General features: G+C 41.8%; 2 long non-coding RNA genes across 4 annotated transcripts; both read right to left on the bottom strand.

Annotated features, from left to right (window-relative positions):
* Positions 1–41700: 41700 nt before the first annotated feature.
* Positions 41701–42473, bottom strand: LOC127334894 (uncharacterized). Its single transcript, XR_011752391.1, has 2 exons — positions 42336–42473; positions 41701–42240 (listed from the first exon to the last, which is right to left on the bottom strand). It is a non-coding gene; the product is annotated as an uncharacterized lncRNA (long non-coding RNA).
* A 9589-nt stretch (positions 42474–52062) lies between these two features.
* On the bottom strand, positions 52063–54597 carry LOC127334893 (uncharacterized). 3 transcript variants are annotated; one of them, XR_007872514.2, is made up of 4 exons: positions 53716–54597; positions 53149–53263; positions 52843–53051; positions 52063–52642 (listed from the first exon to the last, which is right to left on the bottom strand). It is a non-coding gene; the product is annotated as an uncharacterized lncRNA (long non-coding RNA). The 3 variants fall into 3 exon arrangements; XR_011752390.1 differs by having other exon boundaries at positions 52063–52466; positions 52591–52642; positions 53149–54595; XR_011752389.1 differs by having other exon boundaries at positions 53149–54592.
* Between the last annotated feature and the right edge of the window lie 17492 nt (positions 54598–72089).

Genomic DNA, 72089 nt, shown 5'->3' with positions numbered 1-72089 from the left:
AGCAACAAGTCTGTCATTTACGTGTGGTTCCCATGCGTGAGGTCCCACACTTCAGTGAGCACAAGTCACGTATGCTAGGTAGGCAAACTCCCAGCCATCTTCTTTGTCAAGAGAGAGGCATCAACTCTCTCTCTCTCTCTCTCCAATTATCCACCTCCGTTGGCTGCCGGTTTTGGCAGGTCGTTTCTAGCTCAGCTCGTTGGCCATGGTGTGCAGGCTCTGTAGCCATGGCGATTTGGTCGCGCCAAGTGGTTCGTCCCGGGCTGCGACGAGGATCAATCCGGACGGTGGCTGTTAAGGACCCGATCGCATTTCTTGCTTTCAGCCTGGGGTCTACCATGTAAATCTTAGGGATTTAGACGTAATTTCCTCCATATTTTGTGTCCTGCTGTAAACTGCGCTCTGATGCATATTGGAAATCTGGGTCCTTCAGGATCGTTCGGTTGTCCCTCTAAAAAAAACATCTCTCTCATTCTCGGCCTTTCTCGCTCGCTCGCACCCCCCGGCCCTGCGCTGCGCACTGACAACCCTGCACAATAGTCAACATCACCAGAAAAAGGATAGACACCATAAATAAGTGGGGCCCCGTGACTGCTCTCCCTTCGTCTCCTCCCGTGTGATCCCTCTTCCTCCGACTCCCGACCTTGCGGAAAAGAAAAATGAAATGAAAGAGTTTCACTGGACGGGCAAACACATGTGCTGCCTAGTAATAATAATAATAACGTAAAAAAATCAACCTACGAATCTATTATTAAATAAGCTAAACTAGGGTTTTGCCCAGTACAACGGATCAATTTCTGAAAATCCAACTACGGGGTTCGATTTTGGCCTGCTAATATAAAATTATATAATCTGAACTAGTATTCCTCTAAAAAATCATTTTGGTATGCATCGTTTGGTACTTTTCATAGCTGGAATGCTTGCTCCCTCTGTTAGCAAATAGTCTTCGTATGTCATATAGTAAGCATTCAAGTTGATAAACAAGGTTTAGACATATTCAACCAGAAAAATCATGTATCTACCCCCTATCCCTAAACTCTGACTTATGAAGTCAAGCATGAAGAGATGTGGTTTTTTGTTTCAAACATGGAAATTTCAAAAACCCTCCCAAGAGCTACATTTTGGAGTGACTAAGAAGGATAGATGCTTAATTTTTCATATTTATATTTTGAACTTGTTTAAATCATGGTCAAACCTAGGATTTGACCAAGATTCAAATGGGCATAAAAATTCAAAATAAATCAAAATAAATGAAAAACCAAGGCACATAGTATTCTTATGTCATATAGTAAGCATTCAATTAAGTTGATAAACAAGGTCTAGACATATTCAAACGAGAAAAATCATGTATCAAGCTACCCATAACCCCAAACTCTGTCTTATGAAGTCAAGCATGAAGAGAAGTACGTGGTTTTTTGGTTTCAAACATGGAAATTTCAAAAACCCTCTCAAGAGCTTCATTTTGGAGTGACTACGAAGGATACATGCTTAATTTTCTTATTCATGTTTTAAACTTGTTTAAATCATGGTCAAACGTAGGATTTGACCAAGATTCAAATGGGCATAATTTAAAAAAAAATGAAAAACCAAGGCACATAGTCTTCTTATGTCATATAGTAAGCATTCAATTAAGTTGATAAACAAGGTCTAGACATATTCAAACCAGAAAAATCATGTATCTAGCTACCCCTAACCCTAAACTCTGTCTTATGAAGTCAAGCATGCATGAAGAGAAGTGGTTTTTAGTTTCAAACATGGAAATTTCAAAAACCCTACCAAGATCTACATTTTGGAGTGACTAAGAAGGATATATGCTTAATTTTTCATATTCATGTTTTAAACTTTTTTAAATCATGGTCAAACCTAGGATTTGACCAAGATTAAAATGGGCATAAAAATTCAGAAAAAACAAAAAATGGAAAATCAAGGCACATAGTCTTCTTATGTCACATAGTAAGCATTCAATTAAGTTGATAAACAAGGTCTAGATATATTCAAACCAGAGAAATCATGTATCTACCCCCTAACCCTAAACTCTGTCTCATGAAGTCAAGCATGAAGATATGTGGTTTTTCGTTTCAAACATGGAAATTTCAAAAACCCTCCCAAGAGCTTCATTTTGGAGTGACTACGAAGGATATATGCTTAATTTTTCATATTCATGTTTTCAACTTGTTTAAATCATGGTCAAACCTAGGATTTGACCAAGATTCAAATGGGCATAAAATTAAAAAAAAACCAATAAAATGAAAAACCAATGCACATAGTCTTCTTATGTCATATATATAGTAAGCATTCAATTAAGTTGATAAACAAGGTCTAGACATATTCAAATGAGAAAAATCATGTATCAAGCTACCCATAACCCCAAACTCTGTCTTATGAAGTCAAGCATGAAGAGAAGTACGTGGTTTTTTGGTTTCAAACATGGAAATTTCAAAAACCCTCTCAAGAGCTTCATTTTGGAGTGACTACGAAGGATACATGCTTAATTTTCATATTCATATTTTAAACTTGTTTAAATCATGGTCAAACGTAGGATTTGACCAAGATTCAAATGGGCATAATTTAAAAAAATGAAAAATCAAGGCACATAGTCTTCTTATGTCATATAGTAAGCATTCAATTAAGTTGATAAACAAGCTCTAGACATATTCAAACCAGAAAGATCATGTATCTACCCCCTATATATCCCTAAACCATGACTTATGAAGTCAAGCATGAAGAGAAGTGGTTTTTGGTTTCAATCATGGAAATTTCAAAAACCCTCCCAAGAGCTTCATTTTGGAGTGACTAATTAAGAAGCATACATGCTTACCTTTTCATATTATTCATGTTTTAAACTTGTTCAAATCTTTGTCAACAAACCTAGGATTTGACGAAGATTCAAATGGGTATAAAAAATTAAAACCAAGGTCTGCTCATGTCATATAGTGAGCATTCAATTAAATTGATAAACAAGGTCTAGACATATTCAAACTAGCAGGAAAATCATGTATCTACCCCCTAACCCTAAACTTTGTCTTATGAAGTCAAGCATGCATGAAGAGAAGTGGTTTTTGGTTTTCAAGCATGGAAATTTCAAAAACCCTCCCAAGAGCTACATATTGGAGTGACTAAGAAGGATAGATGCTTAATTGTTCATATTCATGTTTTAAACTTGATTAAATCATTGTCAAACCTAGGATTTGACCAAGATTCAAATGGGCATAAAAAATAAAAATAAAACAATAAAATGAAAAACCAATGCACATAGTCATCTTATGTCATCTAGTAAGCATTCAATTAAGTTGATAAACAAAGTCTAGACATATTCAAACCAGAAAAATCATGTATCAACAAGCTACCCCTAACCCCAAACTCTGTCTTATGAAGACAAGCATGAAGTGAAGTACGTGGTTTTTTGGTTTCAAACATGAAAATTTGAAAAAACCTCTCAAGAGCTTCATTTTGGAGTGACTACGAAGGATACATGCTTAATCTTTCATATTCATGTTTTAAACTTGTTTAAATCAAGGTCAAACCTAGGATTTGACCAAGATTCAAATGGGCATAATTAAAAAAAATGAAAAACCAAGGCACATAGTCTTCTTATGTCATATAGTAAGCATTCAATTAAGTTGATAAACAAGGTCTAAACATTTTCAAACCAGAGAAATCATGTATCTACCCCTAACCCTAAACTCTGTCTCATGAAGTCAAGCGCATGAAGATATGTGGTTTTTTGTTTCAAACATGGAAATTTCAAACACCCTCCCAAAGAGCTTCATTTTGGAGTGACTAAGAAGGATATATGCTTAATTTTTCATATTCATGTTTTCAACTTGTTTAAATCAGGGTCAAACCTAGGATTTGACCAAGATTCAAATGGGCATAAAATTAAAAAAAACAATAAAATGAAAAACCAATGCATATAGTCTTCTTATGTCATATATATACTAAGCATTCAATTAAGTTGAAAAACAAGGTACGGTCTAGACATATTCAAACGAGAAAAATCATGTATCAAGCTACCCCTAACCCCAAACTCTATCTTATGAAGTTTAGCATGAAGAGAAGTACGCGGTTTTTTGGTTTCAAACATGGAAATTTCAAAAACCCTCTCAAGAGCTTCATTTTGGAGTGACTACGAAGGATACATGCTTTATTTGTTTAAATCATGGTCAAACCTTGGATTTGACCAAGATTCAAATGGGCAAAATTTAAAAAATGAAAAATCAAGGCACATAGTCTTTTTATGTCATATAGTAAGCATTCAATTAAGTTGATAAACAAGGTCTAGACATATTCAAACCAGAGAAATCATGTATCTACCCCCTAACCCTAAACTCAGTCTCATGAACTCAAGCGCATGAAGATATGTGGTTTTTGGTTTCAAACATGGAAATTTCAAAAACCCTCCCAAGAGCTTCATTTCGAAGTGATTAATTAAGAAGCATACATGCATGCTTACTTTTTCATATTCATGTTTTAAACTTATTCAAATCTTGGTGAAACCTAGGATTTGACCAAGATTCAAATGGGTATAAAAATTCAAAAAAAACAAAAAATGTCTTCTTATGTTATATAGTAGGCATTCAATTAAGTTGATAAATAAGGTCTAGACATATTCAAACCAGAAAAATCATGTATCTACCCCCTAACCCTAAACTTTGTCTTATGAAGTCAAGCATGAAGAGAAGTGGTTTTTGGTTTCAAGCATGGAAATTTCAAAAACCTCCCCAAACTTCATTTTAGAGTGACTAAGAAGGATACAAGCTTCCCTTTTCATTTTCATGTTTTAAACTTGTTTAAATTATCTTGGTCAAATCTAGGATTTGACAAGATTCAAATGGGTAAACATATGATAAGTGATGCAAATATCATTTCTAAGTGCGGGCAAACCAGCCTTTAGCTTAACATATTACAAGGTTTCAGAAAATTGAGTGGGGGCGGCTGCCCCCCTTGGCTATAGTCTGGATCCGCCCATGCTATAGTTTGAGGCCATTTGGATGACGTCGAAAAAATTCTTTGATTAGAAATGGGGTTGTTCGAACCCCGTAGTTGAATTTTTTTGAACCTTGATCTGTAGTACTGGGCAAAACCCTAGTTTAACCTATTTAATTATAGATTCGTAGGTCGATTTTTCTACGTAAGTACCTTTTTATTATTACTCTACTATGGGGCACATATGTGTTTGCCCGTCGAGTGAAACTCGGAGGAAGAGGGATCACTCGGAAGGAGAGAAGGAGGAGGGAGAGCATTATGGTGTCTCCCCTTTTTCGGGTGATGATGTTGACTGTTGTGCAGGGTTTGTCAGTGAGCAGGAGGTGCGAGCGAGCGAGTCGAGCGAGGCCGAGAATGAGAGAGATTTGTTTTTTTGTGAGAGGGACAACCGAAGGATCCTGAAGGACCCAGAGACTTCCAATACACATCCTGATGCGTCTTCTCTTGACAAAGAAAATGGCTGGGAGTTTGCGTACCTATTGCACGTGACTTGTGCTCACTGAAGTGTGGGACCTCACGCATGGGCACCACACGTAAGTGACAGACCTGTTGGTGTAAAAACTCGGTTGATTATTATAGTGCATTAGAACAAAGTTTCCTATGGATTCAAGGGTAGGAAATCCAAGTTAACTCATTTACATGACATTATTTTTTCCATGAAGCAAAGTTAACACATCTATCAATTGGTTCATTTTGGAGTGACTAAGAAGGATCCATGCTTACCTTTTCGTTTTCACGTGTTAAACTTGTTTAAATCTTGGTCCAACCTAGGATTTGACAGAGATTCAAATGGGCGGAAAATTCAAAAAAAAATAGAAAAATGAAAAACCAAAGCACATACGTAGTTTTCTTATGTCATATAGTAAGCATTCAAGTTGATAAACAAGGTCTATACATACTCAAACCATACAAATCATGTATCTACCCCTAACCCTAAACTATGTCTTATGAAGTCAAGCATGAAGAGAAGTGGTTTTGGGTTTCAAACATGGAAATTTCAAAAACCTCCCAAAAACTTCATTTAGAGTGACTAAGAAGAATAAATGCTTCCCTTTTCATTTTCATGTTTTAAACTTGTTTAAATCTTGGTCAAACCTAGGATCTGGCCAAGATTCAAATGGGCATCAAAAATAAAAAAAAAATCAGAAAAATGAAAAACCAAAGCACATAGTCTTCTTATGTCATATAGTAAGCATTAAAGTTGGTAAACAAGGTCTAGACGTATTCAAACCAGACAAATCATGGATCTACCCCTAACCCTAAACTCTGTCTTATGAAGTCAAGCATGAAGAGAAGTTGTTTTGGGTTTCAAACATGGAAATTTCAAAAACCCTCCCAAAGAGCTTCATTTTGGAGTGACTAAGAAGGATCCATAGGAAACTATGTACTAATACAGTATAATGATCACCCGAGTTATTAGAGCAACAAGTCTGTCACTTACGTGTGGTTCCCATGCGTGAGGTCCCACACTTCAGTGAGCACAAGTCACGTAGTCTTCTTATGTCATATAGTAAGCATTCAATTAAGTTGATAAACAAGGTCTAGACATATCAAACCAGAAAAATCATGTATCTACCCCCTATATATCCCTAAACCCTGACTTATGAAGTCAAGCATGAAGAGAAGAAGTGGTTTTTGGTTTCAAACATGGAAATTTCAAAAACCCTCCTAAGAGCTTCATTTGGGAGTGACTAATTAAGATGCATACATGCTTACTTTTTCATATTCATGTTTTAAACTTGTTCAAATCTTGGTCAACAAACCTAGGATTTGACGAAGATTCAAATGGGTATAAAAAAAATTAAAACCAAGCTAGGTCTGCTCATGTCATATAGTAAGCACTCAATTAAATTGATAAACAAGGTCTAGACATATTCAAACTAGCAGGAAAATCATGTATCTACCCCCTAACCCTAAACTATGTCTTATGAAGTCAAGCATGCATGAAGAGAAGTGGTTTTTGGTTTTCAAGCATGGAAATTTCAAAAACCCTCCCAAGAGCTACATATTGGAGTGAGTAAGAAGGATAGATGCTTAATTTTTCATATTCATGTTTTAAACTTGATTAAATCATGGTCAAACCTAGGATTTGACCAAGATTCAAATGGGCATAAAAATTCAAAAAAAGGAAAAAACCAATGCACATAGTCATCTTATGTCATCTAGTAAGCATTCAATTAAGTTGATAAACAATGTCTAGACATATTCAAACCAGAAAATTTATGTATCAAGCTACCCCTAACCCCAAACTCTATCTTATGAAGTCTAGCATGAAGAGAAGTACGTGGGTTTTTGGTTTCAAACATGGAAATTTCAAAAACCCTCTCAAGATCGAGCTTCATTTTGGAGTGACTACGAAGGATACATGCTTAATTTTTCATATTCATGTTTTAAACTTGTTAAATCATGGTCAAACCTAGGATTTGACCAAGATTCAAATGGGCAAAATTTAAAAAAAAATGAAAAATCAAGGCACATTGTCTTCTTATGTCATATAGTAAGCATTCAATTAAGTTGATAAACAAGGTCTAGACATATTCAAACCAGAGAAATCATGTATCTACCCCCTAACACTAAACTCTGTCTCATGAAGTCAAGCGCATGAAGATATGTGGTTTTTGGTTTCGAACATGGAAATTTCAAAAACCCTCCCAAGATCTACATTTTGGAGTGACTAAGATTGATAGATGCTTAATTTTTCATATTCATGTTTTAAACTTGTTTAAATCATGGTCAAACCTAGGATTTGACCAAGATTCAAATGTGCATAAAAATTCAAAATAAATCAAAATACAGGAAAAAACCAAGGCACATAGTCTTCTTATGTCATATAGTAAGCATTCAATTAAGTTGATAAACAAGGTCTAGACATATTCAAACCAGAAAATCATGTATCTACCCCCTAACCCTAAACTCTGTCTTATGAAGTCAAGCATGAAGAGAAGTGGTTTTTGGTTTCAAACATGGAAATTTCAAAAACCCTCCCAAGAGCTTCATTTTGGAGTGACTAATTAAGACGCATACATGCTTACTTTTTCATATTCATGTTTTAAACTTGTTCAAATCTTGGTCAACAAACCTAGGATTTGACGAAGATTCAAATGGGTATAAAAAAAACCAAGCTAGGTCTGCTCATGTCATATAGTAAGCATTCAATTAAATTGATAAACAAGGTCTAGATCGACATATTCAAACTAGCAGGAAAATCATGTATCTACCCCTAACCCTAAACTATGTCTTATGAAGTCAAGCATGCATGAAGAGAAGTGGTTTTTGGTTTTCAAGCATGGAAATTTCAAAAACCCTCCCAAGAGCTACATATTGGAGTGAGTAAGAAGGATAGATGCTTAATTTTTCATATTCATGTTTTAAACTTGATTAAATCATGGTCAAACCTAGGATTTGATCAAGATTCAAATGGGCATAAAAATTCAAAAAAAGGAAAAACCAATGCACATAGTCATCTTATGTCATCTAGTAAGCATTCAATTAAGTTGATAAACAATGTCTAGACATATTCAAACCAGAAAATTTATGTATCAAGCTACCCCTAACCCCAAACTCTGTCTTATGAAGTCTAGCATGAAGAGAAGTACGTGGTTTTTTGGTTTCAAACATGGAAATTTCAAAAACCCTCTCAAGATCAAGCTTCATTTTGGAGTGACTACGAAGGATACATGCTTAATTTTTCATATTCATGTTTTAAACTTGTTAAATCATGGTCAAACCTAGGATTTGACCAAGATTCAAATGGGCAAAATTTAAAAAAATGAAAAATCAAGGCACATTGTCTTCATATGTCATATAGTAAGCATTCAATTAAGTTGATAAACAAGGTCTAGACATATTCAAACCAGAGAAATCATGTATCTACCCCCTAACCCTAAACTCTGTCTCATGAAGTCAAGCGCATGAAGATATGTGGTTTTTGGTTTCAAACATGGAAATTTCAAAAACCCTCCCAAGATCTACATTTTGGAGTGACTAAGATTGATAGATGCTTATTTTTTCATATTCATGTTTTAAACTTGTTTAAATCATGGTCAAACCTAGGATTTGACCAAGATTCAAATGTGCATAAAAATTCAAAATAAATCAAAATACAGGAAAAAACCAAGGCACATAGTCTTCTTATGTCATATAGTAAGCATTCAATTAAGTTGATAAACAAGGTCTAGACATATTCAAACCAGAAAATCATGTATCTACCCCCTAACCCTAAACTATGTCTTATGAAGTCAAGCATGAAGAGAAGTGGTTTTTGGTTTCAAACATGGAAATTTCAAAAACCCTCTCAAGAGCTACATTTTGCAATGACTAAGAAGGATAGATGCTTAATTTTTCATATTCATATTTTAAACTTGTTTAAATCATGGTCAAACCTAGGATTTGACCAAGATTCAGATGGGCATAAAATTCAAAAAATAAAATAAAATGAAAAACCAATGCACATAGTCTTCTTATGTCATATAGTAAGCATTCAATTAAGTTGATAAACAAGGTCTAGACATATTCAAACCAGAAAAATCATGTATCTACCCCCTAACCCTAAACTCTGTCTTATGAAGTCAAGCATATGAAGAGAAGTGATTTTTGGTTTCAAACATGGAAATTTTAAAAACCCTCCCAAGAGCTTCATTTTGGTGCGACTAAAATGGTTAGAGGCTTAGTTTTTCATACTCATGTTTTTAACTTGTTTAAATCTTGGTTGAACCATAGGTTTGACCAAGATTCAAATTGGTATAAAAATTCAAAAAAATCAAAAAATGAAAAACCAAAGCACATAGTCTTGCTCTGTCATATAGTAAGCATTCAAGTTGATAAACAAGGTCTAGACATACTCAAACCAGAAAAATCTTGTATCTACCCCATAACCCTAAACTCTATCTTGTGAAGTCAAGCATGAAGAGAAGTGGTTTTTGGTTTCAAACATGGAAATTTCAAAAACCCTCTCAAGAGCTTCATTTAGGAGTGACTAAGAAGGATCCATAGGAAACTATGTACTAATACAGTATAATAATCACCCGAGTTATTAGAGCAACAAGTCTGTCACTTACGTGTGGTTCCCATGCGTGAGGTCCCACACTTCAGTGAGCATAAGTCACGTACGCTAGGTAGGCAAACTCCCAGCCATCTTCTTTGTCAAGAGAGAGGCATCAACTCTCTCTCTCTCTCTCTCTCCAATTATCCACCTCCGTTGGCTGCCGGTTTTGGCAGGTCGTTTCTAGCTCAGCTCGTAGGCCATGGTGTGCAGGCTCTGTAGCCATGGCGATTTGGTCGCGCCAAGTGGTTCGTCCCCGGCTGCGACGAGGATCAATCCGGACGGTGGCTGTTAAGGACCCGATCGCATTTCTTGCTTTCAGCCTGGGGTCTACCATGTAAATCTTAGGGATTTAGACGTAATTTCCTCCATATTTTGTGTCCTGCTGTAAACTGCGCTCTGATGCGTATTGGAATTCTGGGTCCTTCAGGATCGTTCGGTTGTCCCTCTAAAAAAAACATCTCTCTCATTCTCGGCCTTTCTCGCTCGCTCGCACCCCCCGGCCCTGCGCTGCGCACTGACAACCCTGCACAACAGTCAACATCACCAGAAAAAAGGATAGACACCATAAATAAGTGGGGCCCCGTGACTGCTCTCCCTTCGTCTCCTCCCGTGTGATCCCTCTTCCTCCGACTCCCGACCTTGCGGAAAAGAAAAATGAAATGAAAGAGTTTCACTGGACGGGCAAACACATGTGTTGCCTAGTAATAATAATAATAACGTAAAAAAATCAACCTAAGAATCTATTATTAAATAAGCTAAACTAGGGTTTTGCCCAGTACTACGGATCAATTTCTGAAAATCCAACTACGGGGTTCGATTTTGGCCTGCTAATATAAAATTATATAATCCGAACTAGTATTCCTCTAAAAAATCATTTTGGTATGCATCGTTTGGTACTTTTCATAGCTGGAATGCTTGCTCCCTCTGTTAGCAAATAGTCTTCGTATGTCATATAGTAAGCATTCAAGTTGATAAACAAGGTTTAGACATATTCAACCAGAAAAATCATGTATCTACCCCTATCCCTAAACTCCGACTTATGAAGTCAAGCATGAAGAGATGTGGTTTTTGGTTTCAAACATGGAAATTTCAAAAACCCTCCCAAGAGCTACATTTTGGAGTGACTAAGAAGGATAGATGCTTAATTTTTCATATTTATATTTTGAACTTGTTTAAATCATGGTCAAACCTAGGATTTGACCAAGATTCAAATGGGCATAAAAATTCAAAATAAATCAAAATAAATGAAAAACAAGGGCACATAATATTCTTATGTCATATAGTAAGCATTCAATTAAGTTGATAAACAAGGTCTAGATATATTCAAACCAGAGAAATCATGTATCTACCCCCCTAACCCTAAACTCTGTCTCATGAAGTCAAGCATGAAGATATGTGGTTTTTGGTTTCAAACATGGAAATTTCAAAAACCCTCTCAAGAGCTTCATTTAGGAGTGACTAAGAAGGATCCATAGGAAACTATGTACTAATACAGTATAATAATCACCCGAGTTATTAGAGCAACAAGTCTGTCACTTACGTGTGGTTCCCATGCGTGAGGTCCCACACTTCAATGAGCATAAGTCACGTACGCTAGGTAGGCAAACTCCCAGCCATCTTCTTTGTCAAGAGAGAGGCATCAACTCTCTCTCTCTCTCTCTCCAATTATCCACCTCCGTTGGCTGCCGGTTTTGGCAGGTCGTTTCTAGCTCAGCTCGTAGGCCATGGTGTGCAGGCTCTGTAGCCATGGCGATTTGGTCGCGCCAAGTGGTTCGTCCCCGGCTGCGACGAGGATCAATCCGAACGGTGGCTGTTAAGGACCCGATCGCATTTCTTGCTTTCAGCCTGGGGTCTACCATGTAAATCTTAGGGATTTAGACGTAATTTCCTCCATATTTTGTGTCCTCGTCAGTAAATCGCGCTCGATGCGTATTGGAATTCTGGGTCCCTCAGGATCGTTCGGTTGTCCCTCTAAACAAAACATCACTCTCCTTCTCGGCCTTTCTCGCTCGCTCGCACCCCCCGGCCCTGCGCTGCGCACTGACAACCCTGCACAACAGTCAACATCACCAGAAAAAAGGATAGACACCATAAATAAGTGGGGCCCCGTGACTGCTCTCCCTTCATCTCCTCCCGTGTGATCCCTCTTCCTCCGACTCCCGACCTTGCGGAAAAGAAAAATGAAATGAAAGAGTTTCACTGGACGGGCAAACACATGTGCTGCCTAGTAATAATAATAATAACGTAAAAAAATCAACCTAAGAATCTATTATTAAATAAGCTAAACTAGGGTTTTGCCCAGTACTACGGATCAATTTCTGAAAATCCAACTACGGGGTTCGATTTTGGCCTGCTAATATAAAATTATATAATCCGAACTAGTATTCCTCTAAAAAATCATTTTGGTATGCATCGTTTGGTACTTTTCATAGTTGGAATGCTTGCTCCCTCTGTTAGCAAATAGTCTTCGTATGTCATATAGTAAGCATTCAAGTTGATAAACAAGGTTTAGACATATTCAACCAGAAAAATCATGTATCTACCCCTATCCCTAAACTCTGACTTATGAAGTCAAGCATGAAGAGATGTGGTTTTTGGTTTCAAACATGGAAATTTCAAAAACCCTCCCAAGAGCTACATTTTGGAGTGACTAAGAAGGATAGATGCTTAATTTTTCATATTTATATTTTGAACTTGTTTAAATCATGGTCAAACCTAGGATTTGACCAAGATTCAAATGGGCATAAAAATTCAAAATAAATCAAAATAAATGAAAAACAAGGGCACATAATATTCTTATGTCATATAGTAAGCATTCAATTAAGTTGATAAACAAGGTCTAGATATATTCAAACCAGAGAAATCATGTATCTACCCCCCTAACCCTAAACTCTGTCTCATGAAGTCAAGCATGAAGATATGTGGTTTTTGGTTTCAAACATGGAAATTTCAAAAACCCTCCCAAGAGCTTCATTTTGGAGTGACTACGAAGGATAAATGCTTAATTTTTCATATTCATGTTTTCAACTTGTTTAAATCATGGTCAAACCTAGGATTTGACCAAGATTCAAATGGGCATAAAATTAAAAAAAAAATTAAAAACCAATGCACATAGTCTTCTTATGTCATATATATAGTAAGCATTCAATTAAGTTGATAAACAAGGTCTAGACATATTCAAATGAGAAAAATCATGTATCAAGCTACCCATAACCCCAAACTCTGTCTTATGAAGTCAAGCATGAAGAGAAGTACGTGGTTTTTTGGTTTCAAACATGGAAATTTCAAAAACCCTCTCAAGAGCTTCATTTTGGAGTGACTACGAAGGATACATGCTTAATTTTCATATTCATGTTTTAAACTTGTTTAAATCATGGTTAAATGTAGGATTTGACCAAGATTCAAATGGGCATAATTTAAAAAAACTGAAAAATCAAGGCACGTAGTCTTCTTATGTCATATAGTAAGCATTCAATTAAGTCGATAAACAAGCTCTAGACATATTCAAAAAAGAAAGATCATGTATCTACCCTTATATATCCCTAAACCATGACTTATGAAGTCAAGCATGAAGAGAAGTGGTTTTTGGTTTCAATCATGGAAAGTTCAAAAACCCTCCCAAGAGCTTCATTTTGGAGTGACTAATTAAGAAGCATACATGCTTACCTTTTCATATTATTCATGTTTTAAACTTGTTCAAATCTTGGTAAACAAACCTAGGATTTGACGAAGATTCAAATGGGTATAAAAAAATTAAAACCAAGGTCTGCTCATGTCATATAGTGAGCATTCAATTAAATTGATAAACAAGGTCTAGACATATTCAAACTAGCAGGAAAATCATATATCTACCCCCTAACCCTAAACTTTGTCTTATGAAGTCAAGCATGCATGAAGAGAAGTGTTTTTTGGTTTTCAAGCATGGAAATTTCAAAAACCCTCCCAAGGGCTACATATTGGAGTGACTAAGAAGGATAGATGCTTAATTGTTCATATTCATGTTTTAAACTTGATTAAATCATGGTAAAACCTAGGATTTGACCAAGATTCAAATGGGCATAAAAAATAAAAATAAAACAATAAAATGAAAAACCAATGCACATAGTCATCTTATGTCATCTAGTAAGCATTCAATTAAGTTGATAAACAAAGTCTAGACATATTCAAACCAGAAAAATCATGTATCAACAAGCTACCCCTAACCCCAAACTCTGTCTTATGAAGACAAGCATGAAGTGAAGTACGTGGTTTTTTGGTTTCAAACATGAAAATTTGAAAAAACCTCTCAAGAGCTTCATTTTGGAGTGACTACGAAGGATACATGCTTAATTTTTCATATTCATGTTTTAAACTTGTTTAAATCATGGTCAAACCTAGGATTTGACCAAGATTCAAATGGGCATAATTAAAAAAAATGAAAAACCAAGGCACATAGTCTTCTTATGTCATATAGTAAGCATTCAATTAAGTTGATAAACAAGGTCTAAACATATTCAAACCAGAGAAATCATGTATCTACCCCTAACCCTAAACTTTGTCTCATGAAGTCAAGCGCATGAAGATATGTGGTTTTTGGTTTCAAACATGGAAATTTCAAAAACCCTCCCAAAGAGCTTCATTTTGGAGTGACTAAGAAGGATATATGCTTAATTTTTCATATTCATGTTTTCAACTTGTTTAAATCAGGGTCAAACCTAGGATTTGACCAAGATTCAAATGGGCATAAAATTAAAAAAACAATAAAATGAAAAACCAATGCATATAGTCTTCTTATGTCATATATATAGTAAGCATTCAATTAAGTTGATAAACAAGGTACGGTCTAGACATATTCAAACGAGAAAAATCATGTATCAAGCTACCCCTAACCCCAAACTCTGTCTTATGAAGTTTAGCATGAAGAGAAGTACGCGGTTTTTTGGTTTCAAACATGGAAATTTCAAAAACCCTCTCAAGAGCTTCATTTTGGAGTGACTACGAAGGATACATGCTTAATTTGTTTAAATCATGGTCAAACCTAGGATATATATTTTGTTGTATATATTTTGTGTTACATTAGTTAAATTTGTGATCTAGAGATACACGTATGTCATATAGTAAGCATTAAAGTTGATAAACAATGTTTGGACATATTCAAACCAGACAAATCATTCATCTACCCCCTAACCCTAATCTCGGTCGATTTTATGAAAGTCAAGCATGAAGAGAAGTGGTTTTTGGTTTCAAACATGAAAATTTCAAAAACCCTCCCAAGAGTTACATTTTAAAGTGACTTAAGAAGGATAGATGCTTAATTTTTCATATTCGTGTTTTAAACTTGTTTAAATCATGGTCAAACAACCTAGCTAGGATTTGACCAAGATTCAAATGGGAAGATTTTTTTAAAAAAAGATCAGAAAAATGAAACCTAGGATTTATGCTTGTTTAAATCTTGGTCAAACCTAGGATTTGACCAAAAGATTCAAATGGGCATAGAAATTCAGAAAAAAACAAAAGAATGAAAAAACAAAGGACATAGCATTCTTATGTCATATATATAGTAAGCATTCAAGTTGATAAACAAGGTCTAAACATATTCAAACCATAAAATCATGTATATATCTACCCCTAACCCTAAACTCTGTCTTATGAAGCCAAGCATGCATGAATGAGAGAGAAGTGGTTTTTGGTTTCAAAAAGATCCATGCATGCTTGCCTTTTCATTTTCAGGATCCTTCGGTTGTCCCTCTCACAAAAAAAAACAAATCTCTCTCATTCTCGGCCTCGCTCGACTCGCTCGCTCGCTCGCACCTCCTGCTCACTGACAAACCCTGCACAATAGTCAACATGATCACCCGAAAAAGGGGAGACACCATAATGCTCTCCCTTCTTCTCTCCTTCCGAGCGATCCCTCTTCCTCCGAGTTTCACTCGACGGGCAAACACACATGTGCTGCATAGTAATAATAAAAAGGTACTGTACAAAAATCGATATACGAATCTATAATTAAATAGGTTAAACTAGGGTTTTGCCCAGTTCTACAGATCAAGGTTAAAAAAAATCCAACTACGGGGTTCGAACAACACGATTCTAATCCAAGAATTTTTTCGACCTCATCCAAATGGCCTCAAACTATAGGGTTAGCATCTAGTGCAGTATGTGTGAAAATGTATGCACTATGTGTGCTATAACTTGTATGTCTTTCAAATTTGAACCAAATTTGAATAAGTTTGAAATATTTGAAAAGGGGCTTTTGGCCTAAACGTTTGAAACCAAAAACCAATACTCTTCATGCATGCTTGACTTCATAAGACGAAGTTTAGCTAGGGTTAGGGGGTAGATACATGATTTTCCTGGTTTGGATATGTCTAGACCTTGTTTATCAACTTAATTGAATGCTTACTATATGACATAAGAAGACTTCGTGCCTTGGTTTTTCATTTTTTGATTTTTTTAAAATTATGCCCATTTGAATCTTGGTCAAATCCTAGGTTTGACCATGGTTTACACAAGTTTAAATCATGAATATGAAAATTAAGAATCTATCCTTCTTAGTCACTCCAAAATGTACGTAGCTCTTGGGAGGGTTTTTGAAATTTCCATGTTTGAAACCAAAAACCACTTTTCTTCATGCATCCCGTGGTTTTGGGTTTCAAACATGGAAATTTCAAGAACCTCCCAACAACTTCATTTTAGAGTGACTAAGAAGGATTCAAGCTTCCCTTTTCATTTTCATGTTCTAAATTTGTTTAAATCCTGGTCAAACCTAGCTAGGATTTCACAAAGATTCAAATATATGTGTATAAAATTCAAACAAAATAGAAAAATAAAAAACCAAAGCACATAGCATTCTTATGTCATATAGTAAGCATTAAAGTTGATAAACAAGGTCTAGACATATTCAAACCAGAAAAAATCATGTATATATCTACCCCTAACCCTAAACTGTGTCTTATGAAGTCAAGCATGCATTAAGAGAATTGGTTTTTGGTTTCAAACATGGATATTTAAAAAACCCTCCCAAGAGCTAAATTTTGTAGTGACTAAGAAGGATAGATGCTTAATTTTTCATATGCATGATTTAAACTTGTTCAAATCTTGGTCAAACCTAGGATTTGACCAAGATTCAAATGGGCCTAAAAATTCAAAAAAAATCAAAAAAATGATAAACCAAGGTCTTCTTATGTCATATAGTAATCATTCAATTAAGATGATAAACAAGGTCTAGACATATTCAAACAAGAAAAATCACGTATCTACCACCTAACCCTAAACTTTGTTTCATGAAGTCAAGCATGAAGATATGTGGTTTTTGGTTTCGAACATGGAAATTTCAAAAACCCTCCCAAGAGCTTCATTTTAAAGTGACTAAGAAGCATACATGCTTACTTGTTCATATTCATGTTTTAAACTTATTCAAATCTTGGTGAAACCAAGGATTTGACCAAGATTCAGATGGGTATAAAAATTCAAAAAAAACAAGGTCTTCTTATGTTATATAGTAAGCATTCAATTAAGTTGATAAACAAGGTCTAGACATATTCAAACCAGGAAAATCATGTATCTACCCCTAACCCTAAACTCTGTCTTATGAAGTCAAGCATGCATGAAGAGAAGTGGTTTTTGGTTTCAAACATGGAAATTTCAAAAACCCTCCCAAGAGCTACATTTTGGAGTGACTAAGAAGGATATATGCTTAATTTTTCATATAGTAAGCATTCAATTAAGTTGATAAAAAAGGTCTAGATATATTCAAACCAGAGAAATCATGTATCTACCCCGTAACCCTAAACTCTGTCTCATGAAGTCAAGCATGAAGATATGTGGTTTTTGGTTTCAAACATGGAAATTTCAAAAACCCTCCCAAGAGCTTCATTTTGAAGTGATTAATTAAGAAACATACATGCATGCTTACTTTTTCATATTCATGTTTTAAACTTATTCAAATCTTGGTGAAACCTAAGATTTGACCAAGATTCAAATGGTATAAAAATTTTAAAAAAATGTCTTCTTATGTTATATAGTAAGCATTCAATTAAGTTGATAAATAAGGTCTAGACATATTCAAACCAGAAAAATCATGTATCTACCCCCTAACCCTAAACTCTGTCTCATGAAGTCAAGCATATGAAGATATGTGGTTTTTGATTTCAAAGATGGAAATTTCAAAAACCCTCCCAAAAGCTTCATTTTGAAGGGACTAGGAAGGATAGATGCTTAATTTTTAATATTCATGTTTTAAACTTGTTTAAATCATGGTCAAACCTAGGATTTGACCAAGATTCAAATGGGCATAATTTTTTTAAAAAAATATGAAAAACCAAGGAACATAGTCTTCTTAAGTCATATAGTAAGCATTCAATTAAGTTGATATACAAGGTCTAGACATATTCAAACCAGAGAAATCTTGTATCTACCCTCTAACCCTAAACTCTGTCTCATGAAGTCAAGCATGATGATATGTTGTTTGCGCTATGATACAATATCTACCTATGTTACACCAATCTCCTCTCTCCTACTTAATTAGCTGCCACATCAGCAGTTTTGTGGGACCAATGTGTATGATACTAGCTATGATACTAGCACTATCATGTGGGTACCTAAATCTCGAGTCAAAGTTTGACACGAAACCGATGTGGACTTTATTAATGGTCAAAGGGAGTAACAATCAAAAGCACATTATTATTGTTGATTGAACAACATTTTATTTGATGTGCCATAAGAAGTTTAGAAACTCCTAGCCCGTGGAGGTGGCGTTTTGGCACACGCATGCATATGCACCCATTATTGAAAATAATAAAAAAACAATTATATAAATGTTAAAAAAATCTGACATAATTTTTTTGGTATACATTGTGACATCCTATGTTCGTTCATAAGTTTTCGTGGAAAAACAACATTTTGTGTGGTGTGTACAAAAAAGGCAAAAACTGTACTGTACGTAGTCGTGTTACAGCATCAAAATTTATCTTTTTTACAGGAGCCACATATTTTTAAAAAAAAAACTTATGTACCAACATAAAATGTCTAGATATACATGTAAAATTTTAGTTTAGAATTTTTGGACACTTTGAAATGTGGATTCACATAATGGATTCCTCTACCTCGACCCCCTTGGATTCTTGAACAGACTTACAGTACTACTAGTAGGGCCTACTATTTTTTATTATTATTACCTACTGCGGGCAAAATTTAATCTCATCGAGCGGTAAAATTCCCCGCCAACGCCCAAATATCTCGCGCCGCAAAGTTTCAGATCTGCGAATATTTTTTTTCCCTCAAAAGAAGGACTGCGAAATTCCCTATTTCTCCTCTATCGCCCAGCTTCGCCCTAGTTTCACCCGCAAGCCCTCAGAGAAACCGCTCCTCTTACCTACCTCCCACCTTCACGGCCGCCGCACCGGAAAATCACCGCCGCACTTCGCCGTTCAAGCTTCCATGGCTTCAAACCTCGAGGCTGCCCTATCCGCTTGATCCGCACCTACTCCGGCGTCCACCGCACCGCATCTCGTTCGCCGACTCTATCGACCACCGCACCTGACCAGCTTCGCCGACACCGACGTCCCCGTGCACTGCACATCATCTGCTTCACCAACCTTCTACTTCGGCCGGCGCGCTGAACACTTCATCGACCGCCCAGCATGTCCTTCTCCGACCCCCCAAGATCTGCTTCCCCGGCACCCACCGCAACAGCAGTCCCCTCGCCGACCTCCACGTCACCCGTAAGAACGCGGAACACGTCTAAACGCCGCCCAGAAATAGGTAACCAGACATCCCTGCGCGTTTTGTTCTGTATTTCTGAATTCGTGCTAGTATATTTTTAACTTACAAGTGCTTTCGTTGGTAACCACCTCATCCTTTAGATTTAAACACGACGCATAAGTATTTTTTTCCGTGACCTAACCCACCCATTTGCTGAAACTCTACATGGTATCAGAGCCTAGGTTTCCTTACTGCTAGTGCTAGCCGCCCCAAACAGTACCATACAAGTTCTTCCTTTGACCACAAAAACCACCGTTGAGATGTAGAAATCCAGGCGGCGGGAGGCCGCATCAGGTGCTCTGCGTGGGTTGCGGCTATCACACACAGCAATGTGAGTTGTGTGAGATCGGCGGCTGCTCGCGCGGGGACAAAGAAGAGGGTCAAGATCGTTTTGGTTTAGAAAGGAGAGAAGAGGAAGTGAATCCGTGGCAGAGAGATCTGGATCCGTGCGAGGGGGAGATGTTGGAGGCGTGCGGAGTGGGCCGAGCCTTTGAGCGCAGGGCGGAGCCGGAGGTTGGTGCTGGACGTTGACCAGCGCGAGCCGGTCGATGTGGCCAGTGTGCGGTCCCGCAGTTGGCCGGGCGCGCAGACGAGGCGCCATCCGAGTGGAAGTGAGGAGAAAATGGAGATGTGAGGCTGTGAGGATATGTTGTGATGGAGTTGATGAGGCTGCGATTGAGTCGTGATGGAGTTGATGAGGCTGCGGTTTAGTGGTGATGGTGATGGTTGTGGATATGTCCAGGGGAAAGGCATGCGTGCCTGAGGTGAGACTGGTTGAGGCCTGACCGGGGGATAGGCATGGGTGCTTGAGGAGTGGATGGTTGAGGCAGGAGTTGGCTGGGGGTTTGTGGGAGAGACGGAAGAGGTCAGTGGCCGGGCAGAGTGGAGAAGAGAGGCTGATGACATTGAGGCGAGTGTGGATGGTTCTGCGGAACTTGTGTGGTGAGGCAGCCGGGGTTGTTGAGGACGTGTATGGTTAGGAGTTGTGCGTATCCCAGATGGTTGAAGCTGGATGTCTTCGGCTGGCGATGAAGAGATGAATCGAGATGACAAGATGATGGAAAGTGCAATGCTGTCATGTATCCTAGGAGTTATGCTGAAAGTTCATTACTCGTAGTTGTCATATGTGTCATGTTGTTGCAAGATGGCCATGGTTGTTTACCCATGATCATCTTGAGGGGGTGTGTTGGACCATGAGTGAGTTTAGTAGTAGCGCTGTAGTAATATTGTATCCAGTGTGAGGCCCATAGAGGCCCATGTCCAGTGGTATTGTAACCCTAACTCAGATGATATAAATACAGAGTGTGGTGGTCTGAGTGACCTAACCCACCCATTCGCTGAAACTCTACAAAATATGAGCCACCAATCATGAGCCGTTGAATGCTCTACATGTCCCCGATTGACAACAACAACAACAACAACAACAACAACAACAACAACAACAACAACAACAAAGCCTTTATTCCCAAACAAGTTGGGGTAGGCTATACAAGTCCACCATTGACACGATTACAATTTCTCACTATTTGGCCGTAGGCTACTGCTTTAGTTACATCATGTTTGATATCTTTCTGCGATCCTGTATTACATGTTTATGCACATCATAATGCTTCTACTACTGTTTGGTGTCAATTTAATTATAGCAAATCCTTGAGTCGTAACTGTTTGTTGTTATTACACGTGCAGCAGGCACATCTTACACTCAGAAACGTAGAGTAAAGCTCGCCTATAATCATGTAAGTACTTGCTGTTTTTTGTATATTGCTTAATGCAAACTTCTATATCTTGGATCCTGTTTCTGTTTACAATTGGCCTCTCCTTCATGCAGAGGATAAACAGTGCGGCACCAGGTTCTTCTACCCAAGTACCTGATGAGGTCCGTGTGACTCAAAAAAAAGCTCACGTAAGTTCCCTATTTTTTTTTTGGAATGTTAATTTACCTCCTGTGCGTAGTTCAATTGTATCATTTTCTGTATGTTGCACTACCTAAGTTGCCTAATGGAATCTAATAAAATATAAACAATGACCATATGGAACATTGCACACTGCCTTTGACCCATCTGGCATCCGGCATGCCTGGGTATAAGTTACATGATTTGGCTATGTTAAACAAGTCCTAAAATTCTATTATGTTAATTTTTTGCCTGTTGCTTCATTGAGTTTGCCTGTTGTTCCATGGCTAGTGCATGAAGTTTGATAGAAATGATCCTAGCTGAAATGATGCACTTCGTGTTTTTTTATTGCTTTACTCCTAACCTAGCTCCCTATTCTACTTGAAACATGATTGCTTTATTCCTAACCTAGCTTCCTATTCTACTTGAAACATGATTGCTTTATTCCTAACCTAGCTTCCTATTCTACTTGAAACATTGTGAAAAAAATAGTTATATTACTTGTTTAAATGTCTAGCTTTGTTTTTCTGAGTCCCATTGACATGATGTGGTATATCCATATTCAAATGATCTGGCTGTTTATATAATACGCTCCATGTTCAATTGCTTCATTCATTTTCTAGTAATCTACTAGTAAGTAGCACGTGCTTTGCACGTCACGACATATATAATTTTAAAATATATTTCAATATTTTATTTGATGTTGATAATTATTATTTTTTGCTAAAATTAGTCACAAAGCCTAAAGTTTGGCTTTTGAAAAACTAATACACCCTAGAAGAAGTAATGGAAGGAGTAATATGTGAGTTCATTACAATTAAGTTTTTTAGTCAGTATGAAATAGAAGTATACCCTAATACGAAAGTGACAAAACTTTTTCATGGACACCCCATTAGGATTATGTATATTTTTGTGATTAGAGTCGAGAATTTTTAAGGATCTATCTTACCTTTTGTGGCATGCATATTGCACGGCAAGACTATCTAATTTATATATTTCTACCATATTTTTTGAAATTTAAAATACATTATCCAATATCTATGTATAAATTTACTACCTCAATACTTTTTATGTGACCCACACATGGCCACCGTTAGATTTTATATCAAAACTGGTTTGTCATGGGGAAAAAAGTTAGACCTTAATATGAGTAAATACGAAATATTAGTACTAAATTAATATATAATATTTTATCAGCCTTGGTTGGTGAACCAATGAACTTCGTATCTTCGAGCTTGAAGATGGTTCTTGTAACATAGTAATTGCTATTTGTTTTCCTAGCACAGAATTATATATCAATATCTTCACATAACCATGTACGATGAAGATGATATTTTTCATAACACAGTGCCAATGTAGACGATGGCTTGTGCTTCTATAAACTCCCAAAACAAAAATGTTTTCTTGAGTAAAACAAAAGAACGGCTGAGATTAAATGATACATGTTTGGTATTAGGGGTGAGATGTCTGAGATTAAATGATACCATGATACCCTTTCGGGGGATTACACTATTTTAAATTTTGAGGGTATATGAAAGCTAAAGCCTTAAATTTTGTTGGCAAGTGAATGTTGTCATTGGCCCTGTTATGGATTTTGCATTTCTATTGCCACTACTTGTACTGACATCTCGCTTCATTCGTGTTTAATTCGTTCCCGTTGGTACTCGAACCCGTGTGGGCTGGCTGTGCACTCGCAAGCCTTGCCACTGAGCTAGCACTTAGTTCTCAGATTAAGCAATGCCTAAATGTTATGGCACTTCATACAAGCCATACAATTAATTGTTGCATTGACCTTCTACGTTGTCGAAGGCACTATCTGAGTCATGCTTAAATCAATCATACATTATTTTCCTAATTGTATCCAATCCAACATGCACATGTTTTGACTGTATTTGGCTATTTGCTAGATTTCTTCTGTGCAGTGACCTGGCTTCGTTATTGAGCACATGATGTCTAGTTGCTTGGTTCATTGTATACATCATCGCCATGATCTAGTTTGGTTTATTCTAAGAGGCATGTGGCTTAACTGGTTTCTTTGTTATATCTGCCCATGGTTCTTTCAAAATTATGTCAACAATGCTGTTTGTTTGCCGTGTATTGTATTGCATTTTAACTTGTTTTGTCTTAGTTTCAGCCTGCAAACAAAGCTGTAATGTCAGTAGGGACAACCCATTTATCAAGTGTTGCGATCATTTCACAGAGCAACAGTGACAGTGGCACGTGCTCTCATTGGTCCACTGAGTCCAGTACACCAACCGTTCCAGAAGAAATAGATGTACGAGGCTCTATTTTGGATTGCTTGCTATGTTATATCAGCTCAATGATGCTCTTGAAATTGGAGGTCTTTTATTGCATCATATGATGTTGTAACTTGTTTTATCTAAATTTCAGGCTTCAAATAAAGCTACAAAGCCAGAAGCAAGGGCCAATGCCTCAAGTATTGATGTTTTACAAAGCAGCAGTGAGAGTGCATATTGCTCGCATAGGCCCATGATATCTATTGCTCAACTTAATCCGGCACAAAGAGATTTGGGGGATGCACTCCAAGAGGCAGTTGATATATTTGGGCGGGAAAACAAAGATGCTGATGAAATAATTGCCAACACACGCCAAGAGATACATGAATTGAAAAATAGGCAAACTTTGTGAGAAAATGTTCTAAAGAATCTCCTATGCACTTGTCATGGTAAGCCGATTGTGATGTGTCCGGGAATTGAAGGTGTCTAAATAAACTTTGATTCTGTTGTTCAGTCAAGTGGATCATTGATGCCAATGCTGTAATTAATTACTGCTCAAAATTTCGTGGTCTGTAATAATTGCAAATTTTGTTGTTGTACTAAAATTAGATATGTTCCGTGTGGCTGCTGTATTTTGTGTGAAATAATATCCTGATGTGTACTTCAATTAAACCATAAATCGGCTGCATGCTGAAAATTTGAATCTGAGCGCACGTGTGAACTGTTTTCTGCTTGTAATGCAATAAAGGTTGTTTCTTCGAAGACTACGAACATGGTAGCCCATTAATAATACCTTAATAATTATGCCTGCTAGCAAGATAGATGGTCCTTATTATAGTCAGGCATGCCAACTTGTATGATTAAAAGTAGTTCGTACACATTAAATCTACCATCTGCATTTTTCTCTGTAATAACTTTTTTTACACAACTCAAAACTTGTCATGCTAATATGAAATTCGAGATGGCAAAACATGGGAAAGATAAAGATATCTCTTTCCTGCGAAATGCTGGGTTTTGAAGCCCAAGTCCAAGTCTTTCTCTGCTCAAGTTTTGGAGGAACAACTCCAAGTAGAACGAGTTGCAACAGCTATGCTAAGAACAAAAGTTGACATGTTGAGATCGAGATTAGAAGCATGTGATGCCCTACTGCATGAGGCCAATCAAGTTCGTTATAATCTCCCAAAGACTTAGAAAATGCCATAGATAATTGGAGATGAACACTACATAGTGAGTACATTGGTCTTGTGAAATGTTTCCTTAGAATAAGGCACCGTTCCTACTTTTGTTGGTGGATGCATTTATCTGCGGTTGGGATCAACTTGGTAGTTGTTCCTGTGGATGTTATATAAATTAATTGCATAGCCTTTTTCAATCAGTTCGAACTTAAATGGTATCATAGCCTTGGTCTCAAGTTTGAATTGTCGAACGCGTGGTTTAATTTAATCTCAGTCGGGCGGCAAAATCTCCCACCAATCCTGAAATATTTCAAACGCATTTTTGAATGGGATTAAGAAGATAGGGACATAGATCCAGTGCCCCCACGTTCACAGGGCACAACAAACTTGAGATTAAATTATGCGTTCTAGTTCTATACAAAACCCAGTAGGAGGTTGAGCGACAGCGGCTAGGGTTTAGTGTGGGAGGAGATGATATGCGTACGCTCCTGTTTATATAGATCGGAGGCACGCGACGGCCGCTGCACGCGTGGCATCGCCATTCGCAGAGTTAGATGACGACGCATGCCACCCGAGGCATCGCCATTTTATGCGACCGCAGACTGCCGAAGCGGCGCCGCTGAGAAGACGCATCGACGCTGGGTCACTGCCAAGCGGGCCCGACGAAACGTTTGCCAGACGCGAGCGGACACTTTACGCGTCCACGCAGCGTCCGCGCGACGGATCTGAGACGCATATTTGGGCATGTTTGCGTCGCTGCGAACGGCCCAGTCACTATGCGTCGTCCCGCTGGAGTTTGTACCAGACACATTTTTGGCCCGGACAGATGCGCTCGGAACCGAAATCATCTTCTGTTCCCTTCTCTATTTCTTCAGGTTCGAGAGAACACAGCAGCTCTTCAGCTCAGCAGAAATTAATCGGGTCACGCTGTTGCTTTCCTTGCCGTTGGATTGAAACGAATGGTGGATGGGAAGCCTCAGGTCACGTTGTGCCCTGTGAACGTGGGGGCACTGGATCTCTGTCCAGAAGATAGATCATGATCATGGTAGTGACCTATATTCAACGTGATGATGATTTGATATTGCACTCGGCCTTGAACAGAGGTACTAGTACGGTGTCACAATTTGTTATCATTATACTTGGACGGTGGCCAAATTCAAAATCTCATAGCGGCAAAAATTCCCGCCCACAAAATACAAAAATTTCACACGCTTCCAAATTCCCATTCTACCCCTGTGGAGATGACAGCAAAGTCGGTTGGTGGGGGGGTCTGCCCGTCATTTTTTGGATCACCACCTCCCTAGCCCGGAAACCCTCCCAAAAAAAATTCATTTCCCTAAGACCACCCACCGGAACTTCCCAAGTCCCTCTCTCCCACCTCCACGACCACCGCACCGGAACATCCCCGCCGGACTTCCCTGGCCTACCCGAGGCCTCGCGATCCTCGTCATCCGGTTGCCCGCCGGAGCCGCTTCATCGACGCCGTCATCAACCGGACCGGATCATCCCCGCCGAACCTCGAAACCATATGCTCATCCAGCAGTCTACCGCAGTCGCTTCAGCTGCGGTATCGTCCACCCCATCGGAGCCGCTTCGCCGGATCCGTCTTCCACCGCATCGGATCTTGCTCACCGACACCGCTGTGCATGAACCGGATCTGCTTCACCGGCGCCGTGCATGATCTAAACTCTTCTACTGTCGCTTTTCTATTGCTTGCCTGCAAGTTCTTGTTTAATCTTGGGGGAACCTGTTTGTGCTAACGACGCGCCGTTACATTTTTGCAGATGAGATGAGTAACCATGAAGTGTAATGGCCGTCTCTCCAACCCCAAGTAGCACATGTAGCGTACTTCATCACTGGATCTTTCAACCCCAGGAAGATCTGCTGTGACTCCCACAGAGTGCTTCTCCTAATGTAAGTCCCTTGTTTTAGCGCCATGTTCTAGGTTCAGATGCTTGTTTGTCTGAAGATCTTTTAGTTCATTCCTAGCTATGACCGTAACACCTTGCTATTTTCTAGTTCATTGCTAACTTTAAGCGATTGGACATTTTGGTTTGCATTCCCTGCTCTGTAGATGTAGCCATCATAACTTCTATCTTGCTCAGTCGTTGTTACAAAAATTATAGGTATTATAGTAACATCCTGCTATTATTTAGTTCATGGCCAATTTTAAGTAATTGCACATGTTGGTTCGCATTCCCTGCTCTATAGCTTTTGGCATCGTAACTTCTATATTTGGTTTACATTCCCTGCTCTGTAGATCTAGCCATCATAACTTTATCTTGCTCAGTCGTTGTTACAAAAATTATGGCCTGCTACTATGTTGTTTGTGCCAATTTTTTACTCCATGAACATGTTGGCTTGCATTCCCTGTACTACAGGTGATGCCATTGTTTTGTATCTAGTTCATTGTAAGCTAACAAAGTAAGGACTTAGTTTGGCATGCTATCACTCTGCTATCTAGCCTGTAGTACAAATAAACTTGTCATACTACTAGACAATAATTTTGCGTGCCATCTTGTTCTTCAAAAGCTGCTTTATTGACTTGTTTCTCTGACTTGGCATGACGCTCACATATGGAATGCTGAACATATTGGTTTGCATTCCCTCTTATACAAGTTCACAGGTGATCCCACTATATTCTGTATCTGGTCCATCCTAAGCTCCAGCATTAACTATCCTCTATGTGTTGCTCATTACAAGTTTATATCCCGAAATATCTTGATTTGCATCCCCTTCACTATAAGTTCAGGAGTATTATTTAGTTCACGGCCAAAATGAAGTAATTGCACTTGGCACATGTTGGTTCACATTCCCTCCTCTTTAGCTTTTGCCATCGTAACTTCTATTTTTGGTTTACATTCCCCGCTCTGTAGATGTAGCCATCATAACTTCATCTTGCTCAGCCGTTGTTACAAAATTTATAGCCTGCTACTATGTTGTTCATGCCAATTTTGTACTCCTGAACATGTTGGTTTGCATGGGACTCGGCGTAGTAAGCTTTGTTGTTTCATTCTAACATGCTCTGTTATATTGGTCATTGGTATGCGGCATGCACTCTTTGTTTGCTTATTGTGCGCATTACAATGATCTTGTTATAATGACGAAATGATGAGTTCCAAATTCTTTGGCAAACAATATTGTAGTGTCTTTGCCTTTCCATTGTTGCTGTCTTAACTTGTAATGTCTTTGTTTGAGATATAGGTCTTGCATGGACAACTTAAAAGATTGCCGGATCGCTTCATTGTATTGCTAGGTTTAATTACCATTCAATTTATCCGGGTTCCGTAATATTTTTCAAAGCCTTGCAGGTGATGTAATATTTAGTTAGTTTTTATAGTTCTTTCGCGCATTTTTTCTTTGGTGCTTGTGGTAAGTGAGGCTATCCCACGTAAATCAATCTTTGCGTAAATAGTCTCAGTATCTAAATCACGAATTCCCATCCCTTAAACGGCCCAATTAAGCGAAATCACATATGTGCCGGCCCGCAAATTCCTAAAGCGCCTATTATGCCGGCATATAAACAGCAACTAAATGGGCTGGCCCACTTACTTATTGGGCCAGCCCACTTGATTTACGGTGGACCCCACACTCTAATTGGGGCCCCACTTGCTTTAAGGTGGACCCCACCCACCATCGGCCGGCCCACTAACTAGTTGGGCCAGCCCAATTGCTTTATGGTGGACCCCACATACTAAATGGGCCGGCCCTTTAACAGGAAAGTGGGACCCACCTGTGTTTTTTGGCCCGCCGCTATCTTGTTGGGCGGCCCACTTGCTATATGGTGGACCCCACATACTAAATGGGCCGGCCCTTTAACAGAAAGTGGGACCCACCGTGTTTTTGGCCCGACCCACTAGCATGTTGGGCCGCCCACTTGCTATATGGTGGACCCCACATACTAAATGGGCCGACCCTTTAACAGAAAGTGGGACCCACTGTGCTTTTGGCCCGCCCACTATCTTGTTGGGCCGGCCCATTTGCTACATGGTGGACCCCACATACTAAATGGGCCGGCCCTTTAAGCGGAAAGTGGGACCCACCTGTGGTTTTGGCCGGCCCACTATCTTGTTGGGCCGGCCCACTTGCTATATGGTGGACCCCTCGTACTAAATGGGCCGGCCCTTTAACAGGAAAGTGGGACCCACCTGTGCTTTTGGTCCGGCCCACTTGCTTGTTGGGCCACCCCATTAGATCTAATGTGAACCCCACGTACTAAATGGGCCGGCCCGATAGCAGGAAAGTTGGACCCACATGCTAATTGGGCCGGCCTAATATCTTCTTGGGCCGGCCCACTTGCTTTAAGGTGGACCCCACTTGGTAAATGGGCCGGCCCGATAACAGGAAAGTGGGTCCCGCATGTCTTGTGGGCCGGCCCTTTTGCCTGTTGACCGGTCAAACGAGTGCATTCGGCCCGGCCCACATGCTTATTGGGCCGGCCCATTAATGTTTTGACCAGTCAACCTTAGAGGTTAGGCCCGGCCCACGTAACTAATGGACCAGCCCAGCTATATAGTTGACCGGTCAAACTAAGTCAGCTAGCCCGGCCCGCAAACTTAATGGGACGGCCCGCTTAAGACCTGGCAGGCCTCGTGTGGGCCTACCATCTACCACGGGGTTTCAGCCGGTTAACGCCGTTAACTGCCAGTTAACGGCGTCTGCCACGTGTCAGTTTGCATGACGTCAGTAGTCAACGGGCTCCCGGAAACACTTGGGCAACGGTTCGATTTTCCGTGGCGGAAGGGCGCCCAAGCGCGACGAACCGAAAAAATCGTCGTAGGACTTTGCCTGACGCAGTTTCCACAACAGAACCCATATCGTCGGGTTAGGCCCATAGGCGACGAAAAATACCCCTTAGCGGACGATTTTGAGACGTTGTCTATCAGAACTTTTCTTGTAGTGTATCGATCACAAATTTAGAATGTTTATTAGGGTGGGGGCGCTTGCCATTATATGGTCCTGTGTAGAAATGACAAAGTTTTTGATGATAAAAATTATTCTCTCTTGCAGGTTATCTACAGATGTACCGCTACTCTCTGTTCGTGGTCCGCACTACAAAAGTTGGAGAATCGCGACCTCTTTATGGAGGTCTGTACACGATTGGAGGACACGGCGAGGGATACTTTTTCCCTACATGGGTGGCAACATAATCTACGTACTGGGCCTCCGCCTTCAACTTAGGTGCCTTACAGTTGCTCATGTTTGATATTTAATTCGTCTTTTTTATCACTACAGACTTTTGAGATTTTTTGAACGGCTGTGCGCATCTTAGCTATGCAGAGGTCGGATGTAATTGCTTTTCATAAGTAATAAAGGGCCCATTATCAGAAAAAAACTACAACTTTTGAACCATAGGCCTTCACCCGTGAGTTAGGAAGAGGAACAATTAGGTACTCTAAGAGTAGTGGTAGTGGGAACATGGAGGAAATCCTGATCTATCCATCCACACTACCAGAACCGGAGGTGGACTCTCAGAGTTTCATGTTACCTCCCATTTCCATCATTCTTAGGTGCTCCTTCCTCCTCCTTTCCTCACACAGACACAATTGTCTTGGTGTTAATAACAAAAAATATACCCATTCGTAAGTTAGGACTACCTGATAGAGCCTTATGAGTGAGACTGTAAAAGGAAGATGTGAGGATATAAGAGTAGTAGGCGTTTAGACATTGGAGGAATACCAAACTCTTCTTTCCCTCTAAATTAGAGGTAAAGACTCCTTTCGGAATTTTCCTGATGTCTCCATGCCTATTGATCATATGTGCTCATTCCTTTTCATTTTTGCTTGCATAACTGTTTTAGCAAATAATGCACACATATTTTAGATTATGAGGAAGTAAAAGGCGAAACGGGAAGAGGAAGCAAAATATCGCCTAAGTGCATTGGGAATGGGAACATGGAGGAAAGCTTAAACTAGTCTTACCCTCTAAAACTGGGGATCAATATCAGTTTCACAGTTTTCCCGGTGCCTCCCATGCCTATTGTTCTTAGGTGTTCCTTCTTCTTCTTTTTGACTTGCAAAACAGTTATCACAGTGTAAACAGACAAGACTCCTTCATGGTTCCGTTGGTCTCAGCGTGCCAAAACACAACAAACAGCTTAGCACACATGCCAATTTGACATTGAACTGAGTAAGATGATGATTACTGTGACCAAAAACCTTACTACTATGGCCAATCGGTATCATCTACGATGATTTAACTGAATTTAATCTAAGACGTTTACATGAACAATGGCCAATGGGTATCATGTTAATCTGTCAACGAATTATGATGTACGGAAATCAACACTGCACACTGTAATAGTAGATAGAAGACAAGTAGATGCTCCAGCAGATGCACTCACAGTTGAAACTTGAAAGGGATATCTTAGTATTTATTAGGCTTTGTGGCTGATGTTTGCTAATGGTTCTGCATTTCTAAATCAGACTCGTTGGTTTTGCCCTCCTAGACTCCTAGTTCCACTTTCCTATTTTCCAAACACAATTTGCTGACTCTTCACGTCTTGGACCAAACATGCTTAAGTTTTTTTTTTTTGAAATGGGCGAAATATCGCCCCAGCTGCATCCAAAGGATGCACACGGCTTTTTTTATTAGATAATTCAAAAAACCTTACAAGAACAATACAAAAGATCAATCTCGAAGCAACCTTACTATACCTACAGTGGGATGAAGAGGGTGACAATACACCAACTCACATCATCCAAAAAACTAAATGCCTTCCCAAACCGCCTAATAGCAGGTGAGAAGCACATCTAGTCGAGCAGACTCTCAACGCACGCCACAGAAGTTGCTACCGCTGTCTTCCTCGACTCCATCTTCAAGAGAGATCATCGCATTAACCTTGCAAGACATGCCGTCGATGCCACCATGATGCCAGACGGCTCCACCATCCTGCACGCATACATCATCCCGCATCTGTCGTTGATACCCTGCAGAACCATACCACTGAGACTCAACACCAAGAATGTGGTAGATGAATACCACTCCACCGACATCCGCCAACATCCAGCGGCTGCTCCAAAAACGATGCCCCAGGAGGTAGAACGATGCAGGGCGCACCGCCATCGTCCGATCCGGGAGACCCGGACCTAGGGTTTCCCCCGGACCAGCACAAGTGAGAGACCGCAGACTGCGACGGCGATGCCTTCAAAAAGGTAGCGGCGGTTTTCACCCGCAGCCGCGCATCCCCAACTCGCCGAGTGTAGTGCGAAGACGGGCAAAGATGACGCCTTCGACAAGGTAACGACTTCGACCGACGCTGCCATCATCCGCCAAGACCGAGGTCGAGGCTCAGTTTTCACCGGCCGCCATGACACCTCGGACTAGATCACCATTGCCGGAGACCTGCGTGAGATCCCATGATCCTCAACACCGGACTACCAGCCTGGCCGACCACCTCCGACGAAGAAGATGACCACCACCACCATGCCCGGGGCTGCTGCCCCAGGTTTCTTCATGACGCGAGAGATGCCCACTAACGCCTCACTGCCGAGGAGGCAGAGCCACGACATGCAGATCGACGCCCGCCCCGGCCCAAACGGACCTATATTGGACCCGATCTTGACAGCCACCGCCCGGCCGCCGCATGCAGATCAACACCATGGCCGTCGCCTCCCTGCGCCGCCGCATCAAGGAGAAGCCTGGCCGGCCGCCACCGCCGTGCCCTCCGATCGTGGAGGCGAGAGGAACGGCGACGGTGGCGGGGGAGGGGGTGCCCTAGGGAGGACGAGGTGAGGGCTCCGGTGGCTGGGCCCCGGCGCGACGTGGTGCCGCTGGCGCGGGGGGAGAGGAGGTTAGGTCACGGGGGGGAGAGGAGGTTCCTCACGGGGTGAGAGCCAGCGCACAGATTAGTAGAGCAATACCTTGAAAGTTTTATCATCTTTGTGCGCAACATTAATTAATAAAGCCCATTGGCTTTACTCTCTTCCTACATCATGCTTTTTTCTTTTTGTAACTACCAAACCCAGGGTCAATAATATCTCTCAATTCATCTCGAGACGTGATGCCAACACATTGACTGCTATAATTGATCTATGCTACATCTTGCATGCAGTAGATGCATTCAGTATTTCCAATCGTGTACCCCACTACATCATATATTTATAGGCGTACATATACTCTAGAGCTCCCAAGAAACTGCATATTCAAACTCCTCAGTCTAGACTTTACGAGTTGCATGCCAAGATGGGGAGCCAGGAAGAGGAAGCAAGAGAGGTTCTAAGGGCAGTAGGAGTGGGAACATGAAGGAAAGCACACCTATAATATCTCTTCTAGCATTAAGTGGAGATTTGGTTTGATGTTTTCCTGATGCCTCCCATTCCTATCGTTCTTAGATGCTCCTTCCTCTTCCTTTTGGCTTCAACAATTTATTTGCACTGAAGAAAACAAAATCTCACTATGCATGAGTTAGTTGAGGTGGCCCTGGGACCAAGTCAGAAAGAAATATAAATAGGGTCTAAAATCGGTGGGAATGCACTCTAGGCCTCTTGAAATTGAGCTCATATTTTGATCGCTGACCCATGCGAACTCTTGCTTCTTGGTTCGAACTCGGTTTTTGGTTTCTTTTTCGTTTATGCTTTGTTAGTTGTGTGGTTCTTTGGCTGGTTTGGACTTTGATTTTGCACTTCTTGGCATTCTTCTTCTAATACATGATAACCCACATTTCGATGTGACCCACATTTCGATGTGTGCTCAAGAAAAGTCCATAAGCCTCCCGTTCATATTGGAAAAACCTATCCCAACCTCTAGGGAGATGTCCAAAGTGGCTTTCGGTTTAACATTACAAATGGGTGCTATTGAAGTACAGCACATGTCCTATTAGAACTGGTAAAAAAATTATGTTTGCCTGAATGGATCCATGTCAACGTAGTTTACTCAACTCTGAGTGAATTATACTAGTAAAAAAAGGTAGAAAACATTCAAACTTAGTAGCAGAGACAACAAACAATTCCAAACTCTGTTAATTATAAATTGGCACATATTACGTCGATTCATCTTCATCTTACCTACTACTAACTTGTAACACACTTAGTTTTTCCATTTTGCAACATGGTATGCGATGACTCTCTTTCCTCAAAAACAGTGTAGAAAAGTGTATGTCCATTGCTGACGTCACTCATGTAAATCATTGCAAGAAAAGCTTAAAAAATAAAGCGTTGCAGCAAGTACAGGCTGGAATATGTGTATGAAGTTCTGTGTATACACAGTCTTGGAGGCGTCGGAAGTAGAGAGAGTGAACCTGTTAGGTATGACATGAACTTGGAGATCATGGGGCATCGGAAGTAAATGAAGAAATATATCAATTAGCAAGAAACCGAGTACAATGTTACTACTCTTTGGTGAAATCAGAGACCTGACAATATACAGCGCAAGCTACTTTTTAGTACCTGTTAATCTTCAACAAGGACCTAGTAGGCTTACTGCTCCTATTTCTTTTCTGTATCTAAACCATTTCCTCCCTAGTGGAGGTTGTATTTGTATTCTAAACTCTCTTTCTTTGCAGTCAAAATAAACACAAACATTTTTTGCGTTTTCTCGAAGAAAAAAACTTCAACCCTTAGTTATCCTGCTTATTTTGAATTAAGCGTGTCCTATAAATAATAGGTGCTTCATTCGATGCATACGCAGTGGAAATAAATATGTTCATGCTGAACCAGCGTGTACACAGTACAATAATTTTACGATGAATACATGAACATAACAATCCATCAGGTTTTTTGTCCTTCCAAGGAATGGTGGTTAAATTTGTGTTCCATCATAAATCAAATAGACGTAATGGTTTGCTTGTCTAGCTTTGCTTTCCAGTGGTAACATAACAAAGTGTTTATTGGGCATCTGATTCCCTGGAATAATCATACATTCATACATGGCACATGCTTTTCCTGTCAGAACTTAACAGTTAACAGTATTAATTAGTTGTGCTACTTTGTGGTCAACGAAGTTGAAAATACTGAGAAACTGACACTTGATTATTCACAAGTAAACCAAGTAATGAATAGTGCAAAGCTTGTCAAACAATTGTGCACAAAGTCCACGATTAGGTCATACAATATGTGATGTGCCATTTTATCCATCATATATGCTCTCACTATTAATAATATACCAAGGGAATGTGCACTTTTATTTTCTTTGTCCTGTAAATGCACATCAGAGTTATATTGCTTACATTACCTGTCACATGGACCACTGTCGTGTGTCATTGCGACTGCTATTACCTATGGTGCAATGCAAGGTGGGTTCATTTCCTTGCTTTTATCACCGGGCTTCATTGAAGTCTAGAGCAATGCACTATAAGCCTATATATACCTTGGAACATTACATGCATTATTCATCAGTATGAGACTCCTATTGTTTAACTTGTGGACTGTAAGGGCTGGAGAGTGAGTCAGGAAGAGGAAGAAAGAGAGTCTCTAAGATCAGTGGGAATAGGAACATGGAGGAAAACTACGGCTCAATTTGTCCTCCAGTATTGGAGGTAACAATTTGCTTTCTGTTTTCCCGATGCCTCCTATTCCTATCGTTCTTAGTACTCCTTCCTCTTCCTTTTGGCTTGCACATTTACTTTTGGGGGAGAAACCTGGAAGTTCCAATGCATAGTTTTACATGATGAAGTGACGAAAGTGAGTCAGGAAGAGGATGAAAAGAGGGTCTGAGAGCATTGGGCATGGGAACATGGAGGAAAGCCAAAAACTCTGTGCCTGAATACTAGAGGCTGAGATTCATATGCTTTCCTGATGCCTCCCATGCCTATTGTTCTCAGATCCTCATTCCTCTTCCTTTTGGCTTGCATATGAGTATGTATTTTTTTTAACAGTAAGTTAGTTAATGTTGTATGATTACGATGGTTTTTGTTTGTAATCTTTCTAACTAGCCATCATCTTGAGACTAATGAACTACAAAAAAAAGGTGAAAAAGAGAAAAAGAAAAAACATGTTTTAGTAAAGGAACATCGACAGGTGAATTATAAATCCCTTAGCAAACTTGATATAACCCTATGTGTTCAAAGACTACCATTTTACTACTACTTTATTAATGAAAACAATACTCTGATTTGCTTATCTAATGAGGTTTTGAGGGTGAATTGGAAGAGGGAGAAAGCCGGGTCTATAAGTGTGCATGGGAACAGGGGGAAAGCACAATTAATTCCTTCTAATTTTAGAGATTCGTTTTGTTTTGGCTCTTTCCCGGTGCCTCACATGCCTATGGTTTTTGAGTGATCCTTCCCTCTCCTTTTGAACCTGCATAATTTCTTTGTCAAGTCATATAGTTTCCTGGTCAACTCCAACTCAGATTAAAGTGATCAAAATCCATATATCACACAATAACTTAGGAGAAAGTCCGTCGGTAATTCTATAATTAGCCACTGGACAATCAGCAAACAATCCTATATCACCAATAATTTTCTAATATTTCTGCAGCACCAGTAGCATTGGGTGTGTCGCTGGAACATTTACGGTTTTACAAATTAAACATCCAATCATACAATTATAACGATTAACCAGCTTGTTGTCCATGTATTCCTCATACATGGCCAATTTTAAAATGTGAATGTGCCTCAAAACATGTTCGTGAACTGCATAAAACCATCTCCGTGTGTGTGCCAATTTTTAAATACTAGCCAGTCGACCAGTAGGATAGTTCTTTTGCCTGTTTCCTATTCCCCACATTTTTCCCGGTTTTTTTTTTGGTTCTGAGTAGGCTGTACTTGGTTTGCGCCATTTCAGTGCCCCTTCGAATACAAATGACATGCAGTATGTGTGTCCATGAAAAAAACTGCATAAACCCATTCACCCGGTTTCCTATCCAAATATGCATTAATAGTATCTTGCAAAGTAATATTAGCTATCAAGTAGTCAGGCCTGGACCTGAGTTGGATTGTACATCTGTGGTGTATGTTCTCTAAAGACAGTTCAGGGTTAAGATACCAAACATCTATCCAGTTCTAAGCTCATTTCAACCATTAGAATGACCCGTTACGGGAGAAAAATGCATCAACCTTGTGCAATCAAAATTAAGATTAGAAGGCAAGCACTCAGGCAGCTAACTTATCAATCTTGTGATAAAATGATAAATTATGATTGGTCTTGAGAGCACTCTAGAATTGTTGTTTGATCTGTATCAATGTTTGTCAAATAGAGAACTGACTAAGGAAACAAAAATCTAGAGAAGATTGAGCTAGTGTGTAACGAACAAATATCTAACACATGTAGCCATGTGTTATTATTGGGATTGAAAACATCACTGTATCGTGTATGCAACTGAAGTCAATGAACACAGTGTTCCCAACTTTAAAGGCCCACGTAAAATTAGTTTCGTTATAGATTGGCACAAAAATATCACGTGATACAACCATCCAAATTTATGAGAAATCATAATAAACATATTACATCTCCAACAAATTAGAATTAGAATTGCAGTAGGGCATAGTTTTTAACTAGATAAAATATCTTAAGTATGCTAGCCACTAAAGGTTGATTAAGGAATTTTATCATAGGAAAAATATATGTGCCTAACACTTATCTCACTGCCAAGTGCATACATTGCATAAAAAATGCATTAGTATCATCATACTGTTCCTAGCTTGAGTATCCAATAGTTTAAGAAGGCTGCCTAAGCCGAAGCCAATATGAGATCATGTTCAATTGGTCACCACATTAGGCAAAGCTACGAGACAACTGACATTACATGTATTTTTCTAAAATTACTTTACACCTTGATCGCTTGTTGATTTGATGCATTCTGTAACGTAAGAACATTCTGTGTTATCTGTCATAACTATAGACACGCTATTAGATGCATACGGTGCATGATTAGGAAAGTCAAAATATGAGGATGTCTCAAAATTTTACAAGTTCACAGGATATAACAATGTACTTCATCGCATCGTTCATAGAGGGTAGGCTAGTTATGAACTTGTCTCCCTAAAAAATTGTGTATCTCAATTATAAACCGCAAGTTATAGAGAAGTAGAAGCTCTTAGTATGGATTCCACACAAGAAACTTCCATTAGCTCCACAAAAAAAAAGTAGTAGCACAGTTCAAGCATACATGTTGCATACATGAAACCTCTAATATTCATGTGTTAAATGGCTCATATTGTTAATTGGAATTTTCATGTGTCCCAGGCAGGCCGCCTTTATCTTGAGATATTGTTCGTTTGATTCTGATGATCTTCCATCACATGCATTATTCTCTGTTCATCCACCTAGTTCATTATAGAGACAACAAAGAATGCATGCTTTATTGTCCTTTCAATTTTCAATAAATGCACATTCATGACCTGGGATTGATCTTTTGCTTTTCTATATGAGCATGAAAAAAACCATGCACTTCATATGAAGAGTATATAAACCTGAGAACACTGCAGGCATCATTCAAGAATTCAAACTTCTTACTCTAGAACTTTTGGAAGCATATATACATTCGAGCCAGGAAGAGGAAGAAAGAGATTGTCTAAGAGCAATGGGAATGGGAACATGGAGGAAGCATTGAGCTATCCATCCACACCGAATCGGAGGTGGTTTCATAGTGTTTCGTGATGCCTCCCATTCCTATAGTTCTTACGAGCTCCTTTCTCTTCCTTTTAGCTTGTATAATTGTGCTTGCAAATAATATGCACCTTTAGATGACAAGGAATTAAGGGGGGTCCGGAAGAGGAAGAAAAGAGAACCTAAGAGCAATAGGCATGGGAACATGGAGGAAAGCGAAAACTACTACTGTTTCCCTCTACAGTTGGGGAATAATATCTGTTTCAGAGTTTTCCCAGTGCCTCTCATGCCTACTGTTCTTAGGTGTTCCTTCCCCTTCCATTTGACTCACAAAGCACAGTTCTCAAAGTGTAAAGAGACAGCTTAGTGCTTCATGGTTCGGGCTCTCAGTATCAGCTATGATAAATAAAAAAAGCTATGCAAAAGACAGATAAAAAAGACAGCTCGATGCAGATGTCAAATATACATTGAACTGGGTAGTAATAAGATGATGATAATTGTCAACAAAAATCAGACCTATGACAATTTCACTGAAATTTATCCCAATGCGTATACGTGGACAATGAATATCATGTGAATTTGACAACAAATAATATCATGTACGGATGTCAACACCTTACATTCTAGATAGTAGAAGAGGAGAACGAAGAAAGGGTACTCACAGTTCAAAGCCCGGTTCGCCGCCTTTCTGGACCGCACCCAATCGAGATGGTCCATACACTGAGCATCCATCATCATCCACACCCGCACCGGCCGTCGCGCCGAGCCTCCGCCGTAATCCGTACCTCCCCCTAGGAATCGCCGGTCCTGCCTGCTCCGCGCACTTGGAGTAGACGAGTGGAGGGAAGGTCAGAGGACGGAGGAGTACTCGAGTTCACTGCTGGAGCAGAGGCGAAGGTGGCCCAGGTGGGTGGCAGAAGAATACGGCGGCATGCAACCATTTCTTTCCCCTTTTTTTGTTGTTGAGCAGAACCATTTCTTTCCCCTTTCCATATTAACTAGTAAATTGCCCGTGCGTTGCCACGGGTAAATAATTTACAAAGATGGTTTGAAAACAAATTTCAATACAACTTATGGGAGCAGTGACATCGGCATATGTATAGATCCTAATAACCCCGAAACAATGTGAGACGGTCTAAAGCGAACGTGTCTTGCCATGAAGCAATAAGCATATGTATAGGTCCATCTATTAAACGATGGATATATAGTTTAGGAAGGCATCTTTGTGGTTATCAATATGTGTAGTGTTTGGTGACAAAATTCTAACACATTTGGATTGCAGCTCAAGTAAGTTAAAATAAAAGATCAGTAAGACCACATTCAAAAAAAAAATACTAATGTTTCTTTTTCTTAATGTCGTATAAAATTCAAGATTATAGTTGTTAAGATTGCAATTTGTCGGTATGTAATATGGTTGCATGGTTATATAATTCACAAAAAAAAATGCTTAGGCAACTTGAGAGAAATAAAATCTTAGGGAAGTTCCTAATCAGGGCAAACCTACTGTTCGTGTTAATAAATAAACTTAGGCAAAGAAAGGGAAAAATCTGAAGAATGGCAGGCATAGTCTAGATAAAATTTGACAGCTGAAATAAAATCGCCGTGTAGCAGTAGTAGCAACTGAAATAAAACTACAATCTGGTCATGAAAAACATAGCAGTAGCACCACATATCAGTAGCGCAGCGTCGTTGCACCACTCTCTCATCATCTCTCTGTTATTCTCTTCCCTATCTCTCAAGTCCTGTTTAGCCAGAATCCCACGGCACCAGCCCTCTCCACCCACGGCCCACAGCTCATTGTTGTAACGATGTGCTTGCTGCCCATATGCTACTGCTTCCATTTTATCCCCTGTTAAAAAATCCAAATTTACTTTGTATTAGAAACTAAGAACTGCATCATACATCTATGTCCAAAAGCGGGAGAAAATATCTAACATAGCCTACTATATAGCCATGCAGTTTCTTTCCAGCTATATGATTTTAACTGAAAGACAATATGTATTTTCCAAATTAGGATGTAAATATCTAGTACCTTTCTTCAAGCCAAAATAGTCAAACAGAACGAAGGGAAAAGGAGGTAACCGGACTGAAGAAAAAGGATCTACCGGCTGTGTACCGATAAACCCGATTTGTACGTACGGAAAAAAAGGAAGGTAAATTAATTATTCTTCCGCACCGACAGGGCCGCTTGCGCGTCTACAGTCGAATATAAGGGCGTGGCGAAGCGTGATTGGAGGAAACAATTAATGTAAAGTACTCAAAACGCTCTCCTTCAGCAAATAGGATCAGCTTTGATATATGTATTAATATGGATGCAAACAAGCAACCTTCGAAGAATTCATGAATGGGTTTATATAATACTCATGTTAATAGCACCATCCTCATGAAACTCCATTGCAAAAGCAAAGTTTTAGATGTTCAGGAATTTGCTACAGAACTTCTTGATGAGAGACACTATGTTTAATCGACTACTAAAATAGTTCTATCAGTATGCAAGATGTTGCTCAATGCAGAACCAAGAATAAGGAAATCAGATCAAACATGAATATTGGAAAGCTATTTCTAGAGTTGGAATGCAAAATCACAATAATAATTTGTGCATACCAGTGACATAATCTTAGCACATGTGAGGAGCTCCTTCTAAATCCTAGTAAATCAAGAAGATAAACCTATTATAAACTGTAAATAACATCATCAAAATTTTGTATGAAGTAAACTATATCAGATTTAAAATAGGGAAAGAGTTCTGAAGTCATTAAAATTGGCTGCTGAAGCTCTGAACAAGTCCAATCTTTGACCTTCCCAATTTCAGGGCTTAGTCTGAGTGAGGTTTTCTCTGTTTTTCTCTATTCTCTGGACTTCAATCCTCTTGCTACCCACAGGTGAGATGGCAAATAGCAGTGCACGTCCAACTGAGACGGGATAGAAAAGCATAGCAAAACTGAATATCACAACAGTCACCCATGATAGGACCACACCAAGCATTTCCTTAACATCAACAAATGTCGTCATAAAGTGTGTAGGGCGGTAAGCATCATCCCAAAGGTGTATGAGAAACACATGTTGCAAAAAAAAACTACTAATCGATTGGCCAAATAATAAATGAACAAAAAAATAGAGAACTGCTCAGTCCACATGAAAAAAAATAGAGGACATGATTTGATATAGAGTTACATCATAAACGAGTTTCTCCAACTGACTTGTACTGAAACTGACAAGATAAATTCAGTGTCTCCTATGATCTCACCAATCTTAGATATGTCTAAGATGAAAACAAGATTGGCATCATCTATGTACCGAGAAAATCATATATTATGCAAATACTGAACCGTCAAATATCATATGACATGAAACTTATATGGAGACTGAAATTTTGAGGCCAATCCCCACTCAAGTTTACTATGGATTAGTTTAATTTTTTCCATGCTGCCGGATTGCACCATGTGCATGATAGAAGGTGAGAAGACATACAGGATGTGCACGCGCCCGAACGCCAGTGAGACCATCCTGGTCACTTACCGCAGACTGCCCTAGTCGACGCAGCCATCGACAATGCACTTCGTGTGGCCAAACATGGCCACGCTGCAGGCCGCGATCCGCATATCAGTGCCTCAATCTCCAAGCTAGCCCAGCTGGAAGTTTCATCAAGCACCTCATAGGCATGGATTAAAAAAGCATCTGTACAAACAAAAAACAGCAATTATGGGGATAATAAAATCAAAAGAGAGAAGGAGAGAAGGCAAATCAGGAAGAAGATATGGGTGTTCTCATACTCTGCTTGTTCATAACCAATGAGTACAGAGGGAGCAATGGCTACAGCCGTGCTCCTCCTTTTGAGCAATGAACAATGATGGGTGGAGGAGTGGAGCTGGGACGGCTGCTATGCATGACGAAGAGGAGCCAAAGATTGAGGCGCTTGATGACCCACAAGTATAGGGGATCGCAACAGTTTTCGAGGGAAGTAAAACCCAATTTATTGATTCGACACAAGGGGAGACAAAGAACACTTGGAAGCCTTAACAGCGGAGTTGTCAATTCAGCTGCACCTGGAAACAGACTTGCTCGCAAGAGTTTATCAGTAGTAACAGTTTTATAGCAGTAGCAGTAGTGAAATAATAGCAGCAGAGTAACAAAGACAGCAGTAGTGATTTTAGTAAACAGCAGGATTAAAATACTGTAGGCACGGGGACGGATGAACGGGCGTTGCATGGATGAGAGAAACTCATGTAACAATCATAGCAGGGCATTTGCAGATAATAATAAAACGGTGTCCAAGTACAAAGCAATCAATAGGCATGTGTTCCAATTATAGTCGTACGTGCTCGCAATGAGAAACTTGCACAACATCTTTTGTCCTACCAGCCGGTGGCAGCCGGGCCTCAAGGGAAACTACTGGATATTAAGGTACTCCTTTTAATAGAGTACCGGAGCAAAGCATTAACACTCCGTGAACACATGTGGTCCTCACATCACTACCAACCCCTCCGGTTGTCCCGATTTCTGTCACTTCGGGGCCATTGGTTCCGGACAGTGACATGTGTATACAACTTGCAGGTAAGATCATAAAACAATGAATATCATGATGAAATAATAACATGTTCAGATCTGAGATCATGGCACTCGGGCCCTAGTGACAAGCATTAAGCATAACAAGTTGCAACAATATCATCAAAGTACCAATTACGGACACTAGGCACTATGCCCTAACAATCTTATGCTATTACATGACCAATCTCATCCAATCCCTACCATCCCCTTCGGCCTACAGCGGGGGAATTACTCACACATGGATGGGGGAAACATGGCTGGTTGATGTAGAGGCGTTGGCGGTGATGATGCGATGATCTCCTCCAATTCCCCGTCCCGGCGGAGTGCCAGAACGGAGACTTCTGGCTCCCGAGACGGAGTTTCGCGATGTGGCGGCGTTCTGGAGGGTTTCTCCCGACTTCGACTTCTCCCCGTGCATTTTTAGGTCGAGGCCGATAAGTAGTCCGAAGGAGGGCGTCGGAGGCCGGCCGAGGGGGCCACACCATAGGGCCGCGCGGGCCCCCCTAGGCCGCGCCGCCTTATGGTGTGGGGCCCTCGGGCCTCCACCTTAATTGTCCTTCTGGCTCCGTCAGTATTCTGGGAAAATAGGGCCTTCTGCATAAATTCTGAGGATTTTCCCGAAAGTTGGATTTCTGCACAAAAACGAGACACCAGAACAGTTCTGCTGAAAACAGCGTTAGTCCGTGTTAGTTGCATCCAAAATACACAAATTAGAGGCAAAACAATAGCAAAAGTGTTCGGGAAAGTAGATACGTTTTGGACGTATCAACTCCCCCCAAGCTTAGCTTATTGCTTGTCCTCAAGCAATTCAGTTAACAACTGAGCGATAAAAGAACTTTCACGAACACATTTGCTCATATGATGTATATATTCTCATGCTATGGCTAATACTTAAGTAGTTCATAGTGAGATACATGCAAATAAGATCATCTAACAGCTATGTCAATCATGAAGAGGTACCAACAATTAATAATAAGCATCATGAATCATGTATGTAAGCAGGATTGCAATGTTCATAAGAGAGTATGATAAAGTGGTATCTCGCTTGCCCGTATTTGATCGGCAAAACATAAATGCCCAGGCACCTCTGGAGTTCATAGAAAGACTAGAAGTAGTGATTGTCAAAGATAAAAGCATCAAAGTTATACCACAATCAATCATATTTTGAGACAAGCATATTATACTAAGAATGACAGTTGTGCTCTCAAGATAGTGCTCAAAGAAATAATGGAGACACAACATAGAAGTAAAAGATTGACCCTTCGCAGAGGGAAGCAGGGATTAACATGCGCTAGAGCTTTTCATTTTTGAAATCAGGAGTAAAATCATTTTGAGAGGTGTTTGTTGTTGTCAACGAATGGTAATGGGTACACCAACTACCTCGCCAACCGGATTCTCAAGAGCGGCTCCCATGAATTATTTGCATATTTATGTGGCACTCCTTCCAACCTTTCTTACACAAACCATGGCTAACCGAATCCTCGGGTGCCTGCCAACAATCTCATACCATGAAGGAGTGCCTTTTTATTTTAGTTTTATTATGATGATGACACTCCCCCAACCTTTGCTTACACAAGCCATGGCTAACCGAATCCTTCGGGTGCCGTCCATCAATCACAAACCATGGAGGAGTGTCTATTTAAGTTAATTAATTTGGGACTGGGAATCCCATTGCCAGCTCTTTTTGCAAAATTATTGGATAAGCGGATGTGCCACTAGTCCATATGAGAGTCCGTCAAAAGTAAATGACAAGGTTGAAAGCTAAACACCACATACTTCCTCATGAACTATGAAACATAAACACAAATTGAGAAGCATTTTGAAGGTTTTAAAGGTAGCGCATGAGAATTTACTTGGAATGGTTGGAAATGCCATGCATAGGTATTTATGGTGGACACTTTGGAACAACTTGGTTTTCATGTGTTTGGAAGCACGAGCAGCGTTCCCGCTCAGTACAAGTGAAGGCTAGCAATAGACTAGGGAGCGACAAATCAAGAGAGCGAATCGTCATAATCATGCTTGCGGCAAAATAAATTAATGGAGGCATAAAAGTGATACAAGAACTCTGAAGCAATATAGATCATCGAGGCTTAATTGACTTTTTGTTCAGTCATATGCATGCGTGAGCATGTGCCAAGTCGATAAAAATGAATTATTCAGAGGAGGATACCACAATGCCATACCTACTTATGAATAAAACAATGCAAGCAAACATCCATGACATGCTACTCATATTAATAAATTGGAGTTAAACATGAGAGATCATGAACTACTAGACTTTCTCAAATAACATATACCTCACATGAACCAACTAAGCATGCTCACATGGATGAGTATATGTACAAAAATGAAAACAAATAGAGTTCATACCAGCCTCTCACCACAATCCAATTGTCGTAGATCGTCATTATTGCTTTTCACTTGTGTACCTTGGATAATATGAAATGAAAACCACGCTCCAGCCACCGAAGACCATTAAACTCAAGATGAACTTTACAAACCAAAGAAGAACAGCAAATATTTTTGGTGTTTTCGAATTAGAAACAAGAACAAAAGGAAACAAGCAAACAAAGCAAAATCTTTTTGGGTTTTCTTGTAGCAAACTAGCAATAGCAAATAAAGCGAAACAAATGCAAGAAACCAAAGCAAACAAATTATGAAGAGAAACAACAGAAATATTTTTGGTCTTTTTGTGTTTTGGAAAGGAAACAAAGCAAAAACAAGAAATAGCAAACTAGAAGAAACACAGAAAAGCGAGATGGCAGAAATCTGCCAAAACCTGACAGCAGTACAGAAATCGTTTTTTACAAAAATCTTACGTTGCTCAGCTCGAAAAGTGTTCAACTAATGAAAGTTAGATAACAACCTGGGGAACCTGCACAAAAATTGGCAGCTCAAAATAACGTTCTGGCTGTGCGCACGAATTTTTCTAGTAACAGTCCAGAATCTGTTTTCAGGCAGCACTTCCCCAAATATCATCTCCCTCTCATTAGAAAACCACTCAAACGAACAAAACAAATATGTACAAGTATCCAGCAACCATAATATGCAAAGAATGAGTGATGCCGGTATACCTCCCCCCAAGCTTAGGCTTTTGGCCTAAGTGGAGTTCAATCCCATCGAGACCATGAGGTAGTATCTCCGTAGTACGACGAAGATGGATCATATTCCGGGCATGTGCTAGAAGAAGCACCCGGATACGTGACGGTGTAGTCGTGGGAGGCCTCGGCGTCCTCGGAGTCATGCTGCTGGTGGAAGTCTTGTATCTTCATATGTTCGTCCACCTCCTCCTTAGTGCACGACCATGATTGCATGTCAATACTGAACAAACCTGGTTGGGGAAGAGGGATTTCCTTCTCATCCCCGTCAGCAAACAACATTCTATAGACCATATTATCTAAAGTAGAATCAGTGGTAACAAAATGATGACTCTTCATAGCAACAATATCGAGTCTCCTAGGGGTCAATGGCACATCATTAGGATCAAGAGGAAGTCTTAAATATGTTAAAACGCGCAGTGCAATAGTTCCTCCAAAAATAGGCCCCCTATTAGACAGGCGGCGAGCAATAAGAGAACCAAGGTGATAAGATGTCCGACCAGTAAGTGCAATATTCAAGAAAGCAAGATGGTAACTAGAAATATTGCTAGTGTTCTCCCTACCAAGAATGCTAGTAGCAATGTAATATGCAAAATACTTAATGGCGGGGAGTTGAATGTTCCTTATCTTGCCACGCTGAATGGTGCGACAATCATCATCGGTGATCCCTCGATAGAGCTCCAACAAGTCCCGGGGGTTGTCATCAATCCTACTTGCTGTACCTACAGGGGCAATATCCAATGCACGACAAAAATCTTCCAATTCCATAGTAACAGGATTACCATAGATATTGAATGCAACTGTCGGCTCGTATTGCGTGTTGTTGAACCTGAAGCTCTCGACGAAAATTTTGGTGAGCATATAGTATTGCTCCCTTTCGTCTTCCACGTAGGTGGTTAAGCCCGCCCTATTGACAAGGGTGAAGAAATCATCCAATATCCCTGCATTTCTCAGAAAATCATAGCATGGAAAAGATGAAGCATTAGGAGCCCCGTTGTCCTCTTCGGGCGCGAAGCTAGGCGCGATGATATCCTCATTGTACGATCGCCTAAGCCGGGTGGCGGCCCTAGAAGGCCTCCCGGTGCTGGTTGTTCCTTTCTTGAACAACTCTCCAAAGTTGAACTTCTTCATCTCTTCTCTGAAATTTTCAACAAGTGATATAAAATTTGATTTGGTGACATATAATCAAGGGGAACTACTATAGGAACTTGCTAGAGTACTAATCATGCATCAAAACTAGTTTATACAACTTAGAACAAGCATGCAAGCTCACTAAACATGTTACCTACAGCAGCAAAATATTCAAGATATACTCAACCAAACAATATTCTATTTGGATAATCGGAGGAGTCACATACCGAAAAGCAAATGTGCCAAATCTCAGACAGAAATCTGGGCTGAGCAAAGAGATCGAAAAATCCTGAGCTCTTGAGCAAAAACGCGAGTGAGAGAAAGCTGGTTCGAGTTTTTTTCGGGAGAGAGAAGATGCTGGGAGAAAGAGATGAGATAGTGGGGTAAGGAGGGGCCCACACCACAGGGTGGCGCGCCCCCCTCCTTGGCCGCGCCGGCCTGTGGTGTGGCACCCTGTGGTGCCCCACAGGTCATCCTCTGGTGCTCCCAGGTGCCTCGTCGAAAAATAGGACCAACGGTATAATTTTTGTGAATTTTTGAAAACTTTGAAAAATGCACATTTATGGGTATTAAGTTTATTATTAATGGCAGGAAAAATTTTGAAATCTCCAATTAACTAAGGAACTTTGCAAATTAAAAGTGCTACAGCAACTAGAGCAAGTGGAGGAAGAAAGAGATGTTGTTTACCTCCTCTATGCATATAAAAAGTATTTGTTAACAAGGTTGATCAAGTCTTGCCACCAAATAAATTTTACATAGCATAAGAAGAAATAAACCTCAAATCAATCATGTTACCTTGAATTGTATTGATATGGATCCAATCACGAGAGTTTGATATTCTTCTTTAGGCTCATATATAGGACAATCAATAGTTCCCACTTTGATAGTTCTCACATTAGAAATAGTATTAACTCCACACGCTTTCTCAATCCTCTTGGGAAAATAAACGGTATGCTCCCTATCATCAACATTGAAAGTAACCTTTCCTTTATTGCAATCAATAACAGCCCCTACGGTGTTAAGAAAAGGTCTCCCAAGAATAATAGACATATTATCATCTTCAGGCATTTTCAACACAACAAAATCAGTTAATATCAAGCAGTTATTAGTAACTTGAACAGGAACATCCTCACATATACCAACAGGAATAGCAGTAGATTTATCAGCCATTTGCAAAGATATATCAGTAGGTATCAACTTATCTAAGTAAAGTCTCTTATAAAGAGAAAAAGGCATAACACTAACACCGGCTCCCAAGTCACATAGAGCAGTTTTAACATAATTATTCTTAATAGAACAAGGAATAGTAGGTATACCTGGATCGCCCAACTTCTTTGGAACTTTGCCATTGAAAGAGTAATTAGCAAGCATAGTAGAAATTTCCTCATTGGGGATTTTCCTTTTGTTAGACACAATATCTTTCATATACTTTGAATAAGGAGGCAATTTAATAGCATCAGTCAAAGGGATTTGCAAGAATAAAGGTTTCATCCAATCACAAAATTTATTATAGTGTTCTTCTTCCTTTGATTTTAGTTTCTTAGCAGGAAAGGGCATTTGCTTTTGAACCCAAGGTTCTCTTTCATTACCATGTTTCTCAGCAATAAAATCTTCTTTAGTATACTTTTTGTTTTTAACATGCTTTTCAGGTTCTTCTTCAACCTCTTCTTTATCAGGAGTATCATTCTTATCATTATCTTTATCATGTTCATTACCACTTTCAGTTTCAGCATCAGAAATAGAAATGCTATTAGGATCATTAACAGGTTCAGAGGATTCTACAACATTCTTATGTTTCTTTTTCTTTTTCTTAGATGGAGCACTAGTTTTAGTTCGTTGAGAGTCTTGTTCAACTCTTTTGGGATGTCCCTCAGGATATAAAGGATCCTGAGTAGAAACACCGCCTCTAGTTGTTACTTCATAAGCATGTTTTTCTTTAGAATTATTCCCCAACAAGTCATTTTGCACTTTAGTGAGTTGGTCAATTTGAGTTTGAACCATATGAAAATGTTTAACAAGCATCTTAACATCATTGGAGGTTCTCTCCACAATATCATGCAATTCACTAATAGCTTGAGAATTTTCCATTAGATGATTCTCTACTCTCATATTAAAATTTTCTTGCTTAACAATATAATTATCAAACTCATCTAAGCATTGCGCAGGAGATTTTGAATACGGAATATCTTCCCTAGTAAATCGCTGAAGGGAATTTACCTCAATCATGGATGAAGGGGGAATTATCTCACATATATCTTCTATGGGAGGAAGATTCTTCACATCTTCAGATTTAATACCTTTCTCCTTGAGAGACTTCTTGGCTTCCCTCATATCTTCATCATTCAATTTAATTAAACCCCTCTTCTTTAATATTGGCGTTGGAGTTGGTTCAGGCGTAGTCCAATCATCATGATTCCGGCCTATTTTAGCCAATAATTCTTCAGCGTTGTCTGGAGTTCTTTTCCTGAAAACACAACCAGCACAACTATCCAGGTATGCCCTAGACTCAATGGTTAGTCCACTATAAAATATATCAAGTAAATCATGCTTTTCCAAATCATGGTCAGGCCGAGCTCTGATAAGAGAGCAAAATCTCGCCCAAGCCTCAGGCAATTTCTCTCCATCTCCCTGGTCAAAATTATAGATTCTCTGCAAAGCAATATGTTGAGCACTAGCAGGAAAGTATTTATGGAAGAAAACATCAAGCAATTCTTTTGGACTTTTAATATAATTAGGTGGCAAACTATTATACCAAGTTTTAGCGTCATCCTTTAATGAGAATGGAAAGATTTTAGCAACAAAGTAAGCACGCATCTTGACATCATCAGAAAACAAGCTACTTAGAGTAGATAACTCAATCATGTGTTCAACAGCACTTTCTTTTTCAGTACCACAAAAGGGTGTTTTCTCAACAATAGCTATATGAGATAGATCAAGAGAAAAATCATAATCTTTATCCTTAATGTTTATAGGAGATGTGGCAAACTTAGGATCAGGAGACAGTTTATATCTAACAGCATGTTCTGCAAACAACTTTTTAATTTTTCTTGCATCAGTAGTAGCATTGCATTTTTCAATAAAATCATCATTAAGCTCCACATAATCTTCATCAGGATCATCACTGAAATAATCAAGTTCAGGTGAATTAACAGGTGTAGTACCATTTTCATTAGGAGTTTCAGTATTTTCAATTTGTCTAGACCTAGCAATTGTAGCATCTAGAAAAGATCCCAATGAACCACTATCATCAAGCACAGCAGAAATATTATCAATATTATGAGAGTTTTCAGATTCAGCAGACGTACCAGCTTGTGGCGGTGAAACAAGTTGACTTATCACCGACGGTGAATCAAGTGTAGCGGAGGTACTCAGAATTGTACCTTTTCTTGTAGTGGATGGTAATATGGCGACTTTAGAATCGCGAGGTTTACCCATGATGGAGAATTTGCAGCGAACAATATTAATCCAAGTGAACTTCCAAATAAAGCTATGCTCCCCGGCAACGGCGCCAGAAAATAGTCTTGATGACCCACAAGTATAGGGGATCGCAACAGTCTTCGAGGGAAGTAAAACCCAATTTATTGATTCGACACAAGGGGAGAAAAAGAACACTTGGAAGCCTTAACAGCGGAGTTGTCAATTCAGTGCACTGAAACAGAGACTTGCTCGCAAGAGTTTATCGATAGTAACAGTTTTATAGCGATGGCAGTAGTGAAATAACAACGTGAGTAACAAAGACAGCAGTAGTGATTTTAGTAAACAGCGGGATTAAAATACGTAGGCACGGGGACGGATGAACGGGCGTTGCATGGATGAGAGAAACTCATGTAACAATCATAGCGGGGCATTTGCGAGATAATAATAAAAACGGTATCCAAGTACAAAGCAATCAATAGGCATGTGTTCCAATTATAGTCGTACGTGCTCGCAATGAGAAACTTGCACAACATCTTTTGTCCTACCGGTAGGTGGCGGCCAGGGCCTCAAGGGAAACTACTGGATATTAAGGTACTCATTTTAATAGAGTACCGGAGCAAAGCATTAACACTCCGTGAACACATGTGATCCTCACATCACTACCATCCCCTCGGTTGTCCCGATTTCTGTCACTTCGGGGTCATTGGTTTCGGACAGTGACATGTGTATACAACTTGCAGGTAAGATCATAAAACAATGAATATCATGATGAAATAATAACATGTTCAGATCTGAGATCATGGCACTCGGGCCCTAGTGACAAGCATTAAGCATAACAAGTTGCAACAATATCATCAAAGTACCAATTACGGACACTAGGCACTATGCCCTAACAATCTTATGCTATTACATGACCAATCTCATCCAATCCCTACCATCCCCTTCGGCCTACAGCGGGGGAATTACTCACACATGGATGGGGGAAACATGGCTGGTTGATGTAGAGGCGTTGGCGGTGATGATGGCGATGATCTCCTCCAATTCCCCGTCCCAGCGGAGTGCCAGAACGGAGACTTCTGGCTCCCGAGACGGAGTTTCGCGATGTGGCGGCGTTCTGGAGGGTTTCTCCCGACTTCGACTTCTCCCCGTGCGTTTTTAGGTCGAGGCCGATAAGTAGTCCGAAGGAGGGCGTCGGAGGCCGGCCGAGGGGGCCACACCATAGGGCCGCGCGGGCCCCCCTAGGCCGCGCCGCCTTATGGTGTGGGGCCCTCGGGCCTCCACCTTAATTGTCCTTACGAAACGTCGGTATTACGGGAAAATAGGGTCTTCTGCATAAATTCCGAGGATTTTCCAGAAAGTTGGATTTCTGCACAAAAACGAGACACCAGAACAGTTCTGCTGAAAACAGCGTTAGTCCGTGTTAGTTGCATCCAAAATACACAAATTAGAGGCAAAATAATAGCAAAAGTGTTCGGGAAAGTAGATACGTTTTGGACGTATCAGCGCTGCCCCTTCTTCTTCGAGCGTTCTCCTCCTTGCCGCCGTCGTGCTGTGTAGCGGCAGCCATGGCATGCCTTTACGGAGAAGGACGAGGACAAGGGGCATGGCCGCCGCCAGCGTTCACCGTCTGCGCTCGGGAGCAGAGAAGGGGCTCGATGCATACAGTGATATTTGGTTGCTCACTCGAGAGCTCCTGGATGTCCTACGGCTCTGCGTACAATACAAATACAGTAACAAACACTAAAAAGCACCACATCAAGCATTAAAATGAGATCAACAATTCGCTCAATGGCTCAGAAATTAAAAAGGACCATCCCCGATGAATTTGTATTACCTAAACATCAGTCTAGGTGCGGAAGTCCTCCCAGATCTTCTTCTAGTCTTACCTACACATCAGTTTCTATGTTAGAAGGTGATAATATGATCATGTTGCACTTTCAAGGTTTGTGCCTGTCTTAGGCCTTCATTTTTATAATTGCTTCAGATTATACTCCAAAGAATGTACAAATTAAGGACTGAGTCGTGGACTCACACCTTCCTGCTGCAAGATATGACGAAAAAACTGCATGGGGGAGAGGGGGCTCACTTTTCTATGGAGGTTGGCATTTCGCGGAGATAAGCTTGGAAGATGACTCTGTGAGGTGGTTTTCCGATCGCAAGGGCCACTCGGAGATGCGCGCACCACCGTGGTTCTGCTCTTCCTCCTCGCTCACACTATCTTCCCCTTTCAATCTCTCGCTGCCTCCTCTTCACACCAGGTTCTCATTTGCTGCGGGTAGATCACCCAACCAACAGCTGAACATACCAGGAAAAAATCAACACCAGAGAGAACAAGAAAGTTGTAACAAACTAACAACGGAAATTCTGAGATACTAATGTAAGCTTGAATCACCTGATTAAAAAACTCGTCTTGATGTTATTGTTTCATTTCGAGCCTGAAGCAAACTGGTAAGGCGAAACAAACATAATTCTTTTCAGAAGAGGTCATAATTTATTAAAATCCTTTCCTGTAAGCATCAGATTTTTCAATTAAACCATCCCAGATCAAATGCTATCAAAGATCCAGTGTGGGCATATAGTTTATGGCACATCAAGTAAATAATTGATAATTGTGTAGAAGTATTGCACATCAATCAGAATATTTAAGAACCTAATCTGCTTTCATCATAAGAAACTTGGTCATGCTCATCGTCTATTTCTTGCATAATGAATCAGTAAAATATGTCAAAGTTATCTTTCAAACTGATTATTTCGTTGTGATAGTAAACGAAAAGACAAAATAGACATGCACTTAAAACGGAAATAAGATATATACACTTTTAGCTGCTTCTCTCCTTCTAGTAAGACAAGAAGGTACTGCTACTAATTCTAAGAATAGCTCCCACGTCTTTACTGTATCTCCGCTGAGGTGCGCATGTCTTTGCTCAAATGTAGAAGCTTGGACGAAATAAATGATTACCTCATCCTCGTTGAATTTTATGGCGCTGCAGATCCGGTCGAAAAGCTCCTGGTCTGAGCAGCGGTCGGATCCATCATGCGTTGGTGGTGAAGTGGCGTCGTGGATGGATGGGGAGCCAGAGGCGGCCTTGAACGCATCAGGTCTGACGGCCTCGACCATGGACATGGCGCCCATGACCTCTCGGAGCTAGCAGCCGTCCGCGTAGATCGAGGACATGCGCAGCAGCTTCGCCATACGGGAGCCTCAGCGCCCGATTCGTCGGCGACGGCCAGCAGCCCGATGCCGACCCAGTTGAGCGCGGGCCAGATCGTGGCAAGAAAGAGGATGTATGAGAAGGGATCCCAACGGGGAAATTAGGATGCGGCCCGCCGTGGGCAGGGCGCTGGCGCAGGGATGCCCAGCTCGACAGCTTCCGGGATCCAGTCTGATAGCTCGTGGGACTCTGCATCGGCCGCCGACGACCTCTCCTCCTAGCGCGACGCGGAAGGCTGAACGCCAGGCAGGAGCATGGCGTATGAGGCTGCCGGCGGCGGAAGGAGCCCAAGGACACCAAGGAGGCCTCGATTCGCCGGTGTCTTGGGTGAATCGGACGGATGCACGGCCTTCTTCCCCACCTCCGCGGCGGGGAGATTCACCTCGTCTGCCATGGCGGCGCCGCTCGGGGACGGGGCACGTGGGTTGGGAGCGTTGGCGAGCGGAGGCCGAGCGAAGCGCTGACTGGCGCCGGTGGTTGGCGCAGGCGAAGGAGTGCGGCAAGGGCGGCGCTGGTGGGGCAGTCGCGTGAGAGCGATGGTTGCGCTGGGTCGGCAGCGGTGGCGGCGGTACTCGAAAGGGAGGAGACGGGGAAGGGAGAGAGGCAGGGTGAGGAGCGACCGAGTTAGTTGGGCTTTGGCCCAGTTGGACCCGCGCGGGATGACGGGATGATAGGTTGACGACGAAAACGTTTGACGTATTGGGAGGTTGGCAGAATAAGGAACATGTTCCTCCTTTTTAAGTAGTGTAGATTAAGGAGAGGAAATAATTATGCTAGCGTTTCGGGTTCGGGCTTTGAGATCGCAGGTAGAGCCCGGTTCTTGTAAGGGCATCTCCAGCGGGCGTGACCCAAACGGTCGCTTTGCAACTGTTTTCGTTCGCCGTGACCAGAAATGCGTCTGGCACCACCTCCAGCGGAGCGACGCAAAGTGATAGGCCGTCCGTGGAGACGCAAACCTGGCCCAAATATGCGCCTCGGATGCGTCTCTGGCGGACACTCGGCGGACGCGGAAAGTGTCCGCTCGTGTCCGGCGGACGTTTCGTCAGGCCCGCCTGGCAGCGACCCTGCGTCGATGCGTCTTCTCAAACGCGCCAGCGACTGGCGCCGCTGCGTCGCTTCGGCAGTCTGCGCCACGTTAATGGCGATGCCTCGGCTGCCGAGCGGCCGCCCACCTCCGCCAACCACATTAATGGCGACGCCACGCGTCCCGCGGCCACCCCATGCCGCCGGCCTATATAAAGGGGGCGCGCGTTCTTCTTCCTCATCCACTCCTCCATAAAAACTCTAGCCGCCACAAAGCTCAACCGTAGCACCGCCTAGGTGTTCCTGCGACGCAGCCAGGCCCGCGAGGAAGTCCATGGCCGGTCCTGGTGGCCGGCGAGGCGGTCGAGATCGCGGCACTGGACGCCCCCGTGGCCGGGGTAGGGGCCGCCGTGGTGGAGCAGCTACGGCCCCACGCTCGCCGTCGCCTGCGCCCTCCTCGTCGTCGCAGGACGAGCGCTGCTTCGAGTTCCTACTCTGCATCGACGACGAACGACTCGCCATCAAGCGGCTCCCGGACAAGTTCGCCGAGTTCGTCGACGCGTCGAGCCGGCGCAGTTGCAGCTACGGGAGGCCAGCTGCAACTTCAGCCGCTGGTCCGTGGAGGTCCTGTTCGACGGGCAGGGCAAGATGTACCTGCACACGGGGTGGGACAAGTTCGCCCGTGACCTCGCGCTCGAGCCCGGCTGCCAGCTCACCTTCCTCTACGAGGGGGACGGCGAGCCTGCCGCAGGCACTACCACACCGGCGAATCGGCTCGGACACCGATAGTTAGAACGTCGAGTGTTCTTTCTTTGCAGCGAATCTGGCTACGGGCCAGTCGAAGCAAGTAGTGGAAGTTTCTGGATGTTCGTGTCATCGGTAGAACCAACAAGGGCACCATCTCCTCCCGCTGGATTTTCTAGTTTGGGTGATTGGGTGTGCTCTCGAATGTTCTTTCTTGGCAGCGAACATACGGAAATCAACACAGCTGGTTTCTTTTTAAAAAAAGTTTATATTTGTGTCGACCATGGTTCAAACTATGTGTTAGTTTGTGTAAACCATGTTCCAAACTATGTGTTAGTTTGTGTAAAATCATGTTTCAATATGTAATATTTGGAACTACGTTTAAATGGACAAGAGGAAAAAAAGAAGAAAAAAAATGCGTCGCCCCGCTGGAGCAGCCCCCAGACGCAAACGGATGCGCGGACAAAAACGATCATTTTACCGTCCGCAGCGCGACGCAAACGGACGCTCGCGGATATTAAAATGCGTCGCGCCGCTAGAGATGCCCTAAAATCTTTATATGTTCGGATAAATATTTTGAAAATGCTATTTTCTTAGACTCACTAGTACAAACTACATAATGGTGGTCCGTCAAGACGGTTTGTCATGGTTAAACGATAAATGGGCTCTGCATAAAAGCCTAGTTCTAGTCCGAGTGTGTCTAGATGAATCACCGCTCGATAAAAATACGCAGCCTAAAGCGACAGGGGCGAAGCTCGTAGTAGGGCAAGGTAGCCTTGTTTTTTGGTGAACACATTTAGTTGCGCGTGTTTTTCTGAAAAATTTAAGTGGTCATACACTCATACATTGAAAACCGACTCTTTATTTAAAAAATATGCTTATTTCAGTGAACACTGAGCAAAATCGACTGCAAACCAAAAACATGGATTATTATCTCAAACGCGATGACCCATCTAGTCAACTGGATGGATGTATGCATGTGTTGCTGGAGTTCTTTCTTGTGCCCGGTGCCCCGGTGTAATCGCGGACAAACCGATGGGTCGGACCCACGTTGTGCGTGGTTGCTGCCGTGGTCTTTGTTGGTCGTCCAAATTGGAGGCGAGCATGCGGGGCCGCCTCGCTTGTGCTCCTGCGCGGCCGCCGCCATCGCACCTAGCCTAGGCCCTTGCGTACGTGTGGTGTCTGCGACTGCATGGTGACACCTGGATGTCACGTCGCCATCCGAACATATCACATCAAGAGCACGAGTCGATGTAGATCGGATCTTAGGGCTTGTCGGTAGCCTGGATCCGATTTAGGGCTCTATGGTGCGAGAGCACCTGTGCGTTCGGAATGAGCCACGGACGAGAACTGGTCCGTTGTTTAGTAGGTCGGACTGCATGATTTAGGCTAAAAAGGTATTTTTGTTTGTTTACCTGCAGCCAACCTTAAATCTCGATGGAGATGAAACTACATCGGTTTGATACCATCCAGGAAAGCATAAGGTCACATCTTCTCTACAACGGGTAGCCTTACCATACTATCAACTCCATCACACAGAAACCACAGTTCATCATAGTTGCACACTTACGAAGCTAGCAGGTCACGAAATCAGCCCTAGCTACTACAAATGGTAATTCATAACGGTACTCCATGGCTACTACGAATGGTAGTTTATCATCACGGGGTAGTTCAACATACGGGGATCAAATTAGGGTTCGAAAAACAGGGGATCAAAATGGGTTCTTCTTCTTCTTCACTTCTTCTGCATTTCACTTCTTCACTTATTCTTCTCCTTCTCAAATGGTGGCGTTGCCTCTAGCTTCCCACACTGCGTCTGCTCATTCTTGCCTCTTCTCCTTCCAGGCTTCATTGTCGCCTGCCTCCACGCCATGGTCGGCCTCAACTTCATCAAAAGTGATAACCTCTTGGAAGAATTCATCCTCGCCCCAACATATGACTCAGTTGTGAAGAATGCAGCAAGCAAGGACCAGCTTTACTTCAGTGTCAAAAGTGTGGAACGGTTTTCGGTCTTTCCCTGTTGTATGAAAACGATGAGTTTTGTGGCGTGATGAACAAGCTGGAGTTGGTCGGTCTACTCAAACAAGATATATGCATTACGAATGGTCTTATCGCATCCAACTAGTTCTACCAACATGAATAACACTACAGTAGAGCAGAGGAGTTTCCACTTACCTTTGTCATGGCAGACGATGGAGACGGTCGGAAGTCGGAGAAGATGTGCATACGCTCCGTCGTGGATAGAAACGACGACCCTGGTCTAGCGCCGGAGACCGAAGGGAGGAGATCCTCGTTCAGACCACGGCCAGGGTCAGATGCGCGAGGCCAGATCTGGGTCGCCGCAACCGCCGCCGGTGCGAAAATTGAGGAAAGGAAAATTTTGGGAGGGGCTAATGTGTAGGGTAACCGAAGAGGGAGGTTACCCGGCCTACCTTTACCGCGCAACGTCGCTCGGATTTCGCCTTCTCCCGCCATGCCGCGGCCGAGCACCCGCTCGACCGATGTTGTCAATTTTCGTCGCACCCGACCTGTCCCTGGAAAAACTGTCAAACTGGACGTTCCTCCTATACCTATTCCGGAAGAGCTTTAAAACCCGTGATATGCAACAACGTGAAAATGACCGGGCATCCAGACGACCCAAACACTGTGGGGCACATGCGATCCAAAGAGTACCCATGCAACCAAACGCGCTGTTAGCCGACGTTGCTTATGCCACCACCTGTGGTGTGTCTTTGTAGATCGCGCACTGGGTTTCGCATGAGTAGTTCACTGCTATTCACCGGAGATTTGTGGATCATGGTACAATTTATTCGGAAAATGTCTTTGGTTCTTGGGCACTAGTGCTCCTGCTGTTTAAAAAAATGGAAAATCATACATATTTGTTTCAGAAAATAAAAAAAAATGAAATTATTTATATTTTAGGCTACACAAAAAAGACAAAATCTATTAAAATTTGAAGATTTGAAATATGCATACCCAGATCCACACTTTATCATTTTTGTGTAGCCCAGAATATTTGTATTTGAAAATAAAATTTGGCATGTTTATGGGATAGTTTATTGGCTACACCATGAATTTTTTTCTAATTTTTTTTAAACACATAAGTGTGATTTTCTCATCAGGAGCGGCGCGATGTGAAAGTGGTGGAAGGACCTAACATCGGCGTGGTGATACGAACCGCTTTTATACCATGTAGAAATTGTAGAACCCTAAAATTTGTTGTTGTATTGCCTCTCAAAGGGTATATAATTATATATAGAAGTACAAATGAAAGGTTCTTAGAGTATAAGGCAAGTTGTGCTAAGTCTAAACCAACTATTTCTAACTCTAAAATACTCTAACACTCTACATAATCCTTAAAGAGCACTAAGCTCCCAGGGTTGGGAGCGTCCCTGGTTGCTCTGTGCGTCGCTTTCGCGGGACCCAGCTCGTGCCCTTGCGTGTCGGCGGCTCGGCGCGTCGCGTATGGGGCGGTTGCGCGTGACGTCTGAGGTCGGTTTCAGATTTCTTTGACTGGGCCTTCGGTCTTTCTCCTTCCTTTCTTTTCTTTGCGTTACGGCAGCAGATTTCGCTCAGTTCTTGTTCTTCCTCGTTCGAGCTGCGACTGTACGTGCGGGTGTGGGTTGCAGCTGCGGCGGTGCGTCCGTGCGTGCGGATATGGGTGGTGCCGCGGTGGCCGCCCGCCTTCTCCGTGGCGGTTTTTTTTTTCCCGCTGGTACTTTCCCCTCTTTTCGTCTCTATGATTTTTCTCGCGTTAGTGGCCGACGAGATTGGAGCTTGTTATGTGGAGATTTAGCTTGTGTTATCTCTGTGTTTTGGATCTGTGATGCTAGTGAGTGGAGCCGTCTTTTGGTGATTGGGTCGGTCTGCGTCTGCTCGGGACGTGTTTGCTGTGGATTCACCGACTTGGTGGCGCATCCTGCTGCCGATCCACCACCGAGCTCTCCTGTAGTCGTGCTGTCCGTGGCTCCCCACTGATTCCCTCCTCCTCCACGTTGCTCGGCGACAGGAGCACAGCGACTTTCGTAGTTCGTACCACGCGAAAGGGCGAGACTCAATCAGGCCGCACCAGAGAAGAGCGGGCTTCAATCCGAGGTCAGCCGCCTTCGATTCGCCGTGTGGGGTTTCGTAGCGGCCTTGGTGCCGCGGCCACCCGTCGCCTTCTGCTTTTCTATCGCTGAGCTCAATCCGAGGTCCGCTGCTTCCAATTCCGGCACCTAGGTGCCTGTATTGTCCTTCACCAAGCCGGTCGCCACCCTGTAGCAGCTGCAACAACCAGCCCCCTGCCCCATCGTGTATTCTATGTGAGCATGTATGTTGTTCTGTTTAGATTCAGTTTTTCAGCTATTTTTCTTCAGGACAAATTCAGTTCGATGCATGTAATTGTAAATCAGGAAGAGACCAACCACCGATGCATGTAATTGAAATCAGGAAAAGAACCAAATAGTGTGTTGGTTAATTATGTACACAAATCGATGATAATTTCTCAAGTAATTCCTTAGTTTAGATTTACTGAGCTATGTTTTTGGCATATTTTCCTATGGAGTAGCATTAGCAGATGGAGATGCGAATTTGAGAATTGCAAGTTATTCACCGCCAATTAGTAAAAGTAGAGGTGCATAAGTTCCTGGTCGGTTAATTAATTTAATGAGGGATTTTTATGATGAATGGTCTAGGTTTACAGTACACACAAATATGGTTTATAATGGAGGAAGTGACTAACCTGACTTAGGGTTAAGTAGTGACCTTTTAGACTAAATATGCTTTCCAAAAGTTTCTGCTCATCTGCTTGAATTTTACTATTAGCCTGTTACACGCTTGGAAAGTTGTGGATAAATTGTGACATAATAAATGTGTGTGTAGGTCATCAGGATAAGAAGACAATCTTATAAAAATAAGAGAAATATTTGTAAACCACCAGGCAAAGGTTGTCATTCTCTGTTTCTTAGGATTTATTTACTTGAGAGCAATCCAGTTTATTCAGACTTCACATGCATCTCCTTTTTTGCTCTAAAATTAACAGGGGGTATACGAATAAATAATAGCTGGCGAATGCCTTCTCATCTGAAATATGAAACCGCAGTTGAAAATGTGGCTCTTCCTGTAATATTTGTAGCTTACGAAGTTTGTGCAATGTTATCCTGGCAATTCTTTAGGTGAAGCCACCAGGAGGTGCCTAGAAGGAAGATCATAGGATGCCGCCTGCACATCGCACAGGAGGGCGACACCAGGACACCGTTTCAACAAAAGACGGAGCCATCACACCTGGCAATCAGGCGGTCAGCCTCCGAGTCCCATGCCCGAGCCATCTCTGCACCACAGGTGTACCAATTAGGAGATAAATGTTGTTTTTAATTTCTATTTCACCTACTCATGATTAAAAATTACTGTATGAAAAAGATGTACTTCTGGTAATAAAATTATTGTTACTTGTTTGCATCGAACAATATATGTTGGATTTATATGTTAATAGCTTCCTTTTAGAATACGATTCTCTGATCTCTTTGTGCATGGCGTGTGTTATGGCATAGGATGCAGCTAGTTTGATTCATAGCTTTATGTGACACACATAATAATAATACTGCCTACTGAAATAGGGAATATAAATATTTTTCTTTCCTAATTCTTGTCATATATTTGAGTTCTTCCTCTTTTTCTTTCCTATAATGAGAGCATAGTTTAACAATGTTTCACTTCTTCACATGGACTGGTCCCGGTTTGTGGTGTGCGGATCAAATTGTTCGATGCTGATAATGGAGTTAATCTTCATGCACTTTTCGTCTTCGCAGGAAGTAGTCGAGTCCATTGGGAATTTATCTCTCTATATGAGTTTTCAATCTGGAAGCCTCCGTGCTTGATGCTTGAGTACAGTGAATTCACCATGTCACACATGTGGAGTTGTGGACTAACAACCTTTGGAACTTTAAGCCATGCCATCTTCTAGGCCCAAAAGTGTTCATCTGAAGCTACAGAGGTTACTCCAAATGCTAACCACACATAATTCCCCAAATCTCTCATGTACTATTTGTTTTGTAGAAATTGCAGAATCTCATTTGCATATATATGCATAGAACCTCCCAACGAATGATGTATTTTTTGGGTTCATGCTCTATTTCATGTCGTTGACTTTTTTCTTGATTTATTTTCATGTTTTGGCTTCATGGTCAAGTTTCATAGGTTACCTTATACTCCAGCTTGCTCTAGGTTGCGCCACCACCATTGCAACTAAACGCCTCCCAATGGTGGCTGGGACGAGGCGGGTAGGAGTACAGGCGAAAAAGAGGCGGGGATGGTGAAATGGCCATCAGGAGAGGGGGTCGAGTGTGGGAGGGTGGTGCCCAAGGGAAAAAAGTAGGGAGGTTTTCTCTAAGCACAACAGCAGCGGTGTCAGTTCCTTTGTGGTGAAGGCAGCGGCGAGGGACCCTCCCAAGCTCCAGGACATATGCCTTGGCGCCTCATTTCTGGCATTGTGGGCACGGAGAAGATCATCTTTGTGAGCACTCTTCCTCTCTCCTGCTCCCTGATTTTTTTTATGTTCCCAGTTTGTGCTTCGGGTTGAGGTTGGCAAATCATGATGCATCAAGGAGGTGTGACCTAATTCAAGATGATCAGTTGTCGCGAGAGGATTTTAGCTTGATATATTTCTGAATAATGTATTTCTCATTTCTTTAGTTTCTTGGTATACCTAAAGATAGCAATTTGTTTTGCGGATTTTTGGTAGTTTTAGAGAAAGATTTGTTATTGATACCACTGCATAGTGTCATTTAAAAAATGATCTGGATGGTAAATTAGTCACCTAACAGTTTCATGGTGCACTTTTTGTGTGGACTAGAATTGGGAATCTGATTGATGTCTAAGTGCCGTGGAACTATCACTGCAGGAGGTGTGATGTGATTACTGAAGGTAGAAAAGGCATGAACGAGTTGTCCATTTGTCTGAGCAACCATTGCTTATGAAAATCCCCTATGCTGCAATTATTAAATCATTTTGGGTAATTAACTAATCAAGAATTCCTTTTGGTTTAAACATTCAGTCCTCTGCATGTGTATATGTGTGCTCACATTTCTTCAGTTTTGCCAGTATATTTCAGAATAATGTACTGCTCATTCTTCAATTTCTTGGTATACCTAAAGATAGCAATTTATTTTACCTTTTTTGGTAGTTTTAGAAAAAGATTTTGTACGGATAGATGCTTAAAAATGATCCGGATGGTATTCACATAACAGTTTTGTGGTGAATTTTTTTGTGTAGTAGAATTAGGATTCAAACTAATGTCTAATTGTTGTGGGACTATCACTACATGATGTGTTATGACTGAAGGTAGACAAGGTCTCAACGAGTTCTCCATTTATGTCTGTAACCATTGCTCTAAGAAAATCCCTTATGCTGAATTAGAAAATCACTTTGGGTAATTAACTAATCTTGAATTCCTTTCGGTTTAAACTTTCAGTCCTATTCCTTGTGTGTGCGCGTGCTCACGTTTCTGCAGTTTTGCAAGTATCGAGGAAGAGGTTTGTTCACATTTTCCTGCATAGATAGATGAATTTGCTTATACTTTTTTCGGATGTGTTTTCAGTTTTTCCTGTATGATTAAATATTTTCATGCAATTCTCTATGCCTTTCTTCAGTTGGCTAAGCCATACTCTGAAGTTAACTATATGCACAGACTGTTTGTCGGCGGCTGCGTCCTCATTTGTACCAGACATCCATATTGCTGCTATGGCTGAGTGTGGCATGTAGATAATGTTTTTTTTTTGTCTTCACGGTTTATTTGGTCGCACATATAGATGATGATATGCATTTTTTTTTTGTAACTGACAGCCCACAACCGATACTCCTGGCAAATATGTTCAAGAAAGTGAACCTTTGGATGAAGAACCTACCCCCTACATAAAAGAAATGTAATAGATATATTGTAGTTTCCTTTTATGCTACAAATCTACGGGACATTCAATGACTGTTTTTCGTCGATAAATACATGTGGATCAGGGTTCAGGACACGTGCATGACAGATCTGGAGAAGATGGTCGATAAATCTAGGGTAGTACGTGCAACAATGCAGGGAAAAACCCAGAAAAAAACAAGAGGCTTGCTATTTGTTCACACTGGATTTTTCTTTATGATGAATGCTCACCTTATGCTTCCAACTATATGCCTAATGCTTCTTGCTATTTTTATCTGTAGATCGTGGTACAGAACAGAAGGGAACATCTCCCTAAACTCTATTTGCTAGAGGATCCCAGTCCTAATAGCCAGTAGTTTCGCTGACATTTATAATTTCGCTGACATTTATAATTTTTTTCCATAACATGTAGCTTTGCATAAGTTTTTAAGGCTGCCTGTGCAATGTGACATTGGATAAAAATTCATCTCAACAACGACCAACAACAGAAAACGGCGCAGCAAAGCGCGCTAGGTCCATCTAGTATACATCTAACACGTTACGAGAATGGTCGTGAGCATACAAGTCGAGAGCATTAGGCCATCTCCAACAAGGCGACGCAAACGGAAATGGATGTTGAGCGACTGTTTGCGTTCGAGTTGAGCGACTGTTTGCGTTCGTTGGGCCGAAAAATATGTCTGGTACCACCTCCAGCGGGGCGACGGAAAAGTGACCGGGCCGTTCGCGGCGACGCAAATCTAACCCAAATATGCGTCTCGGATGCGTCGCGGCGGACACTGCGCGGACGCGCAAAGTGTCCGCTCGCGTCTGGCGGACGTTTCGTCGGGCCCGCCTGGCAGTGATCCTGCGTCGATGCGCCTTCTCAGCGGCGCCAGTACTGGAGCCGAGGCGTCGCTTCGGCAGTATGCGGCCGCGTAAATGGCGATGCCTTGCGTGGCGCGCGGCCATCGCCTACCTCTGGGCACGAAGTAATGGCGATGTCACGCGTGCCGCGGCCGTCGCCCTGCCTCCGACCTATATAAACATGGGCGTGAGCATCTCATCTCCTCCCCACTAAACTCTAGCCGCCGCACAACCTCCACCGTAGCGCCGCTGCCGCTCAGCCTCCACCGGAGCCACCATGAGCAGCGTCGGTCACGGCCAGGCTGCCACGCCTCCACCTCCACCTCCAACTCCCACTCCACCTCCCCCGGCCTCGAGCTCCGACGAGGAGTTCGACGACGACGACAACACCGACGACCTTCTCACCCGGTCAGGGACACCAAGGCCCTGGCTGAAGCGGAGAAGGAAGCGGAGGAGGAGCGGCCGGTGACAAGGTATTAACTTATCAATGCCTACGTATTGTAGACTAGGGTTTCGTTGGAAGTAGAGGGCAAGTAGATCTCGAAGGTTTCAGCCGAAAAGTACTCGACGATTAAGAAACTAGGGTTGTGTTGACAATTGATTCGATCCTTTCTTTGTCCGTCGACTCCTCCTTATATAGGAGGCGGAGCCGAGGGATTCGTAATACACAAGTTACAGAGTCCGGGAGGGTTTCTAACCCGTCCCGTAAAATTACAAGCCTCTATCTTTCCTAATACAACTCTAACTTTCCTTAGTAATAACTGGGCTTCCGAACTTCATATTCTTCGACCTGTGGGCCTTCAGTAAACCCCGGGCACCATCTTCGGCAGGCCCATTGGGGATGCCTATGTCAGTAGCCCCCGAGATTTTGCTTGAATCGAAGAATCAGGGAAAATCTCCAACTTTACAATCATTCAATAACTTTATCGATTTTATTGCATATCTTTAGACACGTAATTATATATTGTATGGGGATAATGGTAGTTGGGGCTAGTTCATCTGACGGATCAGGTACTAGTTAACTGCTCTAGTGGCAATCCGCAAAAACCTACTTCAAGATCACGTCTCTGGACATGATCTCGGGATACTGGTGTTAACTTCGACAGGCGCCGCTTAAGGTCTTACCATTCTGTCGAGTCCCAGTCATATTTTATCGGGTACCTAACGCGTCCGTTAGGATTTTTCTTCGTATCTGTTGATACGGAAAAAAGTAGCAAACCGACGTCAGAGACGGTGCCACGCCGCTCAGAACGGATCTGGGGTCTCACCTTCGCAAAGTTTTGCGGCATTCAGAGATTATTCGCGACTTTGGCGCTCTGAGAATATATTGTCGAGTGCTTTTCCGGCTGTTGGAATAGCATATTTTATTGAGTCAACGGATGACTTATTTTGCCTTCTCGATGGGAGTATATGTAGAGTTATTTGTATAACTCAAAATATGCTCACTTCTTCTTCTTCTCTTTTTTTATAATTTCATCGGGCACGCGAACAGCGTTCCCGATGGGAGTAGCCCCCGAGGCTACAGCCAAGGACTTGTACTTGGTTGTAGGCTCAACAAATTAGTACCTTCTGTCGCTATATTGTTATTCTTTCTCGAGCTTTTCATATCTATCGGGTGCGCGACCAGCGCTCCCGATGGGAGTAGCCCCCGAGGCTATGAACAAATGCTTGTATTTGGTCATAGGCTCTCGCCATTTCTATTTTGTTATACTCGAATTTTTTCTTTTTTCCAAAGTAGCCCACGAGCATTTCGGTGACCACTATTTTGTATCTTCATTTATTTTGCGAGGTGCTTTGCACCAAGGCGAAATATTTTTTGCAAGTTGTATTCGTCGGCGATGTATATATATATTGTAACTTCTGGGCACAAGCCCTCGAGCCTGTCGAAGAAAAAGATGTATATCTCCACTATCTTTATTATATTGCAGCACCGCGAGTCCGCCTTATTAAAAACCTTTTTCAGCCCCACTCGGTGCCCTGAAAAAGGAAAAGAGTGCGTCTGAAAACTCGCGGGCATTTCAGTACATTGTATTTTTACAAGGAGGACTATATTTCGACTCTAGGCGTAAAAACGCCTGAGTTGCGCCACGTTCCAAGGATTTGGCTCGGCAACTCCTGTCTTCTTGTCCTTGATTCTGTATGCTCCTCCTTCGATTACTTCTGTGACGATGTAAGGACCAAGCCACGGTGGCTCGAGTTTTTCATGGCTTTTTTGTCTGAGCCGAAGAACTAAGTCCCCTACCTGGAAGGATCTTGGCCTCAATCGTCGACTGTGGTAGTTTTTCAGATCTTGCTGGTACTTAGTGACCCGTGATAACACTTCGTCTCGAGCCTCATCAAGTGCATCGACATCATCCTCCAATGCTTTCCTTGATGCATCTTCGTCATACTCCGTTACTCTCGGAGAATCATGCTCTATTTCTATCGGTAGTACTGCTTCAGCTCCATGGACCAGGAAAAACGGAGTCTCCTGCGTCGCTGTATTTGGTGTTGTTCGGATGCTCCACAACACCTAGGCAACTCCTCTGGCCAAGTATGTCGAGCTTTCTCCAACGGTGCCAGCAAACGCTTCTTGATACCATTGCAGATGATACCATTGGCTTTCTCGACTTGACCATTAGTTTGCGGGTGCGCAACTGATGCAAAGTGTAGCTTAATGCCTACCTCCGCGCAATATGCCTTGAATTCCTTGGATGTAAAATTGCTACCATTGTCCGTGACGATACTATGAGGTACTCCAAACTGAAAGACAATGTTTTTCACGAACTTGATTGCAGATGCTCCATCCGGTGAATTTATCGGCTTCGCTTCTATCCACTTCGTGAATTTGTCGACAGCGACGAGCATGTACTCGTATCCTCTTGGCGAAGCTTTGTGTAATTTTCCCACCATATCGAGGCCCCACTGTGCGAAAGGCCATGACAACGGTATTGGCATCAATTCTGCTGCCGGAGAGTGAGGTTTTGCGGCAAATCTCTGGCACACGTCGCAAGTACGAATTATTTTCTTTGCATCCTCGATTGCTGTCAACCAATAAAATCCTGCTCTGAAAACCTTGGCTGCTATAGCTCGACTGCTTGCATGATGACCACATATTCCTTCGTGTACATCCTTCAAAATTAGCCGTCCTTCTTCGGGTGTGACGCACCTTTGTAACACTCCCGAAATACTTCGCTTGTATAACTCTCCTTTGACCACAGTAAAGGCTTTAGATCGTCTGATAACTCGCCTTGCTTCAACTGGATCGTTGGGTATTTCTTTTCTTAGGATGTATGATATGTACGCCTGCATCCATGGAATTTGCACCATCATTACTAGGTCCTGTTCCTCTTCTTCTTCCAATGCTACTTTTGTAGCCCCCTAGGGTTTCTCCTCCTTCTCCTTCTTCTTTGGTTTCTTCGGCTTTATCTCTCGGCTATTTCCTCCCAAAACACGCCTGGTGGAATCGCGAGGCACTGTGACCCGATATTTGCAAGAACATCGGCTTCATCATTGCTCAACCTGCTGATGTGATTTACCTCGCATCCATCAAACAGCTTTTCTAGCTCGTTATACACTTCCTTGTATGCTATCATACTTTCATTGACCGCATCACATTGATTCATGACCTGCTGAGCCACCAATTGTGAGTCGCCAAAGATTTTTAGTCGGGTTGCACCACAAGCCTTCGCCATCTTCATCCCGTGTATGAGAGCTTCGTATTCTGCCTCGTTATTAGACGCGTTTGGAAACGTCATCCGTAAGACATACTTTAATTTGTCGCCTTCGGGTGATATTAGTATCACGCCTGCTCCAGCTCCCTCTAATCTCTTGGACCCGTCAAAGTTCATAGTCCAGGTTCTCGATAGATCCGGGGGTCCCGTATTTTGTAGCTCCATCCATTCTGCGATGAAGTCTGGTAAAATTTGCGACTTTATTGCTTTTCTTTTCTCGTACGTGATGTCCCGAGGGGAAAGCTCTATTCCTCAAAGGGAGACACGACCCGTAGCTTCTGGATTGTTTAATATATTGGATAAAGGCGCCTCATTGACCACTATTATCGGATGCGCCAAAAAATAGTGTCGCAACTTTCTTGTTGTTGTAAACACTCCATATGCTAGCTTCTGGTACTGCGGGTACCGCTGTGTTGAAGGCGATAATACTTCACTGATGAAATATACTGGCCTCTGTACTCCATGGAGTTTTCCTTCTTCCTCCCTTTCGACTACGAGTGCTGTGCTGACCACCTAAGGTGTGGCTGCAATGTATAGCAAGAGGGGTTCCTCTCCTTGGGCGCCACCAAGATTGGTGGTGTCGAGATTGTGCATTTGAGATCCTCGAAAGCTTTGTCCGCCTCTTCGTTCCACTGAAACTTCTCTCCTTACTTAATCAAAGCATAAAACGGCAACGCCTTTTCTCCCAGCCTGGCGACAAATCTGCTTAAAGCTGCGACTCGCCCAGTTAATTGTTGTATTTCTTTTAACTTTGTTGGCTTCCTCATTGTTACAATAGCTTGATTTTTTTCTGGATTGGCCTCGATTCCTCTTGCTGAGACTAGGAAACCGAGAAGTTCTCCTGCAGGGACGCCGAAAGAACACTTCGTCGGGTTCAGTTTGAGGCAAAACTTGTCAAGGTTGTCGAAAGTTTCCTTTAAATCCTCGATCAATGTTGTCCCCTTTTTTGATGTTATGACGACATCATCAATGTACACTTGTACGTTTTTCCCAATCTGTGTTGCCAAGCACTTCTGCATCATCCGCTGATATGTTGCTCCCGCGTTTTTTAAACCAAAAGGCATTGTTCTGTAGCAAAACACGCCATAAGGTGTTATGAACGCTGTCTTGACTTCATCATCTTCTTTTAATCTGATCTGGTTATAACCAGAATATGCGTCCAGGAAGGAAAGACGTTCACATCCTGCCGTGGAGTCGATGATTTGATCGATCCTTGGGAGGGGAAAGTGATCCTTTGGACAGTGTTTATTGAGACACGTAAAGTCGACACACATGCGAAGGACTTTCGTGTTTTTCTTTGGGACCAAAGACCTTTGGGTTAGCTACCCACGTGGCCTCTGTATGTAGCTCTTTGATAAAACCAGCTTCTACGAGTCGATCAATCTACGATAAAGACGGCTTTGCGGTTTGGTTCCGAAAAACGCCGCAAAGGTTGTTTGATTGGTCTCGCTATTGGATCCAAGTTTAGGTGGTGCTCGGCAAGTTCCCTGGGTACTCCTGGCATGTCAGCTGGACACCATGCGAAGATTTTCCAGTGCTCACGGAGGAACTCAACGAGCGCGCTTTCCTATGCGAGGTCCATGTGTGTTGCAATGGACGTCGTTTTCTTTGGATCTGTCGGAATCTGCACCTCCTTGGAATCCTTAGTAGTGTTGAAGGTTGGCTCCCTGAGTGGCCTTCCTGCATCTGGCAACACATCATAATCAGTTGTGAGCCTTGACGCCATATATTCTTCTTGCATCCCGAAAGTTTCTGACAGTCGATGAAAATCCTTGTCGCATTTATCAGCTAACGCGAAACTGCCTTTGACTGTAATTGGTCCCTTAGGTCCAGGTAACCTCCACAACAGGTACGTGTAGTGTGGTACCGCCATAAACCTGGCATATGCTGGTCATCCCAACAAGGCGTGATATTGCGACGGGAAATCCACAACTTCAAACTCCAGCCTTTCTATCCTGTAATTTTCTCGGGTCCCAAACTGAACGTCGAGATTGATCTTCCCCAATGGATAACTCGGCTTTTCTGGCGTGATTCCATGAAAACGTGTGTCAGTTGGTTTTAGATTTGCCAGGGATATGTTCATTTTCCTTAATGTATCTGCATACATAAGGTTTAAACTGCTGCCTCCATGTATGAATACTCGAGATACGTCGAATCCTGCGATCACCGCTGGTAAGATAAGTGTTGACTGCCCTGGTCGAGGAACTTGCTGCGGGTGATCCGCAATTGTGAAGCCAATGTCCTGTCCCGACCAATTTAGGTACTCAATCATTGGTGGAGGCATCTTTTCTGCCATGAACACTTGTCGTGAAATTATTTTCTAGGCCCTATTAGACAGCCTAGCTTTCTGAATCATCGAGACCGCGCCATTGGAGTTAGGATCAACATATGGAGGTGGGTGTGGTGCTGCCGCTATTCTGAGCTGGTGCCGATTTTCGTCCGTAATTGCGGGAGGAGGTGGTAGGTGGATCTCACTCCTGGGCCCCTAGGGGTTTCTGTGAGTTGCCTGAGCATTAGCGTGCCCTGCTATTCTCATCATTGCTTGAAAATTTCGACAGTCCTTCTGCAGATGTCCTGACTGCCTCTTCCCATTATTGTCGAGATAGAAATGCATCTGACATGGCCCGTTCATCATATCCTCGGGTGATACAAAAGGTCTCTGAAACCTTGGTCCACTATTTTGCCTGTTATTCCGAGAGTCATCTCTATTGTCGCCTCGCTGCTCGTTACTCCTTTGATATTCATCTCTATTGTTTCCTCCAGTGTTTCCCCGAAACCCAGCCGATATTTGGCCAGGAGCATCGTAACTCGAGAATTGTCGAGGAAATCGTCGTCTATTTTGAAAATTTCGACTACGGTCCTCCTCCGGTGACCTGTGTCGCCTATTGTGAACAACATCTTCTCCATCTGCCCATCTGTTTGCTATCTCCATTAATGCTGACACTGTCCTTGGGTTGGTTCTCCCCAAGTCTTCGACAAAATCTCCTCGTCGAATTCCTGCTACAAACGCATCTATTGCTCTCTCGTCAGATATATTCTCTGCCGAGTTTTTAATGATGTTCCACCTTTGGATGTATTTTCTCATTGATTCGTCATGCTTTTGTCGGCAGGATCTCAACTCTTCTAGTGATGCAGGTTTTTTGCAGGTTGATCGGAAGTTCTTGACAAATACATCCTCAAAACTATCCCAGCTGTCGATGGAACCCGGGGGAAGCTTCTTTATCCAAGATCTTGCGGCTCCACTCAGGTGTACTTGAATGCTCTGCATGGCTGTTGCTCTGGTTCCACCTATCAGTTTCACCGTCTCAAGGTAATCGACTAACAATCCTCGGGATCTTGCAGGCCATCGAATTTCTTGAAATTGTCTGGTAACTTAAATCCTGACGGGACTCGAGTTTTTCGAACTCGTCTCGTAAAACACGGGAGTCCACACATATCTTCTTCAGCAACTTCTGGTGAATGCCGATGTTCCCTTCTATCCTATCGCGCTCTATCCACCCTGGCTGAGTCGCTGTATCTCTGACCCCGCTCGCTCTCGGGGGATCCTGCACTGCTACAGTAGGTCGTGGACTATTTTGCCTTGCAGCTCCTTCGGGAGGTGTAGTTGCGAATGTTGCTCCCATGGCTCCACACCCTGCCATGGCCATGTTATACAACGCTTCTCTTGGATCTCCGGGAGGTGGCTTGGATGCTAGGATGAAAGCTTGCGTTGCCATGTATCCCGCTTCCGGTGTTTTGGGAATAATATTCCCCCTCGTGTCGATTGACATAAAAGATATATCGAGGTTTTGAATTAAATTCTCTCTCTCTGCTTCAGGTATATTTTGCAGCCGAGATCTTGCTCTCCTTCGAGCTTCTCTATGACTATCTCCCGAAGTTCTTGAATTTCGGCTTA

The sequence above is a fragment of the Lolium perenne genome, chromosome 2 (assembly GCF_019359855.2).
Source record: "Lolium perenne isolate Kyuss_39 chromosome 2, Kyuss_2.0, whole genome shotgun sequence".
NCBI lineage: Eukaryota > Viridiplantae > Streptophyta > Magnoliopsida > Poales > Poaceae > Lolium > Lolium perenne.
Note: the sequence above shows the minus strand (reverse complement) of the source record. Positions and strands in the feature narration are given on the sequence as shown.